Here is a 71,150-nt window from a genome sequence, read left to right as displayed (position 1 = left end):
AGTATCTGGAGTGCTTGTTAACTGATCTGTAGGGAAATTTTAATTTGTTACATATACTGAATTCATCTCCTAAAGTGCCAGTACAATTTCCATGTGAGATGAAATTCACCAGGGAAGCATATCACACATACTGTTATGATAATACTCTTCAGGAAGGCCAGATATGTTGAAGGCTGACAAGAACGAATCCAAATGAATGCATGCATTCCCAGAGAACTGGATGACATCCCAAGGATTCTGCAATTTTAAGTAGATATGTATTAGTCTTTTGGGGCTAATACTAGTCGAACAAGACTATACCTTGAAAAATCCCATTCTAAAAAGAAAGTATTAGAGTCTATCTGGTATCACGGGCTCTTTGCATAAGATTAACATACCAAAGCACAACTGTAATCAAGAATTTTGAAGGATAGAACTCATTATAGAAGAAAGAGTACTTCCTTAATCATATGCCTGATGCATGTAACGTGGGGCTATACCATATTTGACAACAAATAAACAGGGTGGTTGTTTGACACAAAAACAATCTCCTTTCATGTTAAACTATATACAATCATCTTATCCTTGGTAAAAAGAAAAGGAAAAAACAATAAAGTAACCTTTTGGCATGGAGTGAAGCTAGCAGAAAATTACCACAGATGATGAAAAGCCATATCTTTGCATGAACAGGTCATTCTTCTGTCCACTCATGTAATTCACCGTCATCTGCCAGAAGGAAAACCCATGAGACTGGATACATGCTAGAGCAAGTTTAGAAGATTATTTGTTGCTATTAATAAATATCAAGAGGGAGAGTAAATCATTTGATTCAGACAATCAGAGAACAAAGGGCTCAAACCAATCAGTCAGTCTAGACTTCTAGGTTTAAAAGCTATAATGACCATTTGCAACTTGATCTCAAGCAAGGACATTTCATCATTTAGTCATTTCGCAGCCAGTCATTGGAAGATTTTGTCAAAAAAGGAAAAATGACAGAGAAAAATAGAAAGCTATTATTGTAAAATATAGAATTCACAAAGACCAGAAGAGTCTCAATAGTTGCTGGTTGTTAATAGCATCCCAAACACAAAATCTGCTCGGTTATTCAATTTCTGTTGCAAATATTTATATGCATCTCTGTGAAACTTCACCATATAGCAACTAACTCAAAATCAAATTTTAGAAAGATAAATAAATGTACCTGCTCTCCTTTCTTAATTTGTTGACCAGCATTTATCATCACCTCAAGCATTCGATCCTTAAATCTCCAGTGGAAAAAACAGTTTGGCTGGAAGGAATGGTTCAGCATGTCTGCAAAATATTCCTAAATTACCTGTTATATGTATTTAGAAATTAAACAATAGAGAGTACACTCAATAAACCAGTATTCAAGGGAGAAAAATGACCAGGTGACTTTGTTGATTTTCTGTTCACATATTCAGTCACAATACAAGAAAAGAGTAACTATGAGCTAATTAACAAGGCACTTTCAACTGAGAAAAAGGAATAAAATATCTATGCAGGTAAAACGTTCTCAATTTAAGTCTGTTATATCTGCCATTTAATCCAGAACAGTTTATATCTGCCATTTAATCTAGAACAGATTATATCTGCCATTTAATCTAGAACAGATCTTACATTATCAAGAAAATTTGATGCATGCAGCAAACTCATTGTTTAAGGAAGTAAGGCTTGTTCAAGAACTTCTTGTGAAAATATGGTCTCCTGGATGCTGTTGAAAACTTAAAATTTAACTTGCTAATGATTAACCTGACCTCTAACTATTCAAATTCTGCAACTTCACAAGGATTATATTTATGTGGGCCTTACTATAATTTTTTTTCTTATGAAGAATATATCACGCCAGGCAGCGTGAGACAACAGACATTTAATTGCAGAATAACAGGTTTGCTTAATCACTTCATAGTTAGTTGCCTCACTTCACCCTACAAATTGTTTCTTCATATCATGAATTTTATGTATTGAGGAGCTATTTCAAGGACGAGTGTAACTGAAGTTTAAGCCAGAAAAAGTGAAGTTAATAATCAAGTGACATAAAGAACAAGCACTTCATAAATATCATAAGCTCAGACTAAGTCAGAATTTATCCACCCTAGACATTAAGGAATTGGCTAACATCAATATTCTCCAATCTTTTCCCATCACCAATGAGTTACAAAATATACCATGCATGTTTCAGTTTCAATAACATAAAGACTACACTTTTCAACTGATAAATGGGCTTGGGTATAACTCATTCCCAAAAGCTAGCTCCCAGGAAGAGGATGCCCAATCCATTTATATACACTATAATAGCCTAGTAACCAAGCAATGTGGGATAAATACAACTTTTACCACATTCCCTCACGCTTAGCGTGACATGCAAACGGGCCGGGTCATCATCGCAACCAAAAGGCTGGCTCTGATACCATGATTTGGCTTGGATAGAACTCATTTCCAAAAGCTAGCTCCTAGGAAGAGAGTACCCAATCCATTTATATACATTATAACAACCCAGTAACCAAGCAATGTGGAATAAATACAAATTCTAACATCAACCAAAGGACAAATATAACCAACCCTGAACATGATCAAAGGACTTCTACATTGGCTCCAAATGCCATTGGGCATAAAGTCTTTATCCAAGTCAAATACACATATATATTGGAAATTAATTAGGCTGTGGGCAAGGTAGCTGGGCATAATCTACTTCAAATAATACATTGATAGAAAAATGGATTAGTCGTACAAACACATAAGATATGTTTGATAAGAAGCCTCTTTGGTTATGATCTTAACTAGAATATTATGTTTAGAGCACTGTAATAGACATGGGGAATCTTAGAAATAGAAGCTTACCAGCATAAGGAATTAACATGTTTGCATCTTGAACTAGAGCACCGACTCTCATTTGCATGTTAATGCACCGTGATTGGGCCATACTAACAGCCCAAATGAATCTTTCAGGCTCACGAGCAAGTCGCTTTATTTTGAGGGGAACACCCGAGTGCTGTATGGTTGATTACATAAAAAGTATGAAATATTTGTTTGAGGGTAATATCAATAGGTACAGGAAAAGAAGAATGCTTCACTTCGTAAAATAAGTAGGCTTCTCATACCCAATTCTTTTCCCAAAATTCCAAGGCTCGGTGTTGTTGTTTTCTCATAATTGATGCAAGATTCTGATCCTGCAACTCCAAGAGGTCCTCCTATAACATTTTTCGAGGCACAGGAAAGAGAAAATGGTTGGTAATGCTTAATGTGCTATTTGACCAAAGATAAATGCTTATCAACTAGAGAATAGCACAAAAGGAAAAAAAATTGAAAATTTGTAAAACACTCCTGGAAGTTGAGCTTATAGGAAAATCTCTTTCAATTTGATTAACAATATTTACAGAATAAATAAATAAAAGATTGCTTTGCGACAAGCCTTCTCCAGTAGCTAGTTTTATGGACTATAAAGTATCTACCTATTCCAAGTTACGACTTCTTCCTTTTCTTTTTTTAGGTTTTCTAGATTTCCTCCTACTGCCACAGACAGCCATGAATCTGTAACAATGAATGGAACCTTAACTTTTTGGATGAATTATAAACTAATTCCTCAGGGTGATAAAAATAAGAGTTGAACCCAGTGTTCGTTTGTAGATCATGTTCATACTCCAATATTTCTGATTTAAAATGGATGTGAAAAAGAAAGTCTAGAACTGTTAAGCTTCACAGAAGTTAGGATACTGGAATACCCCATATGCACCATGGTTGCTTAAACTGAACTAAATGTTGCCTAGCAGCTTCCTAAAATTTCATAACAAACAACGATAGTTCTGTAAAGCTCCAATAAAATATGCTCAAAAAAGGTAATGACAATTAATAGACAATCAAATCAAACAAGAAAACTTAATTATTCTAAATAGAATTCTCAATGGCAGAATTGCATTGTATTCATAATCAAGTAGAGGAACTAGGTATGCATCAAAGATTAAAGGCCCCTTCCATGTTGCAGCATTAGCCTTATAGTGGATTTCTAGAGTTTTTCTTACTCCTTCCAGAAACCAAAGCCTCAGCTTTTAAGGCAGAAGCTTAAAACATATAAAAGAACTCTCACGGAGAAAATCTCTGAGAGACGATATGAACCTGATGTTACTCAAAATGAAACTAAAATCTGGTAAAAATGAAATAAATGGTACTCGATGCATATCAGAGAAATAAAAGGCCTACATAGCATCACATTAGATTACCATTACGCATTTGTACACACCTCTGTAGCGAGAAGCAAGCTAGTGCACTCATCCTCACTAGGTAAGAAGTCACCATATAGCTGCCAAAAGTTATCCTTACAATCAAACGAAAATAAAAGAAGGCATGCCAACCTCAGGTCCCAATCTGTCTGGCATAGAGAGATAAACAGTGTAAGGATAAATTATGCATAGAGCTGAAAGATACAGAAAATTAAGTCTACATCAACCAGATTGAAACAACAAAAGAGCACATTAACAGAAAAATCATAAGAAATAGCAAAAGCATATAAATCTGAAACGAAGATCAAAAGCTATTAAGTGCGCAATATAACTTTAGTGCCAAGGGAAATAAAAGTACCTCTGGATCAGTTGAGTTGATAATATCAAATATTGGATGACCCACTGGTATTATATCAGGAAAAAACATCCATGGGAGCTTCTTGCTTATAGTTAACATTAACTCAATCGGGATTTCCATGATCATCTGTTCAATAAAGTTCAAAAACCATGGATAATTAAGAAAGGCCGCAAATGCAGTCCATCTGATAATCTAGTCCAACTATGAAAATAATAGAATACATTAGGACTGAAATAACGGACAACTGGTTGATAAGTTCCAGAGCAAGTGGAAGAACATAGATATACTGCTGCCAACTACACATAGTAAATGGCAGAAATTAAGCAACTCACTCTGGCACGGTGAAGCGGTTCAATATCCTTAGAAGCATAGACCCCAAATCCATCTGGACCTTCTTTAAACTCAACTCCATAAGCACGCATGCTTCGAACATAACCTATCTTGTAGAAATCAGGGTCTGCTGGTTCCAACTGTCAAACAGGGGAAAAAAGAACAGAAAAACCAAAAGCAATTTCATAAACTTAAAAAGACAAAATTAAGAAGCATAACTCCTAAAGGTGTCCATGTAGGTTTCCTGCACTGTGGGCTCTAAGAATTTCAAAGAACGTATAGAATGTCAGTTTTAAAATTTGAGTTTCTTTCTAATATCAACATTATGGCAGTTTGCTTGGGAAGTCTAACAATGCAAGAAATCAGTTATTGTGTTTGGAAAGTCCATAGTTGCTAGAACTCAATTCTTTCAACTGACGGAACACACAGATATGCACACGCAGGGGCACACGGACAAATAAAAAAGATAGTTTGATAGAAACGAAATCATGAAAAAGCTGACATGATTTTGATAGAACACAATTAAACTGAACGCTTGGATATGATATATTCCAAACAATGCCTAAAGAAACGAGTTAGAATTATCCAGAATTCTGCAGTACGCTCAGTTGGTCTGCTACAATTGGTTTCTTGGTTATGATTACCAAGTAAGAATACAATATAGCCAATTGTTCAACAATTTACAAACCACTAACTTGCTTAAGTCTACAAAAGATTAGACAAGTCTTGGGTTTTATAAAATTCTCCATCTCAATAGCCCAAGATTTCTCAGAAGCCAAACAGTGAATTCAAGAAATCTAAGAAAAAAAAAAGAAAGAAAAGAAAGAGTGAAATGAAGGTGGATTATACCTCAGAGGAAGATTCCTCAGTTTTGGGAGACTGAAAGAGAGGAAATGGAGGTGCTTCTACTGAAGAAGCTTTAATGGGTCTGACAACATTATCACTGTTTCTGCTAAATGTGTATTTGGGTCTTGCTGTTATTAACCCTTCCTTGTACTGTTGCTTTCACATAAAAAACAATATATATAGATATACACCAAAAAACTAATCAGAAACTTTATTTATCCAAAAAGAGAGATAAAAAAAAATCTCGCAAAAGGCTTGCAGAAACAGGTAAAAGAAGTGAAGCTGACCTGAGAGATGAAGGAACAGTGGGTGAGATGATGCAGGGCGACAGATGAAGCAGCCATTTGTAAAAGCTCCGTTCAGTTGGGTTGTTATTACAGTGTTGTCTTCTTCATGGGTTATAGTCTTTTTGATTTCTATGTCTGGTTAAAAACGTTATCCTCCTGCGTCTAAATATGGATAAAGGGTCAATTTACTCCCTCAATATACGTAGAAAGGTCAAACGCATCAAATTTAAATTTTCTCAACAAATAACTCTCTGAATTTATTTCTTAAAATCAAATACATCCAATTTAAATTTTTCAATAAATAATTCCTTAAACTTATATTCAAGAGTCAAATATACTTAATTTAAAAATAATTTTATATTATTACTTTACTAATACAATATTTAGTGACATATTGTACAATAATCTGTTTGGTAACATTTAAAATTTAAATTTAATTAACTCAAAAATAATAAATTATAGACTTATTTGTTAAAAAGTTAAAATTTAATTTATTTAATTCTTAGAAAGCTGAAATTTGACTTATTTAATATTTGTTATTTTTGGATCAATTAAATTAAATTTTAAATATTATCAAATACACTTTTGTATAGCATGTCACTCAATATTGTCAGTAAATTAATAAATTAAAAATTATTTTTAATTTTTATTATTTATTAAATCTCTAAATCTAATGTTATTTCATTTTTTTAAAAGCTTAAATTAGATACATTTGACTCTTGGACACAAATTTAAAATATTATTTATTAAAAAATTAAAATTGAATGTATTTAATCCTTAAATATAAGTTCATGAGGTTATTTTTTAAAAAAAAATTAAATTTAATGTATTTGATTCTTGAACGTAAAGCAAACTTCTAAATACAAGTACAAAGATTTGATTTATCATATATTTATTTTCTTGCTCTGCAGATTAATTAAATGCTCTAAATAATTTATCCACAATTGTTGTTTTCTTTTTCTTTTTCTTTTTTTAAAAGTTGTATAATTTGTTTTTTATTTAATATTCTGATAATAAAAAATAATTTAAATTTAAATTTAACATTTTATTTTTATTTTATATTTTCAGTATCATGAAATGTAGACTTTTTTTTTTTTTTTTTTTTTGAGAAGAGGGAATTTAGACTTTGTAATTAGAAAAACTCAAATGCTGACTTTAGATTAACTTTTAGCATTTTAAGCACTAACTAATAGAGGACCAGAAAGCCTACAAAACACATACTGGGGATGCCGTTTCCTACCAATATCAAGGAACGAGCCTGAAAAGGATAGGGCGCCCCTACAATCAAACTCAAGGAAAGCCGTGTGTTGAAAAAACAAAAACAAAAGCAAAATACTGAAGAACAAAAGCAAAAACCAACAGTACAAAGCCAACAGCTAAGGACTGGAGGTCAAAGCCTCAGTTTTTGTCATCACAGGCCAGAAAGCTGACATTAGGAGCATCCTTTCTTCCCTAAGGAAGAAAGGTCACTTCCACTAATCCCAGTATAGTCAGAAGAATGTTGACATAGAGTTAGGGTCTAAAAATCATAGCAATAAGACCGTTAATCTCTAAATGTATATATATTGATCATATTCATTCATGTAAATCTCAGAATTCAACATTGTATATCATCACAGATTAATACCAACTTAAATTTCTTTTTCCACATGGTATCAGAGCAGGTTTGATCCTGTCATCATCTACCCTTCAATTACACAAAAATACTTCTTCATCATGTCTCACAACGATATTACCAAATTAACCAACATCACATTAAAAGGTAACCAAAATTATTTTGAATGGTCAAGAGCAGTGTATATCGGCCTAAGTGGCAGAAAAAAATTAGGGTTCATCACAGGAACCCGGAAAAAGCCATAGCCAATCAAGCCTAATGAACCAACGAAAGAAGAAATTGAGGCAGCAGAGGAGTGGCAAACGACTGACCATATGGTCATGTCGCTACTCACCAATACGATGGAGCCTCAAATAGCCAGGCTGTGTATACTGTTGGCTTCATCATAGGTAATTTGGGACAAAGTAAAAAATCTATATGGGCACGAGCGAAATTATGCTCATATCTTTAATTTGAAATAGGAACTGGCTCAAATAAGACAAGGGACTCAAACGAGCACGAGCTATGCCACAGAGGTTTTGACTCGGTGGGAAGAACTCCAAAGTTACCTCCCACCAACCTCGGACCCAGAAGAGGCGAGAAGAAGAGAGGAATAAAATTTAGTGTATACCTACCTGGGGGGGCTTGATTCGAGCTACGAGGCCTTGAGGTCTCAAATTTTACTGTCAAGTAGCCTGCCTCCAATTAATGTTGTTATAGCCACAATCCAGCAGGAGGAAACAAGACGAGCAACAATTGGGTAGGCGATCTGAAACACCAAAAGGCGTCAACTCAATCTCGCACCCTGAAGGCCGAGCGGGGTGCCTCCTGAGGCCGAGAGGTGCAGCCATTGCCGAAAGCAGGGGCACACTCAGAAGCGTTGTTGGCACCTCCATCCGCATCTTCGGCCGATTTTCAACGGAAATGAGAGAAGGAGAAATGAGAAACGGGAGAAGGGAGGAAGAAGCAAATTCGGCGGAACGGCTAATGCACATAACCCTAGTGGTTATGATGTGGGGTGCAATTCAGGTCGGGTTATAAGTAACGGGTCGGACGTGCTTAACTTAATCCGGCCCGACTCCAACATCCTGACCCGGCCCGATAACACCAACCCAACCCGGCCCATATGGAGCGACCCGGTCTGACCCAGTTCAGGTGATACAGCCCGACCTGGTTCAAACGACCCGACTCGATTCGACTCCCTCAATTGAACCGACCCGAATTCAATAGAAAAATTCCAGATTTCTCACCTTATATCTCAACTTCAGTCTCTTATTCAGCCTTAGCAGCCTCGTAGGACAGGTTTGGTATCGCAAAATTGCTCTTTAAATAACACGTCAAATTGGATAATTGATTTCGGGGCAACGGATCATATGACATGGGATGCCACAAAATTGCAAAATTTTGTTCCCACTAATTCCAACCATGTGACCGTTACTAATGGACACCAAGCTAAAATCTCTAGTTTTGGCTCCTCAAAATTATTGCATAATATTTTTCACAATATTCTTCTTTTACCAGACTTTAAATCAAATTTGTTGTCAGTTGGTAAGATTAAGAACTTTAAATTGTAATATTATTTTCTCACCATCTACAGTCTTATTTCAGGATCGAATCACAGGGAAGACGATTGGTGAAGGTCGATTTGAGAATGGCCTCTATTACCTTATTGATTCCCCCAACCAGTGTCTAGTCTCTACCAATCCTGTTAGCTCAGACCTTTTGATCCATCAGCGGTTTGGGCATCCGTCTGATCGAGTTTTAAACCAGCTTTTTTGCCTAAACATAAACACTAGTTGTTGTGATATCTGTAAATTCGCCAAACATACTAGATTACCTTTTCCTGTATCTTCTACTACATCAGACAATATGTTTGATTTAATTCATTCTGATGTTTGGGGACCTGCCCCCATTACTTCTTATAATCATTTCCGTTATTTTGTCACTTTATTGATGACTACTCTCATACCACTTAGGTCTACTTATTAAAAGGCAAAAATGAAATTTCTACTTGCTTTCAAATTTTTTTCCATTTTATTCAAAATCAGTACAATGCCAATATTAAAAAATTTCGATCTGATAATGGCATTGAATACATAAATAAACAATTTTCGGATTTTCCTCCACTAAAGGAATTTTACACCAAACCACCTGCATTTATACTCCCGAACAAAATGGAGTTTGTGAAAGAAAAAACGTCACCTTCTTGAAGTCACCAGATCCCTGCTTTTTCAAAATAATGTTCCTCATATCTTTTGGTCGGATGCCCTCCCGCTTACCTCACTAATCGCTTACCTAGCCCAAAACTCAAAAATCTCAGTCCCCTAGAAATCCTCAAGAGTAGAAAAATAGAGCTAGGGCACATTTGTGTCTTTGGATGCACAGCCTATGTTCATGTCAAACGTTCTCATAAACTTGACCCAAGTTCTGTCAAAACAGTGTTCTTAGGGTACTTGATAGTGTGCATTTTATACATACTAATTATCATATTTTCTTAGTTATTATTGAGTATTTATGCTTAATTTATGGATTTTAATTATGATTATTGATTTTCATGATAGACAGAATGTTTTGATGCAACATGAAGCTGAAAGGATGATATTTGATGAGTTTTCATAGAGATTGATGCTTTGGAGAGTTTTGGATAAAAAGAAGAAAAGATGGCAGAAGATCTCTTCAGTTAGAGCGTGCCCACGGCGTATTCCAGAAATCCGAAGTTATGGAAAGAGGCTTAAAGTGACATTATTTGCCATGTGACTTTTTAATTTATTTTTGGGAATATTTATTTACTAAAAACCCCTCACTATTTAAGGTTATTTTAGGAATGAATGTCCTTCTTTAGACACATCATCTAATATTTCTTAGAGGGCAAGTTTTCCTATAAAAAGAAAGAGATGAGAAGATAGGGATAGTTTTTAGGTTTTAGAGAGAATGGGACAACAAACCAATTTTCTTCTTCTTCTCATCCATTATTTTAGCTTTCTTCTTTATTTTATTTTCTCTATAACAATTATGTATGGCTGAACTCTTTCTTTCCAACTCAAGGTTAATTAAGGTTTGAATTCGTATGGGTTGTGAGATTTAATTGTTCTTCATTATTTTCTCAAATTTATTAACATTCATGTATCTTCTATGTCTATTGAATTCTATTTTTGTTGATTGTGTAAAAAGACCTATTACCCAATTATCAAGATAGTTTATGGCAAATTAGAATATTAAATCCATAATTGTTTAATTATTCTAATGATTAGTGGTAGAATAACATACCCATGTTATGTGGATATATGATCTAATCTAAATGAATTCATCTTATGTATTTGTTGGTTAGGATTGGGTTTCTCTAGATTGCATTGCTATTGGTGAATTAAATCTTGGAAGCTTTTCTAGAGTTGTTTATTCAATAAGAGAATTAATCAAATGGCTTCCATTGATTAACAAAAAATTAAGGAGAAATTAGGTTGTTAGAGCTTCTCAACAACTATAACTAATTTATTAATGGATTTGGAAATTATATTTGCATCAATGATCAATTCAATGAATTAAAACTGAGATTATACTTCGGGTTGGAGTTTTCTCATATTGATTTATTTTCTCAAATTTCATTATTGCTTTTAATTGATTTTTAGTTTAATTTGTTTTGATTCCAAATTTAAAATCCCCCCTAATTTTGTTTGATTTTTGTTAAAGACATAAATCTTACCAATCTCTGTGGATTCGACCCTACTTGTCACTATTTACAAGTTATTTTTATTTAAAGAATAAGAATATATTTTTGTTGGATTCGACACCCATCAGTACTCTTCTGGAAAAAAAGGGGTACAAGTGTTATGACCCGTGCACACACAAGACCTATATCTCTAGGGATGTGTCTTTTGATGAATGCACTCCTTATTTTACTGACTCTCACCCCACTCATAGGACTTCTACTTTGTTATTTCCAGATAACCTTTCCTTTGTTGACAGTTCAGTTCACACTACTCCATCGACCGAGGAGCCGCTTCCCGAGGACAATCCCGATGCCACCTCTTCAGGGGGAGCCAGTATCATTCCCGAGGTCACTTCTTTAGGGGGAGACAGGTCACAGGTTGAAGAAGTCGCCCCACGAAGATCATCTCGGCCTATCAGACCTCCGGTCAGACTAAGGGACTATGTGTCCCACAAGGTGACGTATCCCATCCAACATTCTATTAGTTATCACAGTGTATCCAATTCATATAGGACCTACCTAAATAAACTCACCACTCATACTGAGCCCTCTTCCTTCCATGAAGCTAACATCGATCCTAAATGGTGCAAAGCTGTGAAGGAAGAGCTTCAAGCTCTTGAGAAAAATGACACCTGGGAATTAACCCCTCTACCACAAAATAAAAAACCCGTTAGGTGCAAATGGGTGTATAAAATTAAATATAAGCATGATGGAACGATTGAGCGATATAAGGCTAGACTGGTAGCAAAAGGGTTTACCCAAACATATAGGGTGGACTAACAGGAAACTTTTGCCCCAGTAGCCAAAATGAGCACCGTTCACATTTTATTATCTGTTGCTATTAACTCAGGATGGACCTTATTTCAAATGGATGTTAAAAACGCATTCCTCCAAGGGTCCCTCGAAGAAGAAGTCTACATGACTTTGCCTCCAGGGTACAAACCTACTGCCGATAAATCCCTGGTATGTAAGCTAAAAAAGGCTATCTACGGATTGAAACAATCCCCGAGAGCATGGTATGCCAAGCTAAGCCACTTTCTCTTAACAATTAATTTCATTAAATGTGCTTCTAACTCTTCTATGTTTGTTAAACACACTCATACATGCACCGTCATTGTCCTTGTATATATTGATGACATCATCATAACAGGTAACAGTAATAATGAAATTGAAGAAGTTAAACAAAAACTAAAAAAAGAATTTGATATCAAAGATCTCAGTCAGCTGTCTTACTTCCTTGGAATAGAAATAGCCAAATCTCTTAAAGGTCTATTTTTATCCTAAAGAGAGTATGTTCTGGATCTTTTAAAAGAAACGGAAAAAATAGGGGCTAAACCAATAGATACTCCAATGGAGACTAAAACCAAACTTAACCTTGAAGATGGCGATCCTTTAGATGATATAGGGCACTATCAGCGCCTAGTAAGAAAACTGATTTATCTCACTGTCACTAGACCTGATATCACTTATGCGGTAAGTATGGTAAGCCAGTTTATGCATGCCCCTTGCACTAGTCATTTAGATGCCATCGATAGGATACTTAGGTATCTCAAGGGCATGCCCAATCAAGGTATTTGGATGAAAAATAATAATGCGACTGATATAGTTGGCTTTTCTGATGCAGATTGGGCTGGAAGCTATGACAGAAAATCAACTTTTGGATTTTATACCTTTGTAGGAGGCAATCTAGTAATGTGGAAAAGTAAAAAACAAACCGCAACCGCAAGATTCAGTGTAGAAGCAGAATACAGAGCAATGGCAACAACGGCCAGCGAACTAATATGGATCAAGCAAGTCCTTGCAGATATGGGAATTAAATCCAAAGGACCAAAGAAGATGTACTGCGATAATCAAACAGCAAGACACATTGCTTCAAACCCTATATTCCACGAACGCACCAAGCACATCGAAGTAGATTGCCACTTCATAAGGAAAAAGATCTAGTCTGGAGAAATTGAAACCCCATTTGTGAGAAGCAAAGAACAATTAGCAGATATTCTCACGAAAGCCCTAAGCAAATCCGATCATAAAAACCTTCTTAGCAAGATGGGATCGATAAATTTATTCGAACCCATCTTGAGGAGGAGTGTTGAAGAACAAAAGCAAAATACTGAAGAACAAAAGCAAAAACCAATAGTACAAAGCCAACAGCTAAGAACTGGAGGTCAATGCCTCACTTTCTGTCATCACAAGCCAGAAAGCTGACATTAGGAGCATCATTTCTTCCCTAAGGAAGAAAAGTCACTTCCACTAATCTCAATATAGTAAGAAGAACGTTGACATAGAGTTAGGGTGTAATACTCAGAATTTTTCTTTAATAAAGATAATATTAATAATGATTAATTAATGAATTTTTATTTAAGTTAACTTTAGCTTCATTTTTATTTGGTTTAATTTGAAATGATTTAATGGAAATTTTAATATTAGTCAATTAAATGAATTATTTTTCTATACCCAATTAGTTTAAAATTTTAAGAATTAATTAAGTAAATTATTTGAAGGGTAGATTATATTTTGGTTATTCTAATTTTTCCCCAATGTATATGTATATGTATAAATAAAATTATATATATTAAAAAATTTTGGAAGAAATTATAAAAATTATTTTTATAAAAGAATTATGGGGAAATTGGTATTTTAATTAACTAGTGGTATTAAAATTTAAGTTGAAAAATAATTAGTAATTTGATTATTTAATTTAATTGTGCGTAGGACTTAATTGGAAAATTATTTTTAGATGAGGATTAAAAGTATAATTTTATTTTTATGGGGTTTTAATGGAAATTTGTGAGTCTGGTATTTTTTATAAATAAATATGTCGGTCAGGGGTATTTAGGTAATTATATATTTTTAATAATTCTAATTTGGCCCAAATTGAATAGTTAGGGGCAAAATTGAAAGGCTAAAAAGAAGTTTAGGGGTTAAATTGAAATTCTGCAGGATGAAATTGTAAGTAATTAAAAAGTTGAGGGACCAAATTGTAATAAGAAAAAGTTCAGGGGTCAAATGGTCGATATTGAAAGAAAGGAAAGAAGGATCGGGGAGAGAGAAAGGAAAAATCGGGGAGAGAGAGGGAGACGTCGGGAAGAGGAAGGAAGAAGCTGCGGCGTCGGAGGTCGAGTCTTGGGCGGAGGCCAGCAATGGCTCCAGCATCGGCATGGGCGGAAGCACGGGAAGGCAAGGTGGCTTCCGAGCTGCGTCGTCCGGCTGTTGTGACCTTCCGATCTTGGTGGTGATTGGCTCCCCTTGGAGAGAGCTTCCTTTTGGCGGTGGCGGCGTCAGTTTTGGTGGCTAGAGGAGGGAGTTCCGGCGAAGTGGTGGCAGCTGTATTTTCTGGCTTTTCCGACGAGCTCCGACAGAGGATGGACGATCGGAGGATATATCCCGACTCTCCTCAGCTCAAGCTTCCCAATGGCACCGGTTTCATGGCGATCGGGCTCCGTTTGCAAATCTTATGGCCGAGATCGTATGCAAATCTCTCTGGACGATCAGGTGTCAGATCGAAAAGTCGGAAGTGGGGATCGTCGTTGTGAGTCCGATGGTGTGTTCGGATCGTCGATCGGACTCCGGCAGCCGAAGGCGAGTCGACCGAGCGATCGAGCGTCTCGGTAATTTTCTCTGGCCCGTTGATCTTGGTAATCCTTTGATTTAAAATTGTGCTTATTAGTTTGTGTTGAGTATTTAATATTTGTGAGTCAAAAATAATTGTCTGTCAGTTTGCCTGCCTCGTATTTTGTGCTGTGTGGCGGAGTCGGGAAATAGTGAAGTTTGGGGACCCAACTCCCGTTGTTTGAACTGTTAAATATTTGAAGTGTTTTTCTGGTAGGTCCTGTACCCGTTTTTACGGGGGGTAATGTCGGTGTTGTAGGGGAGGTTCTGCCGGATTTTCGGTAGAATTCTCCCGAGTCGAGATTCTTAGACAGTTAGTCCTAGAAGTCTAGACCTAGGATTAATGATCGATTGTTTCAGCGTTTTGATAAATTGTTTCTGTGACTAGATAGTCCGTTTGTTCGGCTCACTCCAATCGAGGCACCGGAGCAGAGTTAGGAGGTCGCCAAACCTGTAAGTTAAAGTCATATATCGTTTATGCACGTGTCATGCATAAAATTTGATTTGCTACTGTGATTATTCATTTGCAATTTCAATTTTTTATTTAATTATTATTATTATTAGCGTGATGCTTTTAATTACTATTTAAATATGTTTTTCCTTTATCACCAATTTTAATATTGCATGATGACTCAGGATGAGATAGCAGTAGAACATAGGAGTTAGATGAGTGTTCCAATATAAATCTGAGAGAGATAGGGAAAGGGTAAAGAGGTAAAAATTTTAAGAAAGAAAGATTAGGACCTGCCCTGGTCGAGCATCGCTCTCTGGGCTTAGTTGAGTGTGGTTGCCGGAGTAAAGGTCCCTGATCGAGCTTTGCTCTCTGGGCGTCGGCTTATTTGGAAATTTAAGTGACCAGACTGGAGGTAAGGTCCCTGATCGAGCTTGCTCTCTGGGCGCCAGTCTTATTGGATAAGAGAGCCGAAAGGCTAAGGCTGAGAGTTAAATGACCGGACTAGAGGTAAGGTCTCTGATCGAGCTTTGCTCTCTGGGCGCCAGTCCTGTTGGAATGAGAGAGTTGAGATATAAGTGACCAGGCTGGAGGTAAGGTCCCTGATCGAGCTTTGCTCTCTGGGCGCCAGTCCTGTTGGAATGAGAGAGTTGAGATATAAGTGACCAGGCTGGAGGTAAGGTCCCTGATTGAGCTTTGCTCTCTAGGAGCCAATCCTGTTGGAATGAGAGAGTTGAGATATTAGAGTTGAGCTTGGTCGAAACGTGAGTTTTGAAATTGATCGAGATGTTGAGTTGGGATTAGGGTTCTACTGAAGTACTCTGTCCCGTTGCGTGTGGATAATTTTTGTTTAAGCATGGCATGACACATATGTTTTAACATGACACGTATGATTTGCGTGATTTATTAATTATTTTAAAATTAAATGAATGTGATATTGAGATGTTTGAAACTGATTTAGATATATGATTTTAGCTCACTCTCGAGACTGACAGTCTCCATTTACTATTTTTCAGATTCGTGACTGTTAGTCTTCCCGCGATTCTTACTCAGTAGCCCGACTTCTTCATCATCGGGTGGTGTTTAATTTGGTATGTCAAATGGTAAAAATCTTAGATTCTCCGCAGTAGTAATAGTAGGGATATCAGTGGTAATTTTATGTAGTTTCGGGTCTCGCCTAATTCTTCGGGCAGACCAATTTAATTGTATAAAATTTAATGTTACTATAAATTGTGGTATTAATAATAGTAAAATTTGAGTTGAGGTTGGTTTGAGTTAGTGAGTGTTAGGCTTACTACGGGATTCGGTGGCCTTACGCCTGCCCATTCCTTAATGCCAGTCACGGGCCCACAGGTGGGGTCGTGACATAGGGTCTAAAAATTATAGCAATAAGACTATTAATCTCTAAGTGTATATATATTGATCATATTCATTCATGTAAATCTCAGAATTCAACATTGTATATCATCACAGATTAATACCAACTTAAATTTCTTTCTCCACACCGTGGTAGGCCTGCGCCGGGGGAGCATAGGGAGGAAAGGGAGCCCGGACGGTGGAAGAGCCAGGGGAGGCCTCGTCATTTGACGGTGTTTTGTTTTCATATTCCTGTACAATTAAGAGAAAAATTATCCCTAGGGAAACCACTTCTGTCTTTCTTGGATATATTCAGTCCGGGTATAGATCTCTTTTATGTATCTTTTGTTTGTTAATCCAACCTCGGACGATGGAGAAATAGCAGTGAAGAGACGAACACACAATCCCAATGGCAGCAGGTTCAAAAAAATTCAGAGTCTTTCTTTTAAAAGAATCTATTACATTGAAGAAGAAGAGATAAATTGATGCGGAAAGAGATGAACAAAGACAGTTACACTTATGGAGCAATTGGAAAAAAAGAAAAGAAAAGAAGTGATTAATCTATTAGAAAATCCCTGTCTAGTTAAAGTCTAGTTTAGGTGTATGTCTCGCTTAAAAGTCGCAGCCTTTTCGTATTATCGGCAAGTGTATATAAATATTTTTATATTTTAATATTAAATAATTGATACATTTTATTATTTAAAATTAATAATATTTGTCAATCATCTATCAGTTTGGTGTATAATAAAAAATATTTTTTTTATTGTTATCACTTTTTAGACAAATTATTTTCAATTAGGCATCCAAAAGACATATTTCTCGACTTTAGCCGTTTTATTTTTTAAAATTTTTAATAGAAAAATTAGATTAGCACATAGATTATGGTAATATGTTAGTCTAATTAAATATTTCGTTTTTCTATATTTAGTTTGAAAATTCCCATTTTTGAAGATTTTTGGATTTATTTGACTACTATTTTTAAATTTAAGCCAAATTAGAATTTCTTCTATGCAGTTTATTTATATTGTATACGCTGGTGGTCTTCTTTCCCCTTTTCTTAATGACAACCCTTCTTCACATAATAAAAATAAATAGCGCAAAATAAAATATTCTTAATAAAAAAAAACCCCTAAAGCCCACTAATTAGAAATGAAAAGCAAATAAAACAACATACAACTCACAGTTAATTCAATAAAAATGCAATGCAAACCACATTTTTAATTAGCATTTGTTCCAAAAATATAATCATTCAAACGCACCCTTCTCATGTCCTTTTACTCATTTTGATTTTTTATTTTCATTTCTTATAATAAGAATTTTTTCATATATTAATATTAAAATAAGAAAGTTGATTGGCCTTCAAATGCTGAGATTGGTAAATTCCATTTAATTCCTTCTGCCTTTTGTACAAACACTTGGATTTTATTTTATTATTTACTAATTACTCTAGTAATTGTATGAAAAGGTTTAAGCTCATCTATGACCCTATATTAAGATGAATTAACAAAAACATAAACAATAATAATAATAATAATAATAATAATAATAATAATAATAATAAACAATACTTGATATAGGAATTAGTGCTGCTGCAAGCCTAAAGTTTTTTTCAACTTGCAAAACAGAAATTATATCTCTTATCCATATAGTGACTACAAAGCCTGCTATTCTGAAGTTTGATTTACAAGAAAATGAAACAAATTCCCTGAAAAAATGGAATTAAAATGATATTAAGCATGTAGTCTTGCAAAAATTAAAATGCAAAATCATATTCCCACCTGAACATCATCACCTTGAAAGAAAGATAGGAAACACAGAAATTCAAATACAAATTAGAACCCAGCAAGAGGAAAATGAGAAAATAAAAACAATAATAACTGGATGAAACAGAAGAATGAAATCCAGTCACTGACCATGTCTAACAACAAATGACCATTATGCTATGTTTGGTTGAAATCTATTAAAAGATTCATTTCATTTGAGAGAAATACATGAGAGAGAAAATAAAATAAAAATGATAAAGTTAAAGGAGATATTTCAGTGTGACGGATTATATTGACAAACTAATGTGAAATTCATTTGGAGGTTCTACCTACTTTGTGAGAATTTAGTTTATTTATAACCAATTTTGCACAAATTTTGAATATGTAGAATTCTAAAGTGACTTTCATTTCATTCAAAGCACAAAACTTTGCATTTGCAAATCAATTTCATAAATTTATGGATTTCGACCAAACACAATGTTAATAACAATTACATGGAAAGGTGAATTACAAGTAGCATTATTTACAAGTGATGTAATGCGCTAATCATTTGACAGAGGCATACATAATGCAAAGAATGCACCTTTATGATAAGGAAAGGTGTAAATCAAAAAACAATATGCTAAAATTTAGAAACTTGATACATGATTGTGCAAGCTACAAAGAGATCAAGAAGCAATACCTGAATTCTTTCGATGGAACAGCACAACTTGCTCAGAAAGAAGAATTGGGAATGAAAAGGAATGGGGGTGAAAGAAAGTGGAAGGGGCCTGCAGGAAAAATAGGAAAGAAAAACAATAAAAAACTGTTGAAGTCAAAATCACATGTAGCATTTGAAAGTATGCAAAAGCACTTTTAAAAATTAAAAGGAAAAAATACATCCAACTGTAGGCATAATTCCGACATCATAGACGAAACCATGTCGACCACAAATTCAATATTCTGTGCAGTATTTATGCAAATCATGCACATATAGAAGGGGGAAAAAAAACAAAGGTGAAACCAAAGCCTGAGGCTTTGAAGGTGGAAATCGCAATGATAAACAAACTGCAGCAAAAGAAAGAAATTTGCTGCAGAAATATGGAGAATGAATGATAAAAGACTGTTAATTTCAAATAAATAAATAAATTACTAAAACTTAGGCATTTGCATTTTCCATATGAATTTGAATAAGACAAAGTACATTTATCATGGCTTTAAAAAAATTAAAATGAAGGATGACCTCATTTGTAGGTTCAAGAACAAGCTTTTACTGCATTATATAAATCTGATAACAGGTTACACTCACATTCTAGTTTAATGTTTCATGCAAGATCAGGTTTAACTATTTTATCCAATAACATTCATCATCTCATAACTGAGTGTCATATGGATTAGTACCAAACTTTGTTTAATGTTATTCCCAACCAACTTATAGCTCCTGCTGCCCTGCCTTTCTCTTCTTTCTGATAGGTAACATTCAAACCTAAGGCCTATTTACATAACCTCACACTTAACAGCTTAAGCGAGCAACAATAAAAGTATTAATCCATGAATACTTTAGCATCAATCAATATAGAATAAATGTTGTCCAGTCTTCTGGGGTAGGGAATGTCATACATCACCAACAAAAAAGAAATAATTCAGAGATGACCGCTGGGTTTTCCAAAATAAAATCATCTAAATTTGAAAAAAAAAAAAACCAGAAACCTTTCTGGTATCCATCTGAATGTTTTACTCTAGCAGGTCAGGATATCAACCATTACTAACAATCTTTCTCTCCAACACAACAAAAACCAAAATGGATCAAATAGAACGGAGAATGGATATAAAAATCAATATGAAGGCCCCATCACATTAAGAAAGCATCTGTATTTCATTGTCAATAGGTAAATGGCACATCTTATGCTCTAGAATTAAATATTAAAAAATTTAAATCAATAATAAATAGAACATATATAGACTAAAAACTCAAGAACGAATTAGGAGTACCTGTTCCTACTCTGTCCAGTTCCTAATTACAGGATCCAACAATTTCCTCAGTTTACTAACACCATCAACATCACCATTAGCATAAAAGCACAAAGCTTTATCCAATTCCACTGCTTCTCTCACTCTAGCCTCCATCAACAAACTTCTATAAACCCTTCTTCTCAACCTAACTCCAGGGACAAAACCCACATCAACCATGTCCCTCAAAATCCTCAAACCCTCAAGAACCAAGCCAAACTCACAAAACCCATTAACCAAAGCTAAAAATACAATCTTTTCGACTCTACAAGGAGAGCCAGGTCTAAGCATCCATTGATACACCTTAAATGCCTCCTTTGGTCTCTTCCTTTTAACATAAGAGGTAATCAGCATAGTAGTGATGGGTGTGAGGTAATCGTGAGCCTGTGGGGTGTGTCTAAGAATAGTGAGGAGTGACACGGGCTTGGTCATGTCAGGTTGGGAAGTGAGAGAGTGAATGAGAATGGAGAGAGAGATTGACTTGTGAGGTGGTTTTGCGAGAAGGGTCGCCGTTGTTAAGTGGATTGCTGTTGTCAGATTGTCTGAAAGACATAGCCGTGGGATTAGGAGATTGATTTTGGTTATTTCGTTTCGTGTTAATGTTAATTTTTTTGAGTTTTTTATTTCTTCGCATGAAGATGATGATGCACAGTATTGTGACTGTTGTTGTTGTTGCAGGAAATGAGAGATGGTACTGATGGGTTTGGATTGATAATGGAGGAAGTGAAGGTGGGGTTTTGCTTGTTTCAGGGATTTCATTCTCGTTAATGCTTGCTGAGTTGCTGATGCCGCCGACGCCAAGAAGCTGGGTCCTTTTTTCAATACTGTAATTGTTTTATAATTTTTGTAGAATACAAACCGGCAAGCTCTCGTAGCTCAGTTGGTTAGAGCACCCGTTTAGTAAGCGGGAGGTCTTGAGTTCGACTCTCAACGAGAGCAACATGGAATTACTTTTTGTACTTCTGTACAAAAAAGCAGAGCAATTCTGCATCCATATGCAATCTTTTTATTGAGAAAAGCACATTAATATTAACTAATCCTTGACTATCCATACCTGTATCATTTTATGTTTTCAGTTGCTCTTTCCAAGTAGTCTAATCTTTACAATTACACTTGAGACATCTTTTTACATTTCCAATTCAATATGCAAAACATTGCCAATAACCATTTCAAGGTACAGTGACATTCCTCAGGAGTTATTAGGAAGGAGGAGATGCTAGATGTCAGCTGTTTAACTTTTGGTACAGTAATTGCTACTTGCTAGATAAGTTCAAGATTGATATGCACAGCTCCGGCCAATATGGAAAATGTCAATTTGCAAAAGAAATCTGTAAATTGTTCAGTGGAACATGATAAAGGCACTACTGCCTTTTCATTTCACATCCTTGTTCTGTTTCTTTTTTATCCAGCAGTACCTTATTACTTCTTGAAGCTAAATATACATCTCAACTATTTTATTTACATAGCAAGAAAGGGGAAAAATAAAAAAAGAAAAAGAAAAATCCGTGACGTATTTGTCTATTTCAATAACTCACAAGGTCCTAACAATGTATGGCAGATCAAGAAGTTGACCTCTCTGCTGCATGTAAGAGCTGCCATGTCTATAAGTTTATGTAATTGTAAATCGATTCTCTAATGAAGATATATCCTTTTGTACAACTGATTTCTTTTAGCTTTTGTTTCTGCAGGTAGTGACAGCAAATAAGTTGGTTGCAAGAGATCATCTCACAGCACTGCCAAAACTTAGTGAAGTCATACAAGGAAAAGGATTTGTTACCTTACACGGAAGTGCCCTGTCGTAGAGGTTGGGCTTCGGTTGGGACTTCGCTGTTATGGTGGTTGTCAAGGGGCATGTACTGTGACATGATAGCCATGATCTCTGAGTCCATGTAAGACTGCAAGAGAAAAAGAGATGTGCTTATTATGACTATGACTACAAAGATGAACGTGAAATCCAGTATAGGACTATGGAGTGTATTCAGACATACCCGAAGCCTGTATTTGTAGAATATATAACCAGCAATACCAGCTCCTGCTACAACCGCTACGATCACAAAAGTGAGGAACCATCCAAATTTCGATCCATTTCTTTCTGTATAATGGATGGAGAGTTAGTAATTTACAATAGCTTATATTCATGGCCAGCAACCTTCCTTTTGAAACTTGAATCAAGCTTGTTATCTTACCAATACAGGCATCTTGTTCCTTCATGTAAAGGAGGTCTCCCTTGCATTTGCACTCATATCCACCCCAAGTATTCTTACAGGAGCAACCATCGCACTGACAGGCAGTGCGTTCCTTGCATTCGTTAATATCTGATGCACATAAGATTTTTTAAGGCAAGAATTGTTACAGATAAGATTTCGGCTGTATAACTATTATCTTCTCAACAGGAACAATTATTTTAGAAAATAACCTTCACACTTATCATGGCCATGCCCTCTAAAGCCTTCTGGGCATTCACAGCCTGATAACTGCGATTCCTGTTTGTATAAAGGAATTTCATCAAGATGAGAAAGACAAATGAGAGGAACTTATTTCAACGAACCCAAAAAAAGCAAATAAAACTGTTAATAAAACCGAAAAACTGATGCATAAATCACTGAACTGAGCATGCTGAAAAAGTTAATCCATTTCTTGTGTCTGACCAGCACCCTCCATTATTTATCGAACACCTTGCAGATCCAAAAGCTGTCAGTCAAAGAAATATAAAACAGTGAGTAGCTATACATGATCATGCTATTACACTTCAGTGCTTAAATCACTTTCAAACATAACAGGAGACGAAACAAAACATACTTCTTCCTTGGGATGTATAATAACTATTTAGCACTTCCAATGTTAGAGCCAATAGAAACTGAAGCAACCCCCTTTCACCAAAAAATGTGCACTAAAGGTCGACGTCTAAATGAACCAGTGATGCACACACATACTCTCATCAATTAAATTTCCTATATGGATGGAGAATTTTGAAAGACATTCCTCAGCAACATACACGTGGAAGTTTCACAGTAACTCTTTTCCATAGTCAGAGTGTTTAAATCATTGAAAATAAATGATGTTTCTCAAATCAGAAAAATGTACCTTCACAAGATGCATAACCATCTCCTCTGTACTGTACGCCCTTCACCACCGGGCACTCACATATTCTTCCCCTAAATGTGTCCTAACCAAATTCATGATCCTAAAAATTAGTATGCAGGAAAAGATGAAAAGACGAATTAAAAACAAATTCAGCAAAACTATACATAGAATGGTTCAAGCAGAGCAAATTCTGTGGGGGAGTAAGCTCTGTAATGAAATTTTTTATCAGTCTACCTTGCAAGCAGTTACATTAGATTGTTTGTCCTGCCAACAGCCTCCATTTCTTTCAAGACACTCATTTGTCTCAAGATCTACAAATATAAAACAAACTCAAATTGAGCAAGCATAGAAGAAGAATTTAACAGCAGAGTTCCAAATTGAAGCAACAGTCTTAGATTGTAGATAAGAAAAGTAAATCAACCTGAACTTAAGCAGATTGGAGGATCAGTGGTCTCCTTAAATCCAGCACATATGGCCTTCAGCACAGCAGTTCTCTCCAATTTTCCTTTAGAGCAAGAAAATTAAGAGAGAAAAATTAGCCTCATAATGCATCAATATTATTCAATGTGCATTGGAAGATTAAATTGCAAACAGGTGACAAAACCATGAAGGGAAAAGTAAAACACAATGGGAGTTGAAGGAAAGATGAGATGGTCAACCAAAGACATAATAGAATATTATATAGCTATTATACACAAACCTCGGTATTGAACATTATTAATAACTAGTGTTGGCAAGATGGTAACATCACTACGAGATCCTCGCCCGACCTACGTTCCAGAAACCAGAAAATGAAAACAATATTAGCAAGACCAGATTATGCTATGTCAAGTTCCAAGTTATCTGCATTTTCTAGTGTGTGCTGGAAAAGGTAGTAATACCTGGAGTTCTTGCTCGGTTTTCAGTACTTCATTCTCCACATCAGCTTCAGGTTCACCCATGCACTTTTTTATCTTATCAAGAGGCAAATCTGTGCTGGAACATTGTCAGCGCAATGAAATTGATCCAATAAGAGATCTATACAAAATAGGCACCACGGAATATAACTTACCAAGTGATTTCAGAACATCCTCGGCACATTCTTTGCTATACCTTTTCTTCTTCATGGAACACCTGATATGAAAATCTGTGACAAAATCCCACCAAACCCAAGATCGGTCACTCTCATTGGCAACTCTATGGACGCAAAGTTGCCGCAAGTTCTCAATCACCACATCTTTACCCTGATATCCCTCCCCAAAATCCTGTTCTGGATCAGGTGCACAGTATCTTCCGTGGTTTATGCACTGAGACTTGCACTGATTGCTGAGAATAAAAGCCTGCGGACAATACCAAGTAATATAGTGTGGAGTGAACATTGTGTAACCCCCTTTCTCGAGGATTTGAGCATGACCCTTGAAATTCTTTACAAAATCCATCTGCTCATCGCATCGAGTCCCACATTCATCATTGCTGTTTGTCCAAAGCTCATATTCAACTCTCTGATCAGGATGGGGAACAGACTCTCTCCAGTCCAATTTGATAACAACATCCTCACCATTCTTCAAAGCTTGCTTCAAGCTCTCACCAAAAGACCTCTCTATCAAGGCTGATGGGATTCCAATCTTCTCCACATAGCCATCTGAATCACCATTTGCCTCAGGAGAGTCCATAGTTATTAGTGGCTCATCAATACTATCAACCACTAAAACTGCTGCAGCTCCAGCTTGCTGGGCATTCCATGCTTTCAGAGCAAAATAGCATTCTGCATTTTCAAGAGAGAAAAGGAAAAAAAGAAAAGAAAAGAAAGAAGCCTCAAGTTTAGCTTCAGTAATATAATCACAGGAAGCTCTATTACGTAGGAATGTGAACAGTATACTTGATTGAAATATTACACGCTGAGATTTGCAGTTTTTGTGGAAGAATTAAAATATTAACACTGGAATTGTTAGAAGCACTTCAAGGTCACCTAGTTGGTATTTCATCAATCTATAAAAGTATAAACATATAGAAGGCAAAAATAAAGCCAAGTAATTAAAGGAATCGGCTTTTCATGACTCAGCAAAAAATTTTGTGCCCATGAAATTGCAGAGGATTATGAGAAACTGAAAATTCAACAGCTGATTTTGAATTTGTCTGAGGAGGTCAATGTTGAACAATTCACTGATGTGTTTCTATCATAAAATTCTGGATGAATTAAGAACAAACAATCTAATTTCAACTTACAATTGATAAAAAATATCATACACTGCAATCTAAAAGTCAACTGTATAAGATTTCAATGTTAAAACCGAAGAGTTGCACATCAAGACAGACTCGATTTCTTTCTTTTTTTTAAAGACCTACAGAAAAGAAACATGAACAACCCATATAATATAACACTTATATCCTTCCAATCAATCATGATCAAATCTAGCAAAATCAAGAAAACAAGAGAGACCCACTATTCCGTCACTAAAAGATGCATATGATTTTGACTTCAATTCAACATTAGTAAACTTATGCAGTGATTTGAATACGAATACTTGGCAATTTAAAAGAAAAGCAGTTAAATAAACAGAACATAGAGAAGTAATCAAATACCTCCACGATCGAGCAGAAGAATAGTGGGGCGAGGAGATTTGGACCTGAAAGGCTTATCACCATCAAAAGCTTGACACCCAGAAGCTCCTTTGTCAGGATACATAGCAGAACCAACCATGAAACCACCATAATCAGGTATACCAAAATTCCCTATTGCACTATCGTGTTTTGATCTCAAACTCAAGGGTGATAAAACACTTATGCTACTCTTCTCCACCACAAAACGACCATACACACAGCTAATACTACTTGTAATAAGAAGTGCCAATACAAGAAATAAAGACACAAACTGTTTAAACACAGCCATGCAAATGATCATGATATAATACTTCTCTCTTTCTCTGCTCGTTCCCTGAGAATTAGAGAAGCAGAGACAGAAAAGGGAAATGGGGATTGGGGACGTGTGTAAAGAGACGATTCTGCAACAACGAGTCCACAGGTGGGGAGAGAGATAGAGAGAGAGAGAGAGAGAGAGAGTACAGAAGTTGAAGTTTAAAACTTTAAAGAAAATTAGATATGAAAGAGACAGAGAGAGAGTTTACTTTAAATGTGGTCATTGTATATGAAAATAAAAACTGTGACGTAAAGGAAACGACATGGGAAGAAGAAGAGTAAGGTGGTGGTGGTGGTGGTGGACGCAGTCAGCGGAACTACCCAACACCCTTTTCTCCAATTCGCTGCTTCAACTGCTTGGAAATTTACAGTGACGAGACCTGGAAAATGATATTCTTCATAATTTTCATTTTTCCATTAAAAAGAATTTAAAATTACTGTCCAAATATGAAATGCTAGAGCTCTAGATACATTGTATTTTATTATTAAATAAATGATGCAATTCTTTTTATTATTAAAATATATATTACTTATTTAATAATTACAAGAATTTCATAAATTATAACACTCAACAAATTTTTTTAAGTAATTTTTTCAATAAAAATAATAAAATTAAAAATTATTTACTATTGGGTTTAACTTTTGCTTACTCATGGAATTCAAATAATGAAAAAAGGAAAAACAACATTGTTATCATTTGTTGTTGGCTTCTCTAAATTTAGAATTATTGCATTCATTTCTTAAATGTTAAGGTATAGTGATATTTTAATTTTGTGATGTCATATAATTATAAAATAAATAAATAAAATTTCACCTAACTATTTATAGTTTTTCTTTGCATGATAATGACATATCATAATGGGGAGGTCAATTAAGGGGTTTCAGCATTTTGGTAGAGGCAAATCTTGAGATTAAAAAAAATAATTATATAAGTAAATGCTCAATTTATAAATCCAAATGGTAATCTAGTTGCTTTAGTTCCTTTTTTTTTTCTTCTTCTTTTTGAATTTCATTGAAGGGATTGAAGATCAAGTGCATAAAAAATTGTCACTGAGCATTTAGGGCAGAAGGACCCCAAAGAAGAAAAGAAGTGCCCCTGGAGTTTTTGAGAAAAGTCAAGTGTATCAGTATCCTCGTGTTTGGTACAATTAAATTATGGTTAATTATTTGGGCTAATTGTAAAAATAATTATAATTTTTAGTACTTTTTATGAATTTAACATGAGTTTTAATTTGGGCAATTTAAGTATGAATTCTATATTTTTACAATTCAAAATACCGGTTGAAAAGTCTGATATAATTTTATTGATGTGGGGCTAAAGTTGGCTGAACTACTCTATGTAGACGCCACGTCAAGAATTTCACTTTTGCTTGATTGTAAAAAAATCACAAGTTTTATTTTTTTTTACAATTTTATACAACTTTTAAATTTTAAAGAATCACTGCATGAATATTCATTTCAATATAACAAATTTAATTACAATAAGAAAAAAATTAAAATTAAGACTTTTAGTAATTAAATATATGATTTAATTACAATAAGAAAATTATGCATTCAATTAAAATAAAAATAAAAATAAATAAATAAAAAGGGTAAAATAGTAATAAATTATTTTTAACGTTTACTATAGTTGTTTAAAGAAATCATAAATATGATTTTAATATTAATATTGAATAATTATAGAATTATAAAGTATAAGTAGATTTAAAATAAATTTTTATGATTATAATCTATAATTTTGTAACTAATCAATATTTATATGAAGATCAAAATTTTTATGAATTGTCAAATATTAAAAGTGATAAAATTACAATGAAAATCAAAGTTTGTGATTTTATTTGTAATTAAATAAAGGTAAAATTATTGACATGGCATCTACGTGAAGTAGCTGGGCCAACTTCACCGCCAGTTCAGTAAGATTATGCGGGATTTTCAACTGCTATTTTGAATTGTAAAAAATTATAAGTAAATACTGAAACTGTCAAAATTAAAAATTCATATTAAATTCATAAAATGAATAACCAAGTGTAAGAGATTAGATGTTCTTATTTCGTTAAACTTATTTTTAAATATGATTCGTAATTTATGTATATGTAATGATATTAATACATAATAGGTGGGGATTAATTGTTCCATTGTAGAACATTTATGGTTTAAATTCGTTTATTTATAAATTTTATTCATTAAATAAAATAACTAGGTTATATATATATATATATATATCAAAAAACAAAAATATTAGAAAATAATCAAATAAAATAATTGAAGTTAAGGATTTTATAATTTAGTTTAATTTCTATTTAATTTTGTTAAAAAATATGAAATTATTTTATGTTATATTTATGAAGAAAATATTTAAGACTGAAATTAAATTTATATTTTGAGTAAAAAAATTAAATTAATAATTATAAATGATTTTCTTATAAAAGTCAAGAACTTAATGGATAATGAAAAAAAAATTAATTTTAATGTTGACACCATTTTGAATTTGAATTTTTAATTTATAACACTTTTGTAAGTAAACTAAATAATTAAGTTAATTATTCTTAAAATTAATGAAACTTGTACTTTTTTTTAATTTTTGAAAAAAAATCCAAAATAAATAAAACTAATTATTCAACAAAGAAGCCGCAATGCAAATATAAGGTAGAAGATGGTCCACCACAATACAAAAATTTGAATTTTGAATCTTCAACTAGAAAATTTTTTAAAAAATAAATATATAAAATTTTACTAGATAAAATTCATGAGATTAAAAAATAAAACTAGATAAATTAATCATAAAATTTAACCTGAATCTGATAAGCTAATATGAAACCCGACTCAAAATTTTAGACAATCCGAACTGTAATGATCTAAATCCGTAAAAGGAGTAGGATTAGAAAAATTCGAACTAGGACCAATTGAAATCCAACCCAATCTAAACCCAAAATTAGTAGAATCCGACATCATTCGTACCTAAAATTATATGAACCCGAGAAAACCCGAACCCGAAATGACCAAATCTGAAATGATCTGAAACCCGAAATGATATTATCCGAACTCGACTCGACTCACCTGTTTGTCATCTCTATTTCTTTAGCTCTTTAAACTTTTGACTCCGATCTTGTTTCTTATGAAATCTTCTAACCCATACAAATATTTTTGGCCAAATGCATATTTGGACATTTAAATTTGGACTATTTAAACATTTTAACACTCTGATAGACATTTTAATTTGTATTCTTTATGATATTTAAGTATTTTTTGATACGTGACTTTATTCAATACAACACTTGTATTATCATAAAATAAAGTTTAAGTATTTGTTAGATTAAAATGAAAATTTAAAATCTTTAATAGGTTAAGAATAAAGTTTAGTCACTTATCTGGTTAAATTAAAAGTTAAATGATTAAACAATCATAGTTGAGTGACAAATGTTTTAGAGTACAAATCTCAAATTCCAATCTTGTGTTTGAATGCATCAAAAAATATCAATGCAATTAATTAGGATAGTTTTGAGGAAGAAATTAAAGTCTTCTCTATTACATAGCACCCAAAAATAATAATAAATAAAAGAAGCTAAATTCAAAAGATAAAGTTTATACAAATTTAAATTTGAGAAAGATAAGTTTGGATATGTATGAATGATAATATTACTATAAATTCAAAAGATAATATTTAAAGTTATATATTCAAATTGAAATTTTTAGCTTATTAATTTTTTAATATTAATACATTCTTTTTTAATGAAATTATTATTTTTCTTGCTTTTCTGTATTAAATTTCTAATTTTTGTTTCAATTGTGATTTATAATAAATGTGAATATTTAATATTTTTCAAGAAATAAAATCTAATGATTAAAATTTAAAATTATAATAGCAGATTTTATAAAAGAATAAAGAAATCTCAAATGTGAAAACTAAGGGTCTGTTTACTTATACAAAATTATGTTAGTTTTCTAGATAACTTTTCAAATGAAAATAAAAAATAGAACTTTATGTTTGCTTGTTGTATTTTTCTAAAATGAAAATAGAAAACAGTTTTTTATGATTTTAAAATTATAATAAAACTTTAAAAAAAATTGAAAACAGGTTTAACATGTTTTCTATATTTTTCTTTATATAAGAATTCACTTGTTTTCAAATGAAAATAAAAAAATTTTACTTCATTTATTTCAAGTCTATCTTTTATACTTAAAATATTAGCTAAATAGAAAATAATTATTTTATAAAAATGACAAATTTTCATTCTTCTTAAAAACTAAAAAAATAAAAATAAAAATGAAAAAAATTCTCTATAAATAAATAAATAAATTTTTTTAGAACCTATCTATAAAAATAATAAACTTCAAATCTTCAGAAATTATAAAGTATGAGTCTCAAAATTTTAAATTCTCAAATATTTATATTTAACAAGAATAATAGACCCTTGAAGGAAAAAGGAAAATTGTGGATGATGGAGTTGCCATCATGTTAAATTAGTAGTCAATATTTAAGTAATGTAACTAATAACAAAAACCCAAATGTGTTATCTTTCTTCATCCTTGTTTCTTTCACCTCTTTGTAAACTTCTCTATCTTTATTAACACATGGACTGTCTTCAACTGCCTCCAATTAAAACATTCTCAAAAACAAAAAAACAAAAAAAAATTAGTTTGTATTTCTATCTCATCTCATCAAGAAAGACTCATTAAATTGACTTGTAATTCCATATCAAGCACAAAAGCTAATTTTCACCCTTAAACTTTGAGAATAATAATAATAATAGTAATATCAAATTCAAATTTAGACCAATCAAATGGATTAGACCAATTCTTGAGACCAGTTTTTCTAATTCTTTTAACCACATTAATATTGTCTTAAATATTTTAAAAGAACAAACCTAAAAGGTGAGTCAATAACTTTAAATAGTCAATGGAGAGAAGAGATTGAAATAATAACCCAAGTAAGGCAATCTGACCTTTCCAAGGGACAAACAATTGATGAGTGCAAAAATCAACCAACTAATCTATGGAGAAAAGTCAATACAACCAAAAACTCTATTCTAGACTTGTCTATCATTTCAATTACTACTTCCCAAAGGATAATACCTTCGGAGATAAATAAATTTAATTTTAATTATTTTAGTAAATATTTTTGTAATTCTATTTAAAACTTAAATATAAAAAAATAATAAAATTGATGGTAACAATATCGATAGTTTGGAAAAGTCATGGTGGTAGTAAAATAGCGACAATAATTATTAATCTTGGTTTTCTTAATAAATATAAAAATTAAGAAGTTTGATTTTCAATATTAAAATTTAATATTTGTTCATATTTTATTTAATGTAATTAATGTTAATAACGAGTATGATAGACATGTTTATAATTTTTTTTAAAATTTAAATCTGTTTGGTACTTAAATAGAAATTTTAAGCCTATTTGTTAAAATAGTTTAAAAAATTAGATCTATTTAACCATATATCATGCAGGATGAAGCATACCAAATAATTTATGTCTCTTTTTCATGTTATAATAAAGGAGGCGTTTTGTCTGGGAAATAGATTCATAAAGAATGGGAATCAGAATGAGTGACTTTCTTATTAGTATCTGTTTTATCAAAAATATTAATATTTGAAAGAAGTCACATATTTCCCTTCCTTTTCCTTTGGTGAGTGAACTTTTCTTTCTTCGAAAGAAAACATACTTGCATTAAAAGGAAACAGTGGCCATAAAGTTCAACACAGTGTCCATGTTCAGTTCTCCGAACAAAAGGAAATGAAATACTATCAAATTATAATAAACAGAGGTCTCTAATATCATGTAATATCATCCACCGACAGCTGAAAAGTCCCATGAAATCCTGGGGCAATTGGTTAACAAGGCTCAAAGAATCACTTCCAGGGATAAAACATTTCTCCAAGCTGGCATATCCCTTCAGATAAATCAGAGCTGCATTGCATTTTCCGGGTAGGAGAAGAGAACACGGCCATTCGCATCCCTCAGGACTGCCAGAAACCTTTTAAATGGTTGCATCGGTGTTAAGCTTGTATTTCAAAAGGAGGACGCCGCCCCTGTGAAGGGACAATTCGGTCAGGAATAGGCTGTGTGCTTCGATAGATATGAGGCACAGTAACGTATTTAAATACTTCAACTTTTATCATTTAATCACTCTAACATTTTAATTTTTAATTTAATATAATAAATATATGCGCTTAGTCATAATAATTTTATGTAAAATTTTTCTTTATTTAATTAATAAAATTGTTATTTATCAAAAAAATAATATTTACATTCTATTTATATTAATTTTTAAATATTTTAATTTTCAATCTAATTTAATATACATCTAAATTTATTTAAAATGAAGCATGACATAGACGGTAAGTAAGATGCTAATGTGAAGCTCCAACCTCCTAGTTGTAAAAAATTAAACGGAGCCTAACTATATAGCATGGCCTGAAACATAAATTAAAATTTTAGTACCAAAAAAAAAATTAAAACATTGGTACTAATTAGAAACACTATCAAGATTTTAACATCAACAAGACTATTTACCCGACTTAATCAATAAAAAATTAATATTTTATCAAATTAAAGTAATTTTTTAATTAATTTTAACGTCTAACAAATACTTATCAAATAACATTATTTTATTGAAATATTTTATACCATTAGAATAAAAGAGTTTACCATTTTTATGAATATTTATATTGGCCTATTTTTCATACTAATATTTGGATGCCAAACATCAAATAACAAATATAATATAATTATGGAAATGATATTCGGTACAAAATTTTTTAACTCCATTTAAAGAGCCTGACTATATAATTTATGTAGATTAGTTAAGTTTTTTATGCTTACTAATGTATGTTAGACATAGAAACTAATGTAATAACTCAAAGCAAAATCAGAACCTAATCAGGAAAATGCTTGTAACTAATGACAAAACCCCAAAATGAATTAGAACTTTGTAGCCTGACTCAAAATTCCAAGTTTGTTAACAAGGACATAAACATAATTCCAATCACAGTCGCAACTGAACTTGTATGTATTGGTGTAAAGCACTCACGATACTTATCAGTTATTTATCCATTTACAATATCAGTTATCTAATAGCAGCAAAATTTGAAGATTGTAGCATATACTACTAAATACGAATATCAATGCTACAAGCTGCATCTTGATTTCAGATAATCAAACAAATTGAACTAGAGTTATGAAAGATCTCTAGGCTTCCAGTACCCATTTGTGTCAAGAGTAAAAGAATAAATGACAGGAATATGCTGGACAAGCTGACGAAATTTCCCACCATTCTTTTCAATCCCATTCAGAAATTTATCTGGCATCTCATATAAATGCAACTCCTTCAGGTGAGGAAGTCTATCAATCCCTTGAAGCACAATCTTTATCTTTTCACATCGCCCTATAATTAACTTTTCAAGGTTATCTAAGCTACCTTTCCGAATTCTTACTTCCTCAAGTGCCTCCATTTTTTCTAGCTCTAGTATCTTCAGACTTGGAAATTTTCTAGCATAAAACACCAATTTTTTTCCAGTATATGCATCAAGCAACTGCAGTTCTACCAGATTTGGAAGATCTTGGAGGGCATCAATGGGGCTGCAATCCAACTTTGACCATTTTAAACGTATCCTGACAAGGTCGTGTAGAGAACATATCCAATCCGGTATGTTCCGCAACTGACCTTTCAGGTATAGGCGTTGTAGGAGCATAGGAGGATCATGAATTAAACTTAGATCAAGATATTCATTTTCATGAATTGATGCTAAATCTAGTGATTGGAGATTTTTCATATTCATAATTGAGCGACATAAGTACCCACCATCTTGTTCTTTTAAGCCGGTGACCCCCAATTTCCGCAGCTGTGTCAGATTCTCTAGTTCACTTATTATACCATTATCTCCATTTGCCTTTATCAGTGACAACTTTTGTAATGCTACTAGTCTCCTAATCCCATTACAGACCTTGAATCCTTGTGCACAGTCAATAGTAACATAACTCTTCAGGTTGTAGCGATATACAAGCAGATGGCGCAGCTTAACAAGTTCAATGATCCTTCTTGGCAATTCAATAACACAGGTTTGCTTAAGGTCTAGAACTTCCAAGTTTTGAAGCCTTGCAATGGAGCTTGGGAGCTTTTTGATGCTCGTATTCCTGAAACTCAGATACCTCAATAAAGTTAGATTGCTAATTACAGTAGGAAACTTGTCTAGAGGCGCACCTTCCAAATCAAGAACTTTCAATATGCTAAAGCTTGACAGGATAGCTTCGGCAGTGTATTGGGGCAGCATTACTATCCCAGACATGAAGAATGAGCGACAATGAGCATAGTTCATATGCAGCATATTTGTGCAACTTCGCTGGATGGATAGTCGACGAACTTTCTCATTCAAATATGCACCAGGTTGTATGTAAATGCCACAGAAATTTTCCTCTTGGGACTTGGCGAAGATGATTTTATGCAGGAGATGATGAACACGACAAGTTTTTGGCTGTCCGTCAAAATCGACTTCATTAGTGACAATAAGGCTTCTTTGAATAAGCTCTTTAAGGTAGTCTTCCCCCACCTCTTCAAGTGTTTTTCCCATCACTTCTTTGACAAGCCCCTCAGATATCCACAAACGAATCAATTTTCTTCGCTTAATTGAGTATTCTTCAGGAAAGATACTGAAGTACAATAAACAATACTTGAGAGAATATGGCAGATCATCATAACTTGGCGATATTACATTCGTGACGCTTGAAAGATGACCATTGCTGTCCAGTTCTGATCCAAGGCTGTCATGTAGTTTCCTCCATGCATCTGCTGTTTTCTCAGTATTCGCCAAAAGATTGCTTATAGCAACAATTCCGAGAGGCAATCCTTCACACTGCTTGAGGAACTTCCCTGACCACTCAATCAGACCTGAAGGGCATACACCACTGGATTGGAAAGTCTTGTTGTAGAACAATTCTTGAGCCTTTTCCAGAGGCAAAGGCTGAAGGTTATAGACACCAACAGAATCATGATGATAAAAGTGAGCAATATCACCTCTCCGCGTAGTGATAATCACTCGACTATGGATTCGGTTTGGCAAAGCATATTTTATGAATTCCCATACATCTTTGTCCCATAAATCATCAAAAACAACTATGTACCTTCTGTGTTGAAGAAAACTTCTCATTTTGTCCATTAATTGAACTATACTGATGGTGTAATACTCTCGAGGTATTGGCTCGTCATTAGATTCAAAAAGCCGCTTCAGTATTGTCCACAGCAACTCCTCTTTCTTTTGAGACACTGAAATTGGAATCCAGGCACAACAATCAAAGCTTTTCTTTGTTCCTTCATATACCTTTTTGGCGACAAGTGTCTTTCCCAATCCAGCCATTCCAACCAAGAAGACAACCTTCAGACTAGATTCTCCATTAACTGCCCATGCCATCAATTTATCCCTTGGTTCTTCAATGCCTACAATGTCAGCTTCATCAGTGTACAGAGAAGCCACTCTAGGATACTGAAAATGTTTGTAATTTTCTTGACATGAACTTGAGGCTTGAGGTGAACTTGCAATAAGTTGGTACCTGTATATATCAGATATTAAAATATGATGAATGAAAGTTCATCAAGTTATTAGGATGTTGACAATGACCTTTTCCTAGTTATTTTGAAAATTTGAAGTTATCTTCAGGCATCTAATTAGCTCCCTTATACTAAATTAGTAAAATATATGTATATTAAGACTCAATAAAAACATGTTTATAAAAAAAATTATGATTTTGCCTACATTAGATATATATAAATATTTTATATTTTTATATTAAATGATCCATACATACTTAATTATTTAAAATTAATAAATGTCTTATTTATCTTTTGGTTTGATATATAAATGGAGATATATTTATAAAGTAAACAAAAAGTTTATCAAATATGTAACATTTGATCATACTATCTTATATTAAAATAACTTAAGGCAACACAATTAAATTGTTTAAATATGTCTATAAACATTACTTCATATATTACCTAATGAATTTTATAAATTTTTATGAATTTTTTTACCAATTCAGAGTTTATATGTTTAGTTAAAATAATTTTTTTAAAATTCTACATAACTAATGGTATGAATTGATTGATATATATATATATGTATATATATATTTTTTATTTTGACATGCATACTATTTTTGCCACATAAGATTCAAACTTATGTGTAATTTTATAGTTTTTTCTATTAATTTATTGATTAATAAGTTACATTCCTAATTAAACAATGACTCTAATCCTAAAAGATAATATATTTATTATATTTTAATATTGTGTTAACTAATAAATAGTTTCTTAAGTTTATTAAAATATATAAATAATTTTCTAATTAGATAAAGATTCTAATTCTATCCTAAAAAATAGTAAATTAATTATATTTTAATATTATATTAACTAATAAATAGTTTTCTAATAACATAATAATACTAATTTTATCCTAAAAAAATAGTATATTGATTATATTTTAATATTATATTTATTAATAAATTAGCTTTTTAATTAGACAATGATTCTAATTTTAAAAAATAATATCTTAAATTATATTTTTAATATTATATTTAATAAAATTAATTTATTAATTATAATATAATCTTAATCTTAAAAATAGTAATATCAATTATAGTATAAAGTCATATAATACTAAAAATTAATTAATAAATAATTCTAAAATAATTTTTGTATTATTATATTAATAAAATTTAAAATTTTAAAAATTTAAAATATTTATAAAATAGTATTGCTATTTTTTTAAGATATTATTAATTAAATATTAAATATTTTATTAAATTGTATCTATCAACTTAATTTTATAATCGGAATGATAATAACGGTCTTTTAATGCACGGATAAATGACTAATATTAGACTAATTTTGAGTAACATATAAAATTATTGAACAAATTCTACATTAATAAACTAATTATTAAAACACAAACAACGAAATGTCATTTTCAATTTTAATTTTCTTTTTTACTTTCTTTATTTTTTTCCTCTTGTCTCTCCCTATGGATTTTCTCTTTTTCTCTTTTATTCTCTCTACTGAAAGTTTGTTCTTCTCTTTATAGAATTCTACAAAATGAAAATACGAAATATCAAAAAGAACAATACACTTATAAAATATTTTTACCCAAATAAAATATTAAATATACTATAAACATGATATTGATTCTTTTATTTAAATCTATTTACAAATAAAACTAACTTTTAATTGATGGAGTTAAATATAATTCAAAAGGACTCTTTATTCCGGACACAGGCAAAAAAATTGAGCTATTAATATGTAAAAGGGAGATGAGAAGGAAATATGTACCTTTCTCTCATTTCTTTGACTCCTGAGAGTTTATTCTTCTTATCTTGAACCAAAATGGAAATTGAACGGCTTCTTTTCCATCGAAGGAATTTAGGGTAAATGCTAGAGGAAGAAGAAGAAGAAGAAGAAGAATGTTGACAAGTGTGGAAAGCATACATGTCAAGAATATCCTCTATGTCATAAGCTAAATCCCTCACTTGTTTTATCCAAACTCTCACTTGTTCGTTGCTTTCTCTTTTTGCATCATCAGCTTCTTTCAGGATTGCTCTCATCATCTCAAACTCATTTTTCAATCCACCAACTTCAGTTTTTATCCCACTGAAAAGGTTCCATTCTCTAGCTATGAGGGTATCGAATTTTTGGAGAAGGAAACTCACTGCACCATCTGCTGCTGCCATTTCTCTTCTTTTGTCAAATCTTCTACTACCCCTTCTCTTCTTCTGCTTTTCTCAGTATCGATCTCTCAGATTGCAGATTGCAGGAAAGGCTTTCATATATAATGCTGCCCACTAGGTCAATATGTCAACTAGCTACCCATTTTCCTCGAAACACCATATCAATTTAACTCATCTGTTTTTCGCACCTTTAGAAGTTTTCAAGGGAAGAATTTTCGTTTATTTATTTTTTATTTGGTGCCTCTCCATTATCCTTCACCCATTTTCTTCCAAGCAAGCAACATATCAAATTGACTCATTTATTTTTTATATATCACGGATATTAATTTCTAAGATTTAATTTTTTTTATATGTGTTTAATGTTTGATATAAATTTTTTATTTTAGTTGTATATTTATTTTTGACACATGAAATTTAGATTTATGTGTAATATAATTTTATAATCTTTTTTGTTAATTTATTAATTAATAAGCTACATTACTAATTAAATACTGGTTCTAATTTTAATAAATAGCATACTAATTATATTTTAATATTATTAACTAATAAATAATTTTCTAATCAAATAATATTAAAAAAAACTATATTTCTATGTCATTTCAACATTTCATTAAATTAAAAAGAAAAAAGAAAAAAATCTAACCACCCATATTAAAAATGATGTAGCAATTTATTTTTCTCTTTTATTAGAAATGGATCCCACTTTGATCCATAGTATCAATTAAAACAATAAAAAGATAATAATATATAAATATCTTTATTTTCTCTAAAATAATATAAGATTTTATTCATTTTCTTTAATTTATTCAATCAAGCCATTGACTTCACTTATCCACCGTAACCATCACCCCTCAACCATCATCCTCGCTGGCAATAATAAAAACAACCTGGAAATAATAAATAGGTCTATAAATTTTATTTAAAAGTCAAATAAATTTAAAATATTAAAAAATTATAAATACATTTATCATACTTATTATTTAAATTAATTAAATAAAATAAACTTTAAACAAATATTAAGTTTTAAATATTCATAATAAAATTTAGATTTAATTTTTTTAAATTATATATATATTAAATTTTTTAATTAATTACTAATATGAAATTTATGGCTGTCATGAATATAAAAAAGCATTGCTTCTTCGTGTGCAAGTTTTTGAAGGGAAGGGAGAGAAAGAAAGGAGAGGAGAAGAGGGAGAGAGACGTGTTTTTTCTTAACATTAAAAATGTTTTTTAATTAACTAAAAATATATGTAAGTTTAATGTAATTATTATTAGTCACATCAGCTTTAAATAATACTGTTAATTTTACTGTTACTAGCTAAGTTTTAAATTCATTATTATTTATTCAATAGAAAATAAAATAATTAAAAAAATAAAAATTAATATATTAGATATTTATAATATCTCTAATTATTTGTTAATTATAAATCTCATTTAAAAATCTAAATTATTAGTCTCACAAAAAATATACATTTAATTTAATTTAATATTTCGTGAATTATTTTTTATTTTTTTAAGGCATATATATTCTGTATTTTTATATAAATCCAGTCTGTCTGTAACCTGCTAGCATGTTTAGATATATATTTATAGCGAAGATGATAATAATAATAATTAAAATAACATACTAATATCTATGAAATTTGCCCTCATCCTCCTTATACATGAGTATAAGAAGGGATAGAACCCACTCATTAATAATAAAATAGTATTAAGGTTATCAATTGGCTATGTGTATTATTTTAATTTATTTATTATGATAGAGTTAGACTAATATTTAATAAATTATTAATATTATAAAATTAATTAATAAATTATTTAATTAACTAAATTCATTATACAATCAATAGGGTCAAAATAATACTAAAATATGATCAAAATGTTATTTCTAGGATTGTGGGTATTTTTTAATTAATTATATCACTTAATAAAAAAAGTCAATATAATACTAAAATATGATTAAAATGTTATTTCCTTAGAATCATTTTTAAGTTAAAATTCTAATAGAATTGGGTTTCTAGAGTTAGATTTTTTCTTAATACATTATTAGTATTTTATTAATAAAACTAATTAATAAATGACCTAATAAAACTCAATTAATTATATAGTCAATAAAGTCATTTAAATAATATAAAAAGTTAAAAAATTTCAAATATATCTTTCCCAACAATACTTTTCATGTGATGTGTGTGAAGAGACTCGTGTGATCTTAGTATCTCTTATTGAACAAGCATAGTCACAATATGTTGCAGTAATAATAACAATTGATATTTTTGAATAATTATATTTTTTATTCATACAAATTAATTATATTTTTAATACATGTGCATGTTTATTATTATCAATTTTTTATTCATTATAATGATTATTTATAATAAGATGACATTAAGGTTATCAATTGGTTATGTATTGTTTTAACTTATTTATTTTAATAGAGTTATACTTATACTTAATAAAGTATTAATATTTTTATTAACAAAAAATTAATTAATAAATGACCTGACTAGACAAGCGATAAGGCCATTTTAATAATGCGTTAAGATATTAAATAATTTTTAAGATGTTGTAATTAATAAAAATAATAAATACTAGTATAGAAATACAATTTATATAGAAATAAGACTCTAAAAAGTTACAGATAAAATACAACAAATACTGATATTCATACTTAAACAATGATAAATTAAACTACAAAAAAATTATCTATAGAACTAACTAAGATTCAATATAAAATTTTTAATAGTTAATTACAATTATAAACTTTTCTTTTTTATAAATTATTTTCCAAATAAATTAAAATATTCTTCAGTATTTTTTTCTTATAGACTTTTTCTCTTGTCTTTTTGACAAACTTTTTTTTGTTTTCTATTTAATTATTTTATAAGCATAAATTAGGATTGTGGGCATTTTTTAATTAACTACATCACTTGATAAAAAAAATATAAGTCAATATAATACTAAAAATATGATTAAAGTGTCATTTCTAGGATTAGAATCATTTTTAAGTTAAAATTCTAATATAATTGATTTTCTAGAGTTAGATTTGTACTAAAAAAATTATTAGTATTTTTATTAATAAAGTTAATTAATAAAAAAGCTAATTAACTCAGTTAACTAAACAATCAATAAGGTCATTTCAATAAATTTGTATGTCTTTTCCATTCACACTTGTATATATGTTATAATAAGCAAAACCTAAAATACAATTGTTGATAATTTAAAAGTTTAATTACAACTAAAAAAATAATATAAAGGCTAAAAGTGCACCTTTTCCCTCTCTTATTTTCCCTATCTTTTTTCCCCTCTCAACTTAAAATACTTCCCAAACAAAGGGTTAGTTGCACATAAGAGATGACCCAGTTTATGTATATGGCAATATGAAATGATCAAGAACTTGGAAAGAGTCTTAGGTATGATCCCAAGTTCTAATCCCAAAAGCCATCCCATGAAAATATTTGGACCCATTACTTGGAATTTGGAACCCACAAAACAATTCATGTGATAGCTGCCTAGGGACTATAAAACAGTACCAATTAATAATTTTAAATTATTCTGCAGATGATAAGAAAATAATGTTTTCTTTTTTGTATTCATAGTATGAATGGTTCCATAAACTGAATTTCTTTTATTGGGTATGGAGCTGGAGTTCAAAGATTGGTTTTACTAAGTTTCAATAATCATTTCATCTTTGCATTATCTGAATCCATATATAAATACATAAAATAATTCTATTAGAACAAAATGGTTGACTTGGAAGCATTTGATTGTATAGCAGATCATGGGATGTGCATACCCACATGTTAAACAAGGAAACTTTTACTTCCATGACCTACTCTCACCATTCTGGCAAAATGACAAGTGGGCATGCCACCATAATAATGGAAGTAGCAGAGTCAGCTAACACTATCTTCCCATTTTCACATTTAGAATTTCTTGGGCTCGTGACTCGCAAATCTGTACATTTCCACTAATTCTCACTACATGAATCATAATCCAGTATAAATTTCAGTTGCCAGCTTTATCCATCACCACCAACAAATCTATCAGTATGGATACTAATGGCTGCTTCAATTCACTTTGTCATCTCTTTTTTCACTTTCTACTCATTTTATGTTTGTTCTTTCCACATCATAATGTCTGTTTAGCTGATGAGAATCTCAATGTTAAATGCATAGACACAGAGAGAGAAGCACTTCTTGTCTTCAAAAATGGCCTAACTGATCCTTCTGGCAGGCTGTCCTCTTGGGAAGGTAAAGACTGCTGCAAATGGAGTGGAATCAAGTGCCACAATCAAACTGGTCATGTCATCAAGCTCAACCTTCGAAATCCTTACCTATTAATCAATGGTGGAGTTGGTGATCGAGCAGCTTATGAGAAGTCTTGTTTGGGTGGTAAGATTAGTCCTTCTTTAAGTAACTTAGAGCATTTGAGATACTTGGATTTAAGCTTGAATGACTTTGAAGGTTCTCAAATTCCTGAGTTCTTTGGTGGGTTCCAAAATTTAGTGTATCTTAACCTTTCTTTCTCATCATTTGCTAGAGATATCCCATCTCAACTTGGAAATCTTTCGAGTTTGCGCTATCTTGATCTCTGTGCAGATTCATTTAGCATTTCAGGATCTTGGGAGTTACGTGCAGATAATTTGCATTGGCTCTCAGGTCTTTCTTCCTTGAAATACCTTAACATGGGATTTGTTAAACTCAGTGGTGTAGGAGAAGATTGGCTGCATGCTATTAATAAGCTTCCTTCCCTTGTAGAGTTAAGGTTGCATTATTGTGAACTGCAAGGTCTTCCACAGTCATTTCCTTCCATAAACTTCACTTCACTTTCTGTTCTTGATTTATCAGACAACTCTTTCAATTCTGCAATCCCTCAATGGTTGTTCGATCTTACTAGCCTTACAAAACTTTATCTTGTTTGGAACTTTTTTAATGGTCCTATTCCTAGTGAATTTGCAAGACTGAAATCTCTTGAAGTTCTTGATTTATCCAACAATTTGGGTCTCGATGGTCAAATTTCTAGAGTCTTTGGAAGTCTAAATGATTTAAAGATATTAGATCTTTCTGCAAATGCTTTCAGTGGTGATGTATATGAGTTCTTGGGTGGTTTTTCCGATAATCCGAATAACAGCTTAGTATCACTGTATTTAAGTTCTAATTCATTGTCAGGGGAACTACCTGAATCATTAGGAGTGCTTAAAAATTTGCAGAATCTTGACCTTTCTGGTAACTCTTTCTGGGGTTCCATTCCAACATCTGTAGGAAAGTTGTCATCCTTGAAGCGATTGTATCTGAGTTATAACAAGATGAATGGGACAATCCCAGAGAGTTTTGGCCAACTCTCAAACCTGGTTGATCTAAACCTCATTGCAAATTCCTGGACAGGATTGCTGCACGAAACCCATTTGGTGAATCTCAAAAGTCTTGAAAATATCCGACTGACGACAGAGTCACCTAGATACTTGTTCTTTAATGTATCAAAGAAGTGGGTTCCTCCTTTCAGACTCAAATCCGTCCAACTTGAGAATTGCATACTAGGTCCTTCTTTTCCTATGTGGCTTCAAGTTCAAAGTGAACTTACTGATGTCAATTTAAGAAATGTTGGAATCTCAGATACTATACCAGAGGAATGGTTCTCAAAACTGTCTTCTCAAATCACTTTCTTGGTTATATCAAATAACCAAATCAAGGGGAAGTTGCCAACTCAATTGATATCTCCGAATTTAAGGTATATTGATTTGAGTTCTAATCGCTTCGAAGGTCCACTCCCACGTTGGTCTACTAATGCATCCGAGATTTACCTACAGGATAACTCATTTTCAGGGTCTATACCTGAAAATATTGATACCCTAATGCCAAGGCTGCAGAAATTACATCTTTCTTCCAACCATCTTAATGGTAAAATTCCATCCTCATTCTGTGATATAAACAGCCTGCAAGTTCTTTCACTTAGGAGCAATCAGTTTTCAGGAGAACTTCCAAATTGTTGGCGTCATTCGCTAATGTTCTGGGCTATTGATGTGTCAAACAACAGTTTAACAGGTCAAATTCCAAGTTCATTTGGTTTATTACCTTCCCTTAGTGTTCTACTACTGAGTAACAATAATCTTGATGGAGAGATTCCTTCTTCTTTGCAAAATTGCTCGGGACTAACAAGCATTGATCTTCGAGGCAATAAGCTATCAGGGAGCCTACCTTCATGGATTGGTGAAAGGTTCCAATCTTTATTTATGTTACAGCTTCATTCAAACTCTCTGAGCGGATCAATCCAACAACAAATATGTAATCCTCCAAATCTTCACATCTTAGACCTTTCGGAGAACAAATTTTCAGGGGCTATTCCAACATGTATTGGCAATCTGAAAGGCTTGGTCAGTGGTAATAACAGCGAGCCATTTCTGCGGCTACTAATAAGTGCAATGAAAGGAAAAACTGTTGAATATACCAACATTGTTGCGGCTATCAATGGGATTGACCTGTCTGGAAACAATCTAACAGGAGGAATTCCTGATGAGGTAACAAAGCTCCTCGGATTGCGAGTCTTGAATCTATCCAGAAACCAGCTAAGTGGAAAGATTAATGAGACGATTGGAGACCTTAAGGACTTAGAAACACTTGATCTGTCACGCAACCATCTTTCAGGGTCAATTCCTGAAAGCCTTGCTTCTTTGAATTACCTGGTGAAGTTAAAATTATCATACAATAACTTGGAAGGAAAAATTCCAGCAGGCCTCCAGAAATTTAATGATCCATCAGTCTTTGTTGGTAATCCATCACTATGTGGAGTTCCTCTTCCAAATAAATGCCCCGGAGGTCATAGAATGTTGTAGAATAGTCAGTGTTGGTGCAACAGAAGCAATAAAGATGCCAATGTCTGTGAAATAGTTGAATTTCCCCTGTTATATAGTATTTATAATGGTTCATTCCCAAAAGAAGTTAGTAAAAGAATAAAAGAAAATAAGAAGTAAAGGACAAAATTAAAGAAGGCTTGTAAAATACATAATTTTCAAGTTGAATCAGTAATGCCGATCTAGATTGTGGATGGTGATCCTCTCAGTACAATAAAATGTTGAAACAAACCAAACAAGTGGATTAACTCCATTAGTGTTGTCTTATTAATAAACCATTTTCAAGTCTAAGTTTACAACTTGTTTGAAAATGATACAAAACTTCAAAGAAAAGGCATTAAACCTCAAGCTGAGAAACAAAATTCATAAGTAAACCATGTTAGAAAATAGATGGAAGATTAGTTAATAATAGGGGCAATTTTATGTGAATGAGAGATTGAATTAAGGCAATGCCTCTTTTGGATATGTATCTATTTATATACCAAATTGATTGATAATTGATACGTATTTATTAAATTTAAATAAATGGATTATGTATCAATTATTCAATTCAAAAAATATAAAATACTCATATATGCATGTAATATTTTTATTTAATGTAGCGTTGCTTTTTTTAAAAATTTATTGACTTTTAGTCGTGCTGTTTTGAAAGTCGTGCGATTTTGAAAGTTATAGGAATTTTTACTAGTAAATCTTTTGCAAAAAATCAGGACTTTGGAGGGTGCCTTTTCATAAAAAGTCATGACTTTTCATTGGTTTCCTTTAGAAAGGTGAAGATTTTTTATTGGTATAACTTATTTGCTTTTTCTTAAGGGAAAGGATATGTATATATTAAGAGACTAAACCATTAGCCTTTTCTTTTACAATTATAGAATTAAGCCATGAAGGGACAACATCCCTCTAAGCCAACGAAGCAAAGCAAAGCATAAAACATTGTTTTTAAAAGCAAATGAGCAGCACCATTAGAATCTCTTATAAACTAAAGAGAAAGGGGTTAACTGTTGGCCAATGATTTGAAGATCTTCAGCCAAGTACGTGCATGATGGAAGCTTTGCATGGAAAGTTGAATCAGTTTGTACAATGACTAAATTAGATAAGTTGTTACTCAAATTTTGGCCTATATTTTCAATTAGTATCTAAAGTTTTTTTCATTAGTATTAAAATTTTATTTTTTATTACAGATGACGGTACGTTGATAATTCATTCAATTTTTAATGATAAAGATGATGAATTTCATATAAACATTTTATTTACCGTCCAGGTAATGTTTGATAAATAGAGGAAATTACTCAGTTTGTACCAAAAATATGTCACTTATATGAAAAGAGTATTAATTTTTTAACTTTTTTCTTTCTAGTATCATATTCATTATTAATGTGGCTAAATATGACACTAATTAGCACATCAATAAAAAAAAAAATCACTAAAATCCCAATGATTCCTCTCCATGGCAAGCCGGGCACCAATTAGGCAAGCAGTAACTTCTGCAACGTCTACCTCAAGTCAAAGTGAGACTGGGAATATTGAAGAGCTTTAGCTAGAAGCACATTCCCATTGCTATTTCTGACTCTAACACCCGCAACCCATTGTTTGAGAGGATGAGAATGCAGCATCAATATTAATTTTCAGCTGGCCGGGCTTGCCAAGCGCAATGCAGAAGGCTTCATTCCATCTATAATTGCAGCCTTGTAGTCTTTGGAAAACTTCAGCAGCAGTGATAATGATCCCACGAACATCGAAATCCTTGTCGCATACATCCAAAGGACTCACCTAGTTTGCATAGAAACTCTAAAATGGGTTACGTATTTTTTATTAAACATGCTTTGGACTTCAAATGATGAGTAAATTAATTCTCCTATTTATGTTTATATTCTTTAAAATAACAAGTATGATAATAATTTCACAAAAAAAAAAAACACACTAAAAAACAGTTTAATTAATTTTTTATTTTATCCTACAATGATTCAAGAGAGAACAAATACATAGCAAAAGCGTATCTGTTGAATCCATAGAATTCTTGATTATGGATGATGATCTTGACTAAATTATTGAGAGATGAATTTGAGAGGTTGTTCTTCCAATTATAGAATTTATTTAGATTTTCTTAAATTATCTCTTTTGATGGAAATGAACGAGAATTTATAGATTTTTTACAATTGGGGACCATAATCCTTTATAAAATCATAACTCTTGATAATAACCTTTTGTAAAGTTACAACTCTTTGATCATAATCCTTTGTAAAGTCATAACTTTTCATATTCAATATTTCTAATTTGACCCCTAATCAAATTAGAAATATTGCTTATAGTATCTATGCAGTACAAATGTCATTAACTATAAAACTCTATACCACTTAGATCGCTTTAATTTTGGCTAAATAAATAATGGATTAACACATTTAACTATTACATGTGTGGCTCAATAAAATTTTTAATATTGTAAACCTTCGGACAAATTTTAAGAACTTTAAAAAATATCTTCTATCCTTTTTTATACATTTATTTGTTTTTGGAAACTTTAAGAAATTTTTTTCATTTAATTGAATTTCCTACTTTAAAACTTTGTCTTATTATATATTCTTTTATTATATTAATATTTTTAATTCTTAATTATTTTACATTTAAACGTCTTTATATATATATATATATTATTCTTCTCTTGCTTTATACTTTGATAAATATCAGTTAGTAATTTAGTGGACAAATCATACAATATATTATTTATTATATAATCAATTATATTTTAATTATATTAATGTATCTAATTTGTAGCTTATATTATGATAAAGTCGATGATGAAGTAGAAATCTAGAATATTCATTTTCTATTTTTATATTTTAAGTTTTCATAAACAATTATTATCTATTTAAGTTTTATTTAAGATATTAACATGACTTATAAGTATTAAATTACTCTTTATAAATATATATATATAAATATTTTCCTAATATTTTATTTCTTAATTTTTAAAAGAATTTCATATTTATGTGTTAATATTATATTTACATTTTTCATTTCCATTTCTGTACATCATCTTAAATCGTAAATTTTGACATGCAAGTTTTCAGTCTCCATAAATACCTTTTAAGGTTTTCCTTTCTATATATCCAATCCAAAATCATATTTAAGATTTTTGTCATTTCTGTGCAGATTGTTATTAATAAAAATATTTGTGCAATTTCAAAAAATTAAAGCTGAACGTTTATCTAAAGAAATTCATGCGTAAACTTCGACTAATAATAAATTATATATAAGCAAAATTATTGCTATTATTTTTAATTATAAATATTTTCTAATTAATAATAAAATATAACTAATATGCTATTGTAGAATTAGAATAATTATTTAATTATGAATATATTTTATTAGCAAATAGATCAATAATATAGTATAAATTAAATATAATAAATTACATACTATTATTAAGTCTATATACTATGTCAAAATTATTGCCACATTAAAATTTCTTTATAGTAAGCGTATATATAATATATATATATATTACCCATATTTTGTGCATAGAAATATTTTGCATGACAACGATAAACCAAAATGAGCAATGGCTTCGCTTTTGGAGCAGTGCAAGGGGCAGTCAAATAGCCAAACAAAATTACAGAAACTTGTAATTTTAGTCAATTCAGTTTATCAGAGTTCTTCAAGTATTGCAAAGAGTCAATTAGTCCTCTGAATTTATATTTAATAGTCAAATATATTTAAAAAAATTTTAGTAAATATTTTTTAAAACTTATTTCTAAGAGTAAAACACATTCAATTTAAATTTTTTAGTAAATAATCTTATGAATTTATGTCCAAATGTTAAATACACATAATTTAATTTTTTTAAATAAAATAACATTTGATTTTTAAGTTTTAATTAAGTTATAAAAATTAAAAGAATATTTGTTTCATTAATTACTAATACAACTAGTGACATGTTATATAAGAGCGTATTTAAAAAATTAAAATTTAAAAAATTATTAATGAACTAAAATTATTTTTAATTTTTTTAGAATTCAACTAAAATTTAAAAATTTAATATTATTTTATTTTTAAAAAAAATTTAAATTGAATGTATTTAACTCTTAGATATAAATATAAAAAGCTATTTGCTAAAAAAATTTAAATTAGATATATATAACTTTTGCACATAAGTTCGGAAAGGCAAATTGACATTTTTGTCCAATATTTCTTGCACCTCAACTTGTAACCTAATATAGGATAAAATTAACCTTCTATACGGATTCTTAAGTTTTAGTGGGTCCCTTAATTAAAACATGTGACAAATTACTTACGTGTTTTGGGCTCAAGTTTAGTGATTAAGATAGGCTTATTAAATTATATATTTTGAACTCAACTTAAGTGATTATAATGGGCTTATTAAATTATATGTTTTAGACTTTACTTAAATTATTAAAACGGGCTTATTGCATTATACTTGGCTTATATGTAATTAAATTGTGTATTATCTTTTAAAGAATCAAATTTTACGGTTAAAAAATTACTTTTTAATAATTTTTTTATAGAATTTTGTTAAAAAAATATATCAAAAATATACCTATAAGGTATACAAAGAATATTTTTTAAAAGATTTATATTATTCTGCCTTCATTTTTCATTTTATATCTTTAAAATTTCGTCAGAAAGAAATATTAAAAATATATCTATAAGATACGAGAATAATATTATTTTAAATTTGTATTATTATGAATTCAGTTTTTATTTTAGATCATTTTATTTTTTTTTATAATTTCGTCAGAAAAAATACTAAAAATATACCTAAAAAACATTAAGAAAAATTTATCTTAAATTGTATTATTATGAATTTACTTTTTAGAATTTTATCCGCAAAAAGATACTAAAAATATACTTATAGGATACCAATAGGATATGATTTTTTTAATTTATATTACAGTCAGTCAAATGAGCTGTTTATTGTTTTTGTTTTATATCTTTATGTTTGTTATTTTTGAATTGAATGATATTACATTATTTATAATAACTAATGTGTTTTGATGACATGAAGATGTGTGTTTCAAAAAATATACTATAATAAACCAAATAGAGCTTAAAATACATAAAGATATAATTAAAATAAAATCTTAAAATATATTTATTGATAACAAAAACATAATAAAAAAATATCAATAAAATATTAAAAAATAATATTAGAATGCAGTTCTAAAAAAAATATTTAAAAATAAATAAATTTTGAAAAGAAAATTATAAAAATAAAATTTTGGGTGCGCTTTCCCGTAAATAGTTTATTTCATTTTGAATATAAATGAATATAAAGACCATAATTTTATTCAATTATTTATTTTATTATTCTATAAATATGACAATTTAATTTTTTTTTATTTCATATTGTAAAAAAACTTTATGTTATGAAATCTAGTATTATATTAAACAAATACAGAATTGAGTAAATAAGACCTATGAAAGATTTGACCCATTAATCTTACTAAATCTCAAGCCATCATCTTCTTTAATTCTTTTTTCCAACACCACCACCAACACATCATTTTTGGCAAAATCAGCACTACACTTTCTCTAATATAAATTGGATCAGTTTCTTTTCCCTAAATAATACCAAACAAATATAAAATTGAGTTACTATTTTTTTTTTAAATAGCTCTGTTCTTTGTTTGTCTTCAAAATATGTAGCCTTTATTCACTGATATTAAAATATTAATACCTAAATATGATTTAATTTTATTCTAATGGTAGAGTTAGTGTTAAATCACTCCTCATGTCTTCTTAAGTGAGCTATACTGGTGGTTGGTAGAGACTTAATTTAAAAATTAATTAGCTAGTGGGATATTAGAAGTTGATGAACAAAATTAATCAATTCACAAATCAAAATTGTTTAGTTCTAAATAAACTTGTTGATAGGAACTCCATCTCTTATCTTTTTCTTTTGCAAGAAAGAGAGAAAACTTTATTAATTTTCAGTATCTTCATTGAGTTTTTCTCAATTAATTAACCATAAATCTTAGAAAATAATTTAGATGTCACGACCCCAACTGTGCATCCGTGACCGGCACTAGGGAATGGGTAGGCGTAAGGCTACCGAATCCTGTACTAAGCCTGACACTCACTGACTTAAATAAAATCATCTAATATTTTTGATGTCACAATTTTTTTACTATTACATTCCACATATTTAATTTGGTCTGCCAGAAGAATTAGACAAGTCCCGAAAACTATAATAATTTACAATTGACAAGGCTACTATTTCTAATACGGAGAATATAAGATTTTACGATTTAACATACCAAATCAATTATATCACCCGATGATGAAGGAGTCGGGTTGCTAGATAAGAGCCGCAGAAAGACTAACAATCACGGAGAGCAATGCTCTCCAGTCCGGTCACTTAATGTTCACTATCAGCCTTAGCCTTTCGGCTCTCTTATTCCAATAATACTGGCGCCAGAGAGTAAAGCTCGACTAGGAACCTTACCTACAGTCTGGTCACTTAGATTTCTAAATAAGCCGGCGCCCAGAGAGCAATGCTCGACCAGGGACCTTTACTCTGGCAAACACACTCTACTAAGCCTAGAGAGCGATGCTCGACCAGGGCAAGTCCTAATCTTTTCTTTTTAAATTTACTTATTTACCCTTTTCCATCACTCTCGGATTTATACCGGAACACTTATCAAACTCTTATATTCTACTACCGTCCCATCCCGAGTTATCATGCAATGATAAAATCAATGATAAAGGAAGAACATATAAGAAGCATAATACATATAAATAATAATTAATTAATAATTAAACTTGCAATAAAATAATCACGATAGCAAATCAAAAATTTATGTATGACACGTGCATAACCGATATATGACTTTAACTCACAGCTTTGGCGACCTGCTAGCTCCGAGCCGAACAGACGGATTATCTAATCACGGAAAAATAATTTATCAAAACGCTGAAACAATGGACCATTAACTATAAGTCTAGATTCCTAGGACTGACTGTCTAAGAATCTTGACTCGGGTAAATTCTACCAAAAATTCGGCAGAACCTCCCCTAAAACACAGACGTTTACCCCCCGTAAAACGGGTCGAGGACCTGCTAGAAAAGCACTTCAAATAATCAACAATTTAATACAAGGGGAGTCGGGTCCCCAAGACTTTCACTATTTTTCTCGACTTCCCCACACAACACAATTCACGACTATGGCAAGCAAGTCTGACAAACAATTATTTTTACACACAAATATTATCTAATACTCAACACAAATCAACAAGCATATAATAAACTAGAGAATTCCAAAATCAACGGGCCAGAGAAAAATTACCGAGATGCTTGATTGCTTGGTCGACTCGCCTCCAGCCGCCCGAGTCCGATCGACGATCCGAACACACAATCGGACTCAAAACGACACGCTGATGACGATCCCTGCTTCCGATTTTCCGATCCGACCCCCGATCATCCTGAGAGATTTACGGACGATCTCGGCCGTCGATTTGCAAACGGAGTCCGATTGCCACGAAACCGGTGCCACTGCGAAGCTTGAGCTGAGGAGAATCGGGATAGGTCCTTCGATCATCCATCCTTTGCCGGAGCTCACCGGAAAAGCCCGAAAACACTGGCTGCCCCTACTTTCTCTCTTCACAGCGAACTTCCGTTTTCGGCCACCATTGGTGTCGCCGTTGCCGCCAAAAGAAAGCTCTCGCTGAGGGGAGTCGATCGCCACCAAGATGGCCAAAGCGCCGAAGCCGTTGCCTCTTCCTCGCGCTTCCTGCCGCCGACGCCGGTCTCTGCCTGCGCCGGAGGTTGGCCTTTGACGACGCAGCACCCCCCTTATTCTCCTTATCCGGCTTCCTCTCTCTCTCTCTCTCCCGATTCTTCTTTTCTCTTTTCTTTCTTTCAATATCGACATTAGGTCCCTGAAATTTTCTTTCGTACCATTTGGTCCCTCAACTGTTGTAACTACTATCAATTTCATCATGCAAAAATTCTAATTAATCCCTAAACTTTTCTTTATCTTTTCAATTAAGCCCCTAACTATTTAATTTGGCCAAATTAGAATTATTGAAAATACACAATGACATATATACCCTGCCGACATATTTATTTACAAAAACATCAAACTTACAAATTTTCATTAAACCCCCATAATAATAAAATTATACTTTTAATCCTCATTCTAAAATAAATTTTCAATTTAGTCCTAACACACAATTAATTTAATTAATCAATTTTCTAACTATTTTCTAACTTAAAGTTTAATACCACTAGTTAATTAAAATACCAATTTTCCCAAAAATTCTTTCATAAAAACATCCTTTACAAATTTTTACAAAATTTTCCAATATAATTTTATATATATATATACATTTGGGAAAAATTGAATAACCAAAATATAATTTATTTCTTAAATAATTTGCTTAATTAATTTCTTAAAGATCCAACTAATTGGGTATAGAAAAATAACTCATTTATTTGTCTAACATTAAAATTCTACTTAATTTATTTCAATTTAAACTAAATAAAAATAAAATAAAATTAATTTAAATAAAAACTAATTTATAAATCATTATTAATATTATCTTTATTAAAGAAAAAATTACGGGTATTACATTAGATTTGTAAAGAAAGAAGATGAAGGAGAAAGCAAGAGAAGTTCTCATGTAATCTCTTGTTAAAAGCATGGTAACCAGTTGTGAAGGTTATAATTTAGTATATTTCTTCTTACTTACCTATTCAGCAAGTAGCATATAATATAATTTAAGGGTTAAGATTAAAAGATGAAAATCTAATGGCTATAAATTCTTAAATACACAAAAGAAAAAAAAACAGGTGCACATTAGAAAAAGGCAAATGATAAAGGTTGCCAATATAGGATTTATAAAAGGAATAAAGTGCAATTTCACCACTAACCTTGTTACATAGATTCATTTTAGTTTTTCTTTTTTAAATTTATAAAATTTTTAGCCCAGATTTTTGTATGTTTAGTTCAAATTAACTCTATTTTAGAAAAAGAATGAGAGAGTGACTTGAAATAAAAAATAATTAAAAATTATAATATTAATTAAAAATTATTTTTATAATTTTAATACAATTAATGTAATTAAGCAATAAGTAGTTATTGCCACTATTATTTTCACTGGAACTGTTTTTACCTCCACTGATCTCAGTACCACTACTTATATAATTGTCTCTTTCACTATTATTATTAAGAAAAAAAGAGTAAGAATACTGTAGCAATATTTATTTTTTATTATGTTCTGTTTAAATATCAATATATTTTCTTAATTTAAGTAATTTAATATAAAAGAATTAATATTTTTTATTTTTCATTCTATCCACTCTCTTTTTAGGAAGTGTGTGAGTTAGTCTTTTATTTTTATAAAAAAAATAAAATTAATTTGAACTAAATATGTAAAATTTGGACTAAAATATCTAAATTTTTTAAAAATGACTAAATTAAATCCGAACAATAAAATGAATGGACAAGTTAGACTTTATTCCTATATAAAATATTAACAATTTCTCATGTGTGCTAAATGAGCTGTCTTCTCTGTTTTTTAGGGTATACATATAAAAAAAATTGCACTAATGATATGGATGCAGTTTATTTTATTGTTTTTTGTTTATTGTATTGGCCAGGGCTGTCAGTTCACTCCATAATTTGAAATAAAAAGTTTTGAAACTTTAATAGATTAAATCCCATTAATACATAAAATTAGGGTTTGTATTTTCTCAAAAAAAAGTTAGGGTTTGTTATTCACTTCAATATAGAATGTACAGAAGGTCTGATCACAGTGTAGGAAGAGAGATTTCCATATTTATTGATTATTCTTTTTTATCATTTGTTGCGACTCGATCTGTGGGTCCGTGGCCGGCACTAGAGAATGGGTAGGCTTAAGGCCACTGAATCCAGTAGTAAGCCTTACTGACCAATAATTCAAATAAAATATCATTAATCATGACTGACATACCATAAATAATTCTAACTGGTCTTTATAACATCCCATGTCCATCATGGACCAGAATAATCATAATAAATTAAAAGTACTCTATTGCGAAAGGTCTAGAGTATAAAATAACTAAAAATATGAAAGTACAGATTCTGTACAATAAGCCCGATGAAGAAGAAGTTAGACTGTCACAATGCAGGACGGCGAAGAACTCTAACTGTCATCTGAAAAATAAAACTGAGACTGTCAGTCTCAAGAGTGAGTTAAAATCAAATAATCCTATGACTATTGCAGTCTTCTCAGTAAAATAATATTTATTATCTCCGGAGTTTTCGGGGGTGAAGAGTCTGTTTCCAACGTCAGTTTGCCAAAAAGACGCCGGCAAGAGGCTGAACGACGAAGGCAACCCCTCTTTCTTCGGTCGGCGTCGGCGAAAAGCTGCTGGACAGCGGCGAGCTGGCTGGGTGGCGCAAGCGGTGAGGGAGAGAGTCGAAATCGACAGGGAGAGGGAGAAGGAAGGAGGAAGGAAGAGAGGAGGGAGAGGGGGGGAAAGGGAGAAAGGAAAGAAAGAAAAGGGGAAAGGGAGAGGGGGAAAAGGAAAGAAAATGGAAGGGAAAAAATTATTCTTTTCTTTATTTTTTTTTATTTTTTTATTTTGAAAACACCGGGTATTATATCATTATTGAATTTTGAAGAAAAAATTTAAACCTAGATCTTCTATACCTGCTATGTATCTCTAAAAAGACTTGTACCTACTGTATAAGCCCTTATATTATAAAAATAATTTATGGATCATTCTAAAATACAATGGTGTAATATATACATTAAATTAGTATTTTCTTTTAAGATTTCTTTTCATGAGTTTTGATTTTGACTATAGGGAAAATCTTTCTATTTTGGAAATTTAACAGTGGCAAATAAATATCTTTTTTAAAAAATAAAATAAAGATGAGTACATAGGAGCTTTTTGAGATGATAACATGTGGTTGATGGTTGATTATTTTGAGGGTAAACTTATGGATTTTTATCCAATTTGTATTGGAACTCAAAGAAACACAGTTTTGTAGCCCATAATAGCATCTCCAATAAAGAGCATAATTTCTATTATAAAGAATATTTTAATAGATATTTATATATAAAAATATAATATTTTATTTAAAATTTAATATATTTTTTATATTTTATTTTTCATAAATATTAATAATTTTAATTTTTTTCTTTTTTTAATGTATACTAATAAAAAACTAAAAATTGTAAATATTAATTAAATTAAATATATAAAGTTAAATATATCGAAATTTATAGTGCATTTATTAAATATAGAGTAAAGAGTGAAATTTGGCTCTCCATATATAGAGAGTCAAATTGACTATCTATTTTATATTTAAAAAATAAAGAGTGCATTGGAGTACTATTTTATATAGAACTGTTTAAAATAAAAAATTTAATATATATAAAGAATACATTGAAAATGCTCTAAGAGTAATTTGATTAATACTTTTATACTTAAAGTCAAACGAGCCAGTTCTAATCTCCCACTACCACTAATTATATTATAAGAACTTATCACTATTATAAAATAATGTTACATTAACTTACCGACTATATTATATGGCATATAATATATTTACTCTATTTTTTAATATTTTAAAATTAAAAAATGATTTTATAAAGTATAACATAAAATATTATGTGTATAAGAGTTGAAATAAATATTGATGAAATGTTTATATATTCGTTATGGTTTCACTTACTCAATAACCTAATGCATCAATTACACATTAATAAATAATAGTAAGATTTGTGACTTAAAATCATTTATAAAAAAAAATCCCTTCTTAACACTTATTTTTAATGGTGTACACTCTTTTTGACCCATTGCAACATTCATAATCCACTCTGTTTCCATGCGAATGTCAATGTCCTAAGTGTAAAACCAGTGTCACCTTTTCTTCTCATACACGGTTGGGAGTCAAATCAAATCAAATCTATGTAATTTAAACTCTGAACACTAGCTATATTATAAGATTGCTACTACACCACTACTTATCAAGCATGGTTGCCAATCTTCTCTTGACTTCTTTACTCTCTCTCTCTCTCTCTCTCTCTCTCTCTCTCTCTTTCTTCTCATTTTCTTCCATTTCATACTATGAAATGGACATTCCATAGTGAAGTGCATTAACATAGAAAGATAAGCCCTTGTTGTTTTCAAGAATGGTGTTCAAAATCCATCTAGTAGGCTGTCTACTTGGGTTGGTGAGGATTGCTGCAACTGAAAAGGCGTTGGATGTGATAATCAAACAGGACATATTGTCAAGCTTGATCTTAAAAAACCATTTTGATTCAGGACCCTTGATACTTATTTTTTAACAGAAAATGACGTGGCTGAATATAAAAGTTTGTGCTTAAGTGGGGATTTGAATTTATCTTTGCTTTATTTGAAATATTTGAATTACTTGGATTTTAGTTTGAACAATTTTGAAGGGCTACAAATTTCTAATTTTCTTAGTTCTTTCAAGAGTTGAGGTATCTCAATCTCTCTTTTTCATCATTTACTAATGAAGTCCCTTCTCTTCTTGGCAATTTGTCTAATTTGCAATATCTTGATCTTTATGGATATTTATCTTTGATGCTACTGGATTGAATGCAGAAAACCCTGAGTGGCATTCTGGTTTGTCCTCTTTAAAGCACCTTAACATGGAATTTGTAAGAATCAATAGTACGAAAGCTACTTGGTTAAATGCAATCAATATGATTCCTTCGTTGTTGGAGTTGCATTTACCTCAATGCGAGCTTCAAAATATTCTTGATACTCTTCCGTTTGTTAAATTACTTGACTTTCACTTCTTGACATTTCATAAAATTCTTTCAACTCTTCAATATCCAGTTGGTTGTCTAATCTTACTAGCCTTACCAAGCTTGATCTTAGCTCAAATTCTTTTAATGGTTCTATCCCTAGTGAGTTTGGCAATTTGGTAGCTCTTGAAGACCTTGATTTGACCTCAAATAATATTGGTGGTCACTTTCCAAGGTCTCTGGAGTTGAAGAACCTAAAACTTGCTGCAAACAAACTTACTAAGGGGATTTATGAATTTCAAAATTTGCATCTTTCTGACAATCGTCTGAATGGTACAATTCCATCATCCATTTGTAAGTTGGTAAATTTGCAAGTTCTTTCCATAAGGAACAATGATCTTCATGGAAAATCATTGAATGTTGGGAAACTCTGCAATCTTTGTGGGTTGTGGATGTATCAAACAACAGTTTATCATGAAGCATCCCTAGCTCACTCGGTTATGTAAAATCACTTGGAATGTTACTGTTGAGCAAGAACAATCTAGATGGTGAAATTCCATCTTCATTGAAAAATTGTTCAGTGTTGTCAAGCATTGATCTTGGAGGAAACATGTTGTTAGTACAGTTTCCTTCATGGATAGGAGTAAATGTATCATCCATTTTCATGCTCCACCTTCGATCGAACTTGCTTGTTGGACATATACCACAACAAATTTGCAATCTTCCATATCTTCATTTCTTAGATCTTGCCCATAATAAGTTTTATAGAGTGACTCCAAACTGTTTAGCTAATTTGACTCCTTAGACTATAGAAACAGCAGTCATCAGTACTATCATGTCTTTCAGTACCGGTTGACCTACTTCAAGAACTGGTAACAAAAGGAAGAGAGTATGAATTTAACCATGACATCGAATTATTGAATGCCACTGATCTTTCAGAGAATAATCTCAAAGGGGAAATTCCTGATGAGCTAACAAGCCTGAAGGCATTGCGAGTTCTGAATTTGTCAAGGAATCATCTTAGTGGAAGCATTCCAAAGAAAATAGAAAACCTGAAGATGTTGGAAACATTTGATCTGTCAAGCAACAACCTTTCTAGGATAGTTCCTCAAAGCTTGTCTTCATTAACATTTTTAAGTCATTTAGACTAGTCCTACAACAACTTATCGAAAAAGATTCCTATAGGGTTTTGGACTTGGTTTTATGTTTCCAGAGTTCTACGTTAGTGTTGGACTTGGTTTTATTGTAGGGTTTTCTGGTGTACTTCTTGTAAATTATATGAGGGGAGGAAAAAAGAAAAGTTTTAGTTATTGACACCATGGACATGTTTTGATTTAGAAAATGTGAAGGCTCATTTTCTGTAGAAACCTTCTCTGTGATAGAATCATGTAGTGCATGCCAACAGAATTAGTATAATTATTTTTCTTTTTCAAGTTTTGTGTTTGGGTAAAGGAAAAAATTTCATTATTATGTGGATACGAGAATACTTTGATCATAATGCAAATACACAAGAGCAATGCCTGTGCTCAAAGAGGCAGTAAACAGCAAATACGATCAATACAAGAAGGTAGATTTTGACAGACTTCCAAAAGCTGATAGAAGCCATTGATCATAAGAGCAAGGAACATATTACATAGGAAATAGATTAGATAGTCCAACATTTTTGCAGCCTGCACTTCCATTTACATGATATCTAGCTTATTCTAATTCAAGAATCTGATAAAATGAACAACTGTCAATCATCATTCCTGAAAACTTTGTCAGGTTTAACATTCTTAAATAACCTGTACCATTTAACCATTTGTCTGGAAGAATTCTGTCAAATCAATTTCTAACATTTCAAGACAAATCCAAACATGAAGGAAATCTTTGCTCTTTGCACTACCGCTAATGCGAAAATACACTGGTGATAAAACTGGTCAGATGCCATCTTCAAATGGTCCTGACCAAGCGCACCATGATGGTGATGAGAGAAGTGAAATGCTTTCATTCTACATCAGCATGCTAAACATTAATCATAAAAGCATCTTGGAGGCAAGCATACTTTTGATTCTTCAATAAAGTGAAAGATGACATTGTAGCATGCGCATCGGTGAATGTTGCTCACACGCACAGGAAGAAAACGCAGGAGATAAGTTGAGATTACAAGTGAGGAAGGTACATGTCTCAACACACATAACAGTATGTACTCTTTGTGTTACTGCCCACATGTGTATCTTTCAATCTATCTTTGTTTCTTTTATACTTGCATAAAATTACAAGTTTATTTACAAAAAATAAGAACTATTATGCTTAATATCCCAAAGAAATTCCAATGGCTAACAACTAGACATTGTAATAAAGATTTCTATTGGCAAACTACCTGTAGGAAACCTAATAATGATTAGCCCTTGCTTCCCATCATGAATATATAAGCACGTCTGGATGCAATTACAATTAATGCCAAAATCAGTTTGCTACTGATCTTTCCATTCATTTCATGCACATAAAAGAAGTCGAGGTTTAAGGAATTTAATCATTTGCAGGCACAGAATGCTAAAATAATTGACATTTCGGCCACCAGTTTCACCAGGGTGAACGAGAACATGTTTGTGGCATGAAATGAGGGAACAATCAAATAATCTGCCAACATAAAATTCAAAATCCTGATAAATTCTACCAAATGAAAGAACATGAACAAATATCTGGTAGTCATATGCCTATTCTCTTTGCAGCAAGCACAAAAGCACAAACTAACTAAAAGGTAACAATGTCTAATATTATGTTCACTATCCAGGTCTAGGCCCAGTTTTGGTAATTCGCTTTTATGCTTTTTGCATAATAGGATTTGAGGTATTGTACACTGCCCTGCCATTAATTAAAAGAGAAACAGCATTTATGCATCCATTCCACATACGCCTACATAATCTGAACTATATAAATTATCATAACATTAGAATTTAATACACTAGTCTCAAACAAATAACAGCCATATAAATTGACCAATCAAAATTTCGTATCAGACCATAATAAACACATAAATCCTTAACATTTTCCAGAGTTAAATATGATTCCTCCTGATCTTCCCCTTACCATGACGGTTGCGTTTTGCAAGCTTGAATTTCTTTTTTAGCTTCTTCCCTACAGGCTTCAACGAACTCTTAGTCTGATTGTCATCATCCATTTCCACATCTGTTCAAGGACCAAACCAACATCGAGATCGGTTCATTATACTTGCAAGTGCAAATAAGACCAGAGCACTAACACTTTTCAATATATGAATACTAATTTGGGTTCCTGTTATTTTCACTAAAAATTTCAATAATTTCAAATATCATAAAAAATAATTCAATTTCTTTGTGCAGCAAAGCTTCCCGATACCAAAAGGCAACCAACAAGTATATATTCGATAAATTGAAGTAGCATAGGCACATAATTGAAGTAGCAAACAATAGAATAACATTGTAAAGCTAATGGATGTTAAACAAATTGCATAAGATATATATAACGTTTAAAAAAAAAGGCATACCCATGTTGGCATTTGAGGTAGGAATAGAAGGGGTAGTCAAGTCCATAGCATTAGCAGAAGCAGAAGAAGTTGGCTTAAACACAGGCAATTTGGGAGCAGAAAGAGCAGTTTCCATAGCAGCAAGCTTTGCTGCGTCTTTTTTCTCGTAATAAGGCTCTACCATATCTCTCCTTATTGCTCTTAGCCTCTTCTCTCTCTTCGATCTCAATGACTTTGCCATTTTATGTTTTCTGTTTTCTGTTCTCTTCTCCTGTTCTTCGATTTCTTGTTCAATCTGCGCCTCCGCTCTTTGTTAGACCTATCTGCAATTTTTTGGGTTTTATTTATGTAACTGCAACTTTTAGGGTTTTTGTGATTTTATGTTTAAACGGTGACAGAATTACTGGTTCGTTTGGTCGCTTGGATATTCTTTTTCTTTACAGGATTAGCATAACCTCTAACATGAAAAGTTGTAAACTTATAATATATTTCTTACAAATTTCTTTGTATAAAAATATTTTTGTAAGAATCCAAAGTTTATCTCTCAATTTACTTGTATAATTAAAATAATTTTACTGTTTTAATAATTAACTTTTATTTTATTTAACTGATTTTAAATAATATATTATGATTATATTCTTAAGTTTTCATTTACTAAGTTTATTATTTTTGGTGTGGCATGATATTAATAAAAACAAAATAAAATAATAATACTGATCACAATTAGGAGCGGACACAGGATTTAAAATGTGCGGGGCTAAAATTAATTACATACTCAATATTTGCTTTATATTATATTTAAAAAAATATAAATAGAATTCTCAACAATTTAGTTAGAGAAACTCTTTTATTTCTCTTAGAGCTGCACATTATATTTTTACTTTTCTTTTGTTTCATTAGTTTTTTATTAATTTTTATTATAATTTATTTTTATTAAAAAAGTCAAAGAGATCACAATTACCGCAAGCAAATATATTAATAACGAATAATACATTTTTATTAACTATTTTGCCAAAGCCTGACTAAGAAAGAGTTAGAGGCTATCCAAAAGAATTCACAAAATAAACTCCACATTTTCCTTAAAGAAATTTACATGAACAAATCCTCCATCCAACAAGACACTCACTTTAGCATCTATATGCAAGTCCCCCACTCCAATAATGTAAGAAGAAAATCAAAACACAACTATATATTACTATGAGAGTTGATTTTAAGATGACAATTTATATGCTGCATCAATAATATTTTTAATTTTTTAAATATCACAAGCAAAAAATTATTAATTTTTTTCAATTTAAACACAAAATATTTAATATGAAGAGTAATTACAAATTCTTAGGTCTAAAAATCTCTGCCTTTAATTGGTAAAAGTCAAAATTTAAGATCAATTATTTATCAAGTACAATCACCAATTCTGTTCATCTCCAAAAATTACACAAAACTAAATCTTTTCCAACTGAAGTAAGATTTAGAATACCATGAAGCAATGAAGTTCATTAACATAGATAGATCCGCACTTGTTGTGGCCTTCAAGAATGGTGTTCAAGACCCCTCTAGTAGGCTGTCTACTTGGGTTGGTGAGGATTGCTACAACTCGAAAGGCGTTGCATGTGATAATTAAATAGGACATGTTGTCAAGCTTGATCTTAAAAACCCATTTTGATTCAAGACCCTCGATGCTTATCTTTTGACAGAAAATGAAGTTGCTGAATATAAAAGTTTGTGCTTAAGTGGGAATTTGAATTCATCTTTATTTTAATTAAAGAATTTGAATTACTTGGATTTAAATTTGAACAATTTTGAAGGGCTACAAATTCCTAATTTTCTTGGTTCTTTCAAGAATCTAAGATATCTCAATCTCTCTTTTTCGTCATTTACTAGCAAAGTCCCTTCTCTTCTTGGCAATTTGTTTGATTTGCAATATCTTGATCTTTATGGATATTCATATAACATCTTTAGTGGCACTGGATTGAATGTAAAAAATCCAGAATGGCTTTCTGGTTTGTCCTCTTTAAAGCACCTTAACATGGGATTTATAAGAACCAATAGTACGAAAGCTGCTTGGTCAAATGCAATCAATATGATTCCTCCTTTGTTGGAGTTGCATTTACCTTAATGTGAGCTTCAAGATATTCTTGATACTCTTTCATTTGTTAATTTTACTTCATTTTCAGTTCTTGACATTTCAGAAAATTCTTTCAACTCTTCAATATGCAGTTGGTTGTCTAATCTTACTAGCCTTACCAAGCTTGATCTTAGCTCAAATTCTTTTAGTGGTTCTATCTCTAGTGAGTTTGGCAATTTGGTAGCCCTTGAAGACCTTGATTTGACCTCAAATAATATCGGTAGTCACTTTCCAAGGTCTTTGGGGAACCTTTGCAAGTTGAAGAACCTGAAACTTACTGCAAACAAACTTACTCGGGTGATTTTTGAATTTCTTAGTGGTTTTTCAGTTTGCCCTTCTGTAAGCTTGGTGTCATTTGATATGAATTCCAATGAGCTCATTAGGGGGTTGCCTGATTTATTTGCCAGTTTAAAAAACATGCAACACCTTGACCTTGCATATAGTTCTTCTTGGGGTTCAATCCCATCAACCATTGGAACTTTATCATCCTTGAAACTCCTTTATCTTCACTCTAACAAGATGAATGGAAGCATCCTTGAGAGCTTTGACCAGCTCTCAAACCTAATAGACTTGAGTCTTAAGGCCAATTCATGAGAAGGTGTTACAGAAACCCACCTAATGAATCTCAGTAGTTTAGAGATTATAATGCTTTCAATTGATCCAAACAAGGCTTTGGTGCTTAATGTTAGTCATGAGTGGATTCCTCCCTTCAGGCTGAAGTATATTAATCTTGTACATTATCAAGTTGGTCTTGTCTTTCCTATGTGGCTACAAGTTCAGAATAAACTTGATCATGTGAAACTTAACTACATTGGCATCTCTGACACCATACTTGAGGGATGGTTTTTTGAGTTATCTTCTCAAGTCATTTTGTTCGATCTATCTAGTAACTACATCAAGGGGAAGCTTCCACTCAAATTAGAATATCCAAAATTTGATTTGTTGAACTTGAGTTCCGATGAATTTGAAGGCCTTCTTCCGCTTTGGTCAACAAATGCAACACAGCTGAATCTTTATAACAATTTATTTTCAGGGACTATCCCTCAAAATATTGGTGAACTAATGCCAAGACGGCAAAATTTGCATCTTTCTGACAATCGTCTGAATGGTACAATTCCATCATCCATTTGTAAGTTGGTAAATTTGCAAGTTCTTTCCCTAAGGAACAATGATCTTCATGGAAAATCATTGAATGTTGGGAAACTCTGGAATCTTTGTGGGTTCTGGATGTATCAAACAACAGTTTATCAGGAAGCATCCCTAGCTCACTCGGTTATGTAAAATCACTTGGAATGTTACTATTGAGCAAGAACAATCTAGATGGTGAAATTCCATCTTCGTTGAAAAATTGTTCAGTGTTGTCAAGCATCGATCTTGGAGGAAACATGATTTCAGGACAGTTTCCTTCATAGATAGGAGTAAACGAATCATCCATTTTCATGCTCCGCCTTCGATCGAACTTACTTGTCGGACATATACCATAACAAATTTGCAATATTTCATATCTTCATTTCTTCAATCTTGCCCACAATAAGTTTTCTAGAGTGATCCCAAGCTGTTTGGCAATTGGATTGCCTTAGTCTATGTAAACAGCAGTCAGCAATACTATCATGTCTTTCAGTACCGGTTGGCCTACTTCAAGGAGCAAATAATTGTGGTGACAAAAGGAAGAGAATATGAATTTAACCATAACATTAGATTACTGAATGCCATTGATCTTTCAAAGAATAATCTGAAAGGGGAAGTTCCTGATGAGCTAACAAGCCTGAAGGCATTGCGAATTCTAAATTTGTCAAGGAATCATCTTAGTGGAAGCATTCCAGAGAAAATAGGAAACCTGAACATGTTGGAAACATTTGATCTATCGAGCAACAACTTAATATAATCACCAATGTTATTCAAAATTTAAGAGCAATTATTTATCAAATACAATCACCAACTCTATTTATCTCCAAAATTACACACAAGTAATTCTTTTCGAGTTAAAGTAAGATTTAGAATACTATGAAACAATAAATATTTATATATATATATATATATATATATATATATAATCCTCTTCCCAGGCAATTAGAAAGGCAACTAAATCTCAATATTATGCTGTACACGGGGTGGTAAGATCTGGCATTTCATGCCTTTCCAATGAACTCCACATCAAACAAGAGCACTGAGTCTGGAGGAATGATGCATGACCCTGCATTATTAACTTCTATGTCAATAATCTTCTTTACAGACAAACGTGTTGTGGTTAGTACACCCACAACTTTAATACAGTAATACATATGTTTATTTAAGGTGGATTTGAAGTTCGAGCTTGTCTTGATTTTCCCACTTGTAGAAAAGGAATTATTATACTTAGATGTTAAAAAGCTACTAAATGAATATGTTTATAGTGATAACTAATTTAGTATGCATGTTTATATATTTTTTGAGACATCAGAAATCCTTAATTATGATAGGTTGGTGCAACAAAGTATGGGAATCTAGATTTTTTTTTTAAAGAAAGGAGGACAAAAGAAAAATCTAGGCAAAAAAAGAGAAGGGTCTGAAAAAATAGGCTTTAAGTTTTTTTTTTTTTTTTTATAAAAAGAAAGATAAAGATTTTGGTCTAAAAATTAAGCATAAGTTGAGGACTGGTCCTGATTTGAGTATAATTAGTATCCTTATTAGACTAATTACACCGAGTTAAGTCAAATTTTTACCGACTTGAACCTTAACTCGTTTTATTATTTAGCCAAATCTAAACTAAGTTTGTCATATTTATTTATAATTCATGAGCTTTAAACGAGATTAATTGAGTGAAATGAACTTAATAAATATGAATTATAAATTAAATTAGTTATTAATTTATTAAAAAGGAAAATATTTACTATAAAAATTATAATATAGTTACTAAAATTTATAAATTTATTTTAACTTATAAATTTAAATATATATTTTTATGACTACCATAAGTAAAAGATATAAAATTATAATTTATATATTAAATTATTAATAATATATTTTAGGAATTAATTCATTAGTAAAAATTCATGAGTGATTCACGAGTGCAAGGAGTCGAACATGAAGTTGTAGAATTTATTGTCAGCTTGAAGATGGAAAAATCATACCTCCTTTGCAGCCAGCACCTCTGATGCCATATCCAAGATCTGGAGGAAGCTTCAATATGCGTTTTCCACCTAAATATTATTAGTACAAAGGTAGAAAACTAAGTATTTGGCTCATGGTTGTACTTGTACCGATAAATACTATATTTACTCTTTCTATTTGTTTAATATATAAGTCACTCTCTATATCTTTTTATTATATCAACACCCTTTTAAGTTTTAATAAAACTAACGATTATTTTTTTTTGTGTTATTAAATGACTAAACTAGTAATCTAAAATTACAATCTGAAATTTGAATTTATTATTAAGCATTAGATTTGTTCAAAATTGAAACTTTTATCAAAATAAAGTAAAATAATCTTTATTATAAATTAATTTTAATATCAATCACAATTAATTAATTAATATTCTTTTACTTGATTTAGTTTTTTATTTTTAAGTATGATTTAATTCTAAAAATATCTAAACACGTTAAAAATATTATTAAATTACTATATAATTTTATTTTGAATTATTAAATAAAATAAAGTTAAAAGTTATTATTTTTGAAGGATACTAAAACTAACTTGTGTTAAAAATAAGACTTTATTTTAATTTGATAATAAAATTAATTTTATACGAGTTTAATATATAGTAATAAGTTTAAGGATCAAATTATAAATTTAGTCTTGAAATTAACATAGAGAGAATAGTAGTTAATTTTATTAAAACTAAAAAGAGTATTAATTTAATAAGAAAAATTCAGGACCGATTTATCTATTGGACCAAACCTTTATGGCAAATAGTATTTAACCCTACATGTATTATTAATGAATGGTACCAGCTTGCATAGGAGGAACTCCATCACCACCAAGAATTCCTTCATCCCATCCTTTGATCACCTGAGGAATTCATCAAAAATCATTTCTAAGTCTCTCAAACAATCATCAATCTGAACCAAAATCTGGGTTGCAAAAATCTAATGAAAATAAATTAATGCAAAATATTAACAGAACGACTCTGGGTAGTACTGAGATGTATTAGTGATTCACAGTGGTGTAATATACATACCTCACCAACACCTACACGAAATGTGAGAGGCTTTCCTCTATTGTAACTGCTGTCAAAGACCTTTCCATTCTCCAATTTCCCAACATAATGTGCCTGCAACATTTTATCTTTTACATTAATGTCAATTTACATTTTGTAACAAACAATGGAAAAAAAAAAAGAAAAGAATGCAAGTCTTACCTTGATAAGCTGTCCCTTGACGGCCTCAGGGCCAATTCCCACAACCTTGTCACAAAAGGCAAGGCCAGAAGGAGCAACAGTTAGTTCACATGGACCTCCTGCTGCTGCTGCTGCTGCTGCTGCTTCAGCTGCTGCAGTTGGCTTTGATTGCAAAAGAACATCAACAAGGCCTATACAAAACCCAACACCAATTGCTTCTCTTCTCTTCAGAAGACTTACTTGGCTTGCCTTTTGTTGACAGTTATAGCTTTCCTGGTTATGGGCTGAGGATTTGAATTTCAGATTTGATGGTGGCTGTGCTGTGTCAGGATTACTACTAATTGGTAGTGATGTGTTTGATATTCTGAGTTTTGTGGGTGTATGATTATAATTCCCAACTGAGAATGTTAAAGAGTTCATCTCCACAAAACCAGATTTTTGGAAAGAGGTAAGAACAAGATTGGGTTCTGCTATTCTTCACTATTGTTAATGGTGGGACTGGCAAGAACAGCCTATCTGTAACTATCACTTGCATATTCATGGATTGGAAGATACCTTTGGGCCTTACCCTTCATTAACTAATAATCCAAGATTGAGCCCAATATCTTTTCTTTTCTGTTATATCCCAATATTTCTATACACTTCAACTTCACATAATTACAAAATGAATCCTTGCCTAGTGGCAAAGGGTGATGTTTCTATCATGGTACTATTTAGTATTAACCCCCTTCTTTCCTCTTCTAACATTAACTGACGATAGTGGTTTATGTGAGAGCAAGTGAATAATGCAATATTATAAAGAAAATTAAAAAAATAAAAGGTAAAAGTATATATTTAGTTTGAATTTTAATCATATAACCATCTTAACACTTACTTTTCAATTTAACCTAAATTCTAATTTTGTAACTTTTAAATATTTTTAATTTTTGATTTGAGTTAATATATATTTGAATTTTTATTTTTTAATAATATTTCGGTATTTATACACACCTAGACCTCTTGAATGAAGTCATGTTTAGAAAGTGTTTAAAAATCACCCAAAAAATTAAAAACATGTATTAAGTTAACATTAAAAATTCATATATTAAAATAACTAAATGAATAAAATTTAAATATTTAAATATATATGTGGCTAAATAAAAACTTCGCATAATCAATTAAATAACATAGAAAAATGTGTACACTTATTAAAAATTAGAAAATAATAACTTAATTTTGCAGTAATCTAGTTTTGCAAAGCCCCTTTTGAAATTGGCAAACTGAATAGAAATACCATCTGCTCTATAGAAGGAAAAAAGACACTTTAGTTTTTAAGTTGGTAATTGCAAGTATTGTAAATAAACTCAAAAAGAAAAACAATTTGAGGAAAAATTTTAATTCATTTAGAATATGGCCATTTTATATAATAATTGCAGTATAAATTATGTGATTTTAAATCATAATTATCTTACCAGCTTGTATTTCAATTAAATAATATTTTATTATGATTAAATTTATTTTAAAATATATATATAAATGAGTGTCGAATTCAGTTCTCGCTGAAATAAATTTACTCGGAAACTAAAAAGAATAATTAGAAAATCAATTATCATTTGACTTTTTAATTGATCTTATATATTTGAAAAGCAGAGTATGAAATCTTCAACTGGAATTGAAAGAAATTATGAATGAGAGAAGAATGAGGGAATGGAGTCAAGTCGTTCATGATTATAAGCTTCATAATGTAGACTCATAGCTTTACTGTGCAAGAGCATGAGCCTCTTTCTTACTTTCATATTTCACATGCTCAAAAGCTATATGCCATCCAAATTTGAAAAGATTAACTCATTATTTGATACTTATTTTTAAATTTTTTGTAAAAACTTTTCAAAAAAATAATAATAATAATAATAATAATGTTATGAAGAAGAAGAAGAAGACGATAAGAAAACAAGGTTTAGTGTTTAAAAAAATTCTAAAGTTTTCTATATGTTAATATTTTTAGTACATTAATTTTATAGTTAAAGATTCAACTTAATATTTTTTCGCTAATAATTACGGATCGCTCTACTATCACTTTTATTTTAATAATTGTAACTCAGTGATATATGATAATTTTATTTTATAAATTTAAATTTTATTGGAGATATTTTTATTATCTCATGTGTTAATTTCTTCTTTATTATGCCTCGTTGATCTATGTTAATATTATATCTAATTTTAATATAAAAAAATGTGTTAAAGAAGAAAGACACTGAAATAGTAAAAAAAATAGAAAGGAAATTTATAAAAAATATGATGATGAAGTCTATAATTGTTATATGCACAAAGTTATTTGCAACACTCAATTGATAATTAAAATTAAAAGGTAGGCTAGAATTCATAATTGATTTTCATTATTGAGCATTTTTTAAAAATAAAACAAAATTATGGTAAAAAAAAAGAAGAAGAAGAAGAAGAAGAAGAAGAAAGTGCTTGGAATTTTAATGGATATGACCTAAGTTCTGACTCAACTTCAAACAATAATTTTATAATTGAAGGAGTTTTGATTGGACCAATCAATGGTTTTGATTATGTTTTGTAAATGCAAAAAAGTGCCTATTGGTGAAGGTAAAAAATCATTGAATAGTTAAATTAAGCATAATAACTATAATAAAGAACTTGCTTTTGAAAATGATTTTGCCAAGTCTCAACATCCATCTAGAAACAAATTAATTAATTATTTCTGTTATTAAATTGATTAAGACTTGGATTAATCATTAAAAATTAGATATAATTGGCAAAGCAACACAAGTCAAACAATGTCTTTGTCATGTTAATTTCTATACGTATAAATCTTAAATCTATATTTCATGTTAATACGTTTAGTTTGAAGTGTCCACTTAATTCTTTCACTTCAATACTTCATCTTTATTTTCCTTTTCTTTTCTTTCACTTCTCTTATCTTACCTTTGGGGTATAATTTGTATCACTTACATTACGAGATAAAAATAAATAAATAAATAATATTTGACATTTAATTTAAATAGAATAACATAAAAAAAAAGTCCTAAGTTCAAGTTATTTTCCTGCAAATCTTATTGTCTTTATGTCGTATATTTCACAGCTCTTTCAGTTTCTGTAAAAATAAATAATAATAATAGTAAAAAAATGTCAAAAACACATATTTGGATGCCTGAATTTCAACCATTTGGTCATTTTAACACCTTAATTTGTAATTTAACTTAATAGATATCTCAATTTGTATTCTTTGTGATATTTAAATACTCTTTGATACGTGATTGTATTCAATATGTCTCTGTGTATTATGCATAGGTGTTTTAGTGTTATTACAAAACAAAGCTCATGTATGTATTAGATTAAATTTAAAATTAAAAAAGTGTTTCAGAAATTACAAAAATAATATTTATGTGTTTATTAAGTTAAAATAAAAATTAATATGTTAAAAGTGATTAAATGAGTA

General features: G+C 31.2%; 8 protein-coding genes and 1 non-coding gene across 13 annotated transcripts in view; 3 read left to right on the top strand and 6 right to left on the bottom strand.

The window, feature by feature from the left end:
* The window catches only part of LOC8267547 (protein PLASTID TRANSCRIPTIONALLY ACTIVE 14), a 7,183-nt gene extending 991 nt beyond the window's left edge, over positions 1 to 6,192 (bottom strand). Inside the window, exons 1-11 of one of the 2 annotated variants that reach the window (XM_015724758.3) lie at positions 6,036 to 6,192; positions 5,752 to 5,898; positions 4,905 to 5,042; positions 4,573 to 4,698; positions 4,235 to 4,363; positions 3,099 to 3,188; positions 2,839 to 2,989; positions 1,181 to 1,290; positions 634 to 705; positions 132 to 237; positions 1 to 26 (exon numbers count right to left, since the gene is read on the bottom strand). The exon at positions 1 to 26 is cut by the window's left edge and continues 172 nt beyond it. In XM_015724758.3, the coding sequence (XP_015580244.2) occupies positions 1 to 26; positions 132 to 237; positions 634 to 705; positions 1,181 to 1,290; positions 2,839 to 2,989; positions 3,099 to 3,188; positions 4,235 to 4,363; positions 4,573 to 4,698; positions 4,905 to 5,042; positions 5,752 to 5,898; positions 6,036 to 6,092 (1,152 nt within the window). In that variant the 5' untranslated portion in view covers positions 6,093 to 6,192. Of the gene's footprint in view, positions 27 to 131; positions 238 to 633; positions 706 to 1,180; positions 1,291 to 2,838; positions 2,990 to 3,098; positions 3,189 to 4,234; positions 4,364 to 4,572; positions 4,699 to 4,904; positions 5,043 to 5,751; positions 5,905 to 6,035 lie in introns of both variants that reach the window. The other variant, XM_002528091.4, reaches the window with a different exon arrangement.
* A 12,076-nt stretch (positions 6,193 to 18,268) lies between these two features.
* Positions 18,269 to 21,330, bottom strand: LOC8267570 (putative pentatricopeptide repeat-containing protein At1g74580). Of its 3 annotated transcripts, none has more exons than XM_002528090.4 (3): positions 20,486 to 21,330; positions 19,197 to 19,284; positions 18,269 to 18,543 (listed from the first exon to the last, which is right to left on the bottom strand). In XM_002528090.4, the coding sequence occupies exon 1, from the start codon at positions 21,260 to 21,262 to the stop codon at positions 20,492 to 20,494; it is 771 nt and encodes a 256-aa protein (XP_002528136.2). In that variant the 5' UTR covers positions 21,263 to 21,330; the 3' UTR covers positions 18,269 to 18,543; positions 19,197 to 19,284; positions 20,486 to 20,491. The 3 variants fall into 3 exon arrangements, with proteins under 3 accessions (XP_002528136.2, XP_048229269.1, XP_015580245.1); XM_048373312.1 differs by having other exon boundaries at positions 18,269 to 18,529; XM_015724759.3 differs by having other exon boundaries at positions 18,269 to 18,456.
* A 38-nt stretch (positions 21,331 to 21,368) lies between these two features.
* TRNAT-AGU lies at positions 21,369 to 21,442 on the top strand. The gene has a single exon. It is a non-coding gene; the product is annotated as a tRNA-Thr (tRNA).
* A 343-nt stretch (positions 21,443 to 21,785) lies between these two features.
* On the bottom strand, positions 21,786 to 26,840 carry LOC8260485 (vacuolar-sorting receptor 7). The gene is made up of 13 exons (XM_048373311.1): positions 26,150 to 26,840; positions 24,639 to 25,331; positions 24,469 to 24,557; positions 24,288 to 24,357; positions 24,009 to 24,092; positions 23,822 to 23,898; positions 23,588 to 23,669; positions 23,112 to 23,194; positions 22,920 to 22,986; positions 22,690 to 22,818; positions 22,492 to 22,595; positions 22,281 to 22,398; positions 21,786 to 22,185 (listed from the first exon to the last, which is right to left on the bottom strand). Exons 1-12 carry the CDS (start codon positions 26,466 to 26,468, stop codon positions 22,282 to 22,284), a joined length of 1,914 nt encoding a protein of 637 aa, XP_048229268.1. The 5' UTR covers positions 26,469 to 26,840; the 3' UTR covers positions 21,786 to 22,185; position 22,281.
* Positions 26,841 to 33,445: 6,605 nt separating this feature from the next.
* Positions 33,446 to 38,602, bottom strand: LOC8267544 (disease resistance protein RPM1). The gene is made up of 2 exons (XM_048373310.1): positions 37,809 to 38,602; positions 33,446 to 36,034 (listed from the first exon to the last, which is right to left on the bottom strand). The coding sequence occupies exons 1-2, from the start codon at positions 38,204 to 38,206 to the stop codon at positions 33,667 to 33,669; spliced, it is 2,766 nt and encodes a 921-aa protein (XP_048229267.1). The 5' UTR covers positions 38,207 to 38,602; the 3' UTR covers positions 33,446 to 33,666.
* A 3,489-nt stretch (positions 38,603 to 42,091) lies between these two features.
* LOC8267571 (receptor-like protein EIX1) lies at positions 42,092 to 45,087 on the top strand. Its single transcript, XM_025158963.2, has one exon. The coding sequence runs from the start codon at positions 42,255 to 42,257 to the stop codon at positions 45,033 to 45,035; it is 2,781 nt and encodes a 926-aa protein (XP_025014731.2). The 5' UTR covers positions 42,092 to 42,254; the 3' UTR covers positions 45,036 to 45,087.
* A 12,592-nt stretch (positions 45,088 to 57,679) lies between these two features.
* On the top strand, positions 57,680 to 58,929 carry LOC107262129 (receptor-like protein 46). The gene is made up of 3 exons (XM_015725961.2): positions 57,680 to 57,801; positions 57,870 to 58,275; positions 58,591 to 58,929. Exons 1-3 carry the CDS (start codon positions 57,680 to 57,682, stop codon positions 58,927 to 58,929), a joined length of 867 nt encoding a protein of 288 aa, XP_015581447.2.
* A 1,752-nt stretch (positions 58,930 to 60,681) lies between these two features.
* On the bottom strand, positions 60,682 to 61,639 carry LOC8268050. The gene is made up of 2 exons (XM_015725963.3): positions 61,287 to 61,639; positions 60,682 to 60,949 (listed from the first exon to the last, which is right to left on the bottom strand). Exons 1-2 carry the CDS (start codon positions 61,504 to 61,506, stop codon positions 60,819 to 60,821), a joined length of 351 nt encoding a protein of 116 aa, XP_015581449.1. The 5' UTR covers positions 61,507 to 61,639; the 3' UTR covers positions 60,682 to 60,818.
* Positions 61,640 to 65,252: 3,613 nt separating this feature from the next.
* LOC8268047 (peptidyl-prolyl cis-trans isomerase FKBP13, chloroplastic) lies at positions 65,253 to 68,223 on the bottom strand. Of its 2 annotated transcripts, none has more exons than XM_015725964.3 (5): positions 67,730 to 68,221; positions 67,550 to 67,642; positions 67,320 to 67,380; positions 66,501 to 66,569; positions 65,253 to 65,584 (listed from the first exon to the last, which is right to left on the bottom strand). In XM_015725964.3, exons 1-5 carry the CDS (start codon positions 68,126 to 68,128, stop codon positions 65,520 to 65,522), a joined length of 687 nt encoding a protein of 228 aa, XP_015581450.1. In that variant the 5' UTR covers positions 68,129 to 68,221; the 3' UTR covers positions 65,253 to 65,519. The 2 variants fall into 2 exon arrangements, 1 of the variants encoding a protein (XP_015581450.1); XR_001536022.3 differs by having other exon boundaries at positions 65,513 to 65,584; positions 67,298 to 67,380; positions 67,730 to 68,223.
* Positions 68,224 to 71,150: the final 2,927 nt, after the last annotated feature.

The sequence above is a fragment of the Ricinus communis genome, chromosome 4 (genome assembly GCF_019578655.1).
Source record: "Ricinus communis isolate WT05 ecotype wild-type chromosome 4, ASM1957865v1, whole genome shotgun sequence".
Classification (NCBI taxonomy): Eukaryota; Viridiplantae; Streptophyta; class Magnoliopsida; order Malpighiales; family Euphorbiaceae; genus Ricinus; species Ricinus communis.
Note: the sequence above shows the minus strand (reverse complement) of the source record. Positions and strands in the feature narration are given on the sequence as shown.

Excerpts from the sequence above, each read along its gene's own strand:
- LOC8268050 (XM_015725963.3), bottom strand. The coding sequence starts at position 61,506 with ATGGCAAAGTCATTGAGATCGAAGAGAGAGAAGAGGCTAAGAGCAATA. Across the intron at positions 60,950-61,286 it reads TACCTCAAATGCCAACATGG|ATGTGGAAATGGATGATGAC; the intron begins GTATGCCTTTTT and ends GTCCTTGAACAG.
- LOC8260485 (XM_048373311.1), bottom strand. The coding sequence starts at position 26,468 with ATGATCATTTGCATGGCTGTGTTTAAACAGTTTGTGTCTTTATTTCTT. Across the intron at positions 25,332-26,149 it reads TCTTCTGCTCGATCGTGGAG|AATGCTATTTTGCTCTGAAA; the intron begins GTATTTGATTAC and ends TTGAAAATGCAG. Across the intron at positions 22,987-23,111 it reads TAACTTTTTCAGCATGCTCA|GAATCGCAGTTATCAGGCTG; the intron begins GTTCAGTGATTT and ends TTATACAAACAG.
- LOC8267544 (XM_048373310.1), bottom strand. The coding sequence starts at position 38,206 with ATGGCAGCAGCAGATGGTGCAGTGAGTTTCCTTCTCCAAAAATTCGAT. Across the intron at positions 36,035-37,808 it reads GTCAAAGAAATGAGAGAAAG|GTACCAACTTATTGCAAGTT; the intron begins GTACATATTTCC and ends TGATATATACAG.
- LOC8267571 (XM_025158963.2), top strand. The coding sequence starts at position 42,255 with ATGGATACTAATGGCTGCTTCAATTCACTTTGTCATCTCTTTTTTCAC.
- LOC8267570 (XM_002528090.4), bottom strand. The coding sequence starts at position 21,262 with ATGAAATCCCTGAAACAAGCAAAACCCCACCTTCACTTCCTCCATTAT.
- LOC8268047 (XM_015725964.3), bottom strand. The coding sequence starts at position 68,128 with ATGAACTCTTTAACATTCTCAGTTGGGAATTATAATCATACACCCACA. Across the intron at positions 67,381-67,549 it reads TTCGTGTAGGTGTTGGTGAG|GTGATCAAAGGATGGGATGA; the intron begins GTATGTATATTA and ends TGAATTCCTCAG. Across the intron at positions 65,585-66,500 it reads AGGTGCTGGCTGCAAAGGAG|GGTCATGCATCATTCCTCCA; the intron begins GTATGATTTTTC and ends TTAATAATGCAG.
- LOC107262129 (XM_015725961.2), top strand. The coding sequence starts at position 57,680 with ATGGAATTTGTAAGAATCAATAGTACGAAAGCTACTTGGTTAAATGCA. Across the intron at positions 57,802-57,869 it reads AATATTCTTGATACTCTTCC|TTGGTTGTCTAATCTTACTA; the intron begins GTTTGTTAAATT and ends TTCAATATCCAG. Across the intron at positions 58,276-58,590 it reads AAGCATCCCTAGCTCACTCG|AAACAGCAGTCATCAGTACT; the intron begins GTTATGTAAAAT and ends CTTAGACTATAG.